A 72,089-nucleotide genomic window follows, 5' to 3' on the forward strand; every position below is an offset into this window, starting at 1 on the left:
TCCTTGTGATATGGTGGATCATCATTATTTTACATGCCCAGGAGTGGTATAGCTAGGTCTTGAGATAGAACTATTCCTAATTTTTTGAGAAACTGCTAATGGATTTCAAACATGTATTCCCACCAGCAGTGGAGGAATGTTCCCCTTACTTCATATCCTTGCAAGCATATGCTGTCACTTGAGCTTTTGATCTTAGTCATTATGAAAGATGTATGATGGAATCTCAGAGTTGTTTTATTTGCATTTCCCTAATGACTAAGGACATTGAACATTTCCTTAGATGCGTCTCAGCCATTAGCGATTCCTCTGTTGAGAATTCTCTGTTTAGCTCTGGACTTCATTTTTAATTGGGTTGTTTGGTGTATTGGTATCTTATATTCTAATATCCTATATACTTTGGATATTAACTTTCTATTGGATGTAGATTTGGTAAAAAAATTTTTAAAGGAGATCAAGGAGATACAAATTGAAAAGAAAGATGTCAAATATTACTATTCACAGATGATGAGATAATATACATAAGTGGCCCTCAAAATTCTACCAGAGAACTCCTACATATGATAAACACCTTCAGCAAAGTGGCTGAATACAAAATTAACTTAAAAATCAGTATCCCTTCTTTATACAAAAGCTAAGGTGGCCGAGGAAGAAATTAGGTAAGCAATACCCTTCACAATAGCCACAAATAATATAAAATATCTTGGTGTAACTCTAACCGAGCAAGTACAAAACCTGTATGGCAAGAACTTCAAGTCTCTGAAAAAAGAAACTGAAGCTCTCATCTCCCATGTTCTCGTGTTCAGCTGACTAATGACGATATTTTCTTGGTTCAGCTACATCTTTAGGGTACTTTGTTTTCTAGCTTGTTCTATTTTTGATAGAGGTATATTCTGAGGAGCCCTCCTACTGAGAATGCATTCATCTATTTATCCTTATAGGTCTGTCAGTTTGTAGTTTTTACACCTTGGCATAATATTACCAGGCTGCTATAAATTGTTTTGTCTTAGTGCTGAACTGATCCCATTCATCGGGAATGTTCTAACATTAGTAACCTTGCCTGCTTGTTTTAAAATGTACCTTTGAAACTACAATAATCTATGTAAATATGTCCAATCAATATGGTTACCATTATTTCTTCTTCCTTATTCTTATCGTATTTTCTCCTCCTCTTCTTCTCTGATAAGTTTTAGTAAAGGGTATATTTTCATATTAACACACTTTTAGATATATTTTTTATGAAGGAGCTCAGGCAGTTTGCACTCCGTCGGGGGAGCAACAGTGTCAACTGGCCAGATGCCCCTGGAGCTCCAAGGGACTGGACCACCAACCAAAGAGTACACATGGAGGGACTCATGGCTCCCGCCGCATCTGTGGCAGAGGATGGCCTTGTTGGCAGAGGATGGCTTTGTTGGACATCAGTGGGAAGAGCAGCCCTTGATCCTGTGGGGCTTCGATGCCCCAGTATAGGAGAATGTCAGGAAGGGAAGGCGGGAGTGGTTGGGTGAATGGGGAAGCACCCTCATAGAGGCAGGGGGAGGGGGATAGGATGGGGGTTTCTGGACGGAAGACCTAGAAAGGGGGAAACATTTTGAAATGTAAATAAAGAAAATAATAAAAGAAAAAAATTGTGTGTGCGTTGTGTGTGTGTATGTGTGTATGTGTGTGTGTATGTGTGTGTTTACAGTCACTCACTGTGAATGCAGGTGCCTGAGGAGGCCAGAATTGCCACATCTGGTGAAAACACTGGATATGAATAGGAGTGACTGTTGAGACTCAGAGCTGCCCAAGGCTCTGTGACCAAGTGAAGGTTGAAGGCTCAGCTTTGAGCAAGATATTTATACCATCCCCTCTAAGCCTCGGGGGACATTAAGGATGAGGAGATGGAGAGTATGTCAAAACCTGTAAACAGGGTAAAAGGCTATGAAATGCCATAGTCTAGACTCGACATAACTATGGTGAATTCCTAACAACTTGTAGTTTCTTGCTTTAAGCTCACATAACACAGGCCCTGGCAAGAATCATCGGTATAGGAGGTGCTCACTGGACCCTATACTTACTGCTGGACTATTGTTAGATTATGGGAGAGGAAGAGTTATTGTTTTAATTGTGTACTCACTTCTAAGCTCACCTGGCTTCAACAGATAACTATAACCCCATTGCCACACAGGTGGCCCTAGTTACATTTGGTAGATTTAAAAACAAAATAATAGACATGAATGTATGAAAAAGATTTGTAGGGAAGAGGGTAGTGGTGGTGGTGGTGCTGCTGCTGCTGGTCAGGATGTATTTTAGTATTTGTACATGTGTGAAATTATGAAAAAACAAATTTGATAAGTAAAAAAAGAATCCAAATAAACCTAAAAAAAAGAGTGCTAAGTATAAAAGTACAATTTTATTCATCCAAAAACATACAAAGTATTTTTATATTTTTAATGGTATTCTTATATTCCCTAAAGTCCAGTTACCACACTAATTTATAACTTTTAATTTGTCATCATTATCTTTTCCTTTAGAGCACAACCAGACAAAACTAATATTCATCCATAAAAGAAATTAAAATTTAATTTTAAAAGAAATTTCAGTACAGTATGTTAGAGCATTTATTGGACCAAAGAGAACATTTAATAAAGTCCTGTATTATAGTATTTTATAAATATAATTTGTATCCATTTTCATTTTGTAAATTACATTCTTTGACTAAGCTACACTAATGTGAGTTTGCCACTTGTTTACAATAGAAAGAGGCATTTCAAGACTTGGTGACTATCCTCAAAAAATCTTAAGTTAATCTACCATCTGACTCAGCAATACCACTTCTTGGCTTAAGTGCAAGGAGTAGATATCTTACTCCGCAAGTACTTGCTCAGACATGTTCACTCCAACTTTATTCAACATAGTTAGGGGATGGAAACAATCTAAATTTTCTTTAACCAACAAATTGATAATGGAGACATGGTACATATACATAATGAAATACTATCCAGGTGTAGAAAGAAGTGAAATTTTGACATTCGCAGGTAAATGGATGAGCATAAAAGAATATACTGTGTGAGGTAAGCCAAGCCAAGACAGAAAAAAATCTATCTATCTATCTATCATCTATCTATCTATCTATCTATCTATCTATCTATCTATCTATCTATCTATCTATCTATCTATCTTTTTATCTTTTATATCAACAAGAAGTTATGCTACTTAGGTTTATAATGATCCCTAAAGAATGAAAGACTAACAAAAACCTCAGTACTTCCTCTCAAATGGTTCTTCATGACAGTTCAAATGCTTTTCCCAAAATATAGACTATTGCTTTGCAGTTCTTGGTTGAAGGTTAGCTCCATTGTTGAAGATATTGCACATTTAGGACACAGAGCTTGGATGGTTTGAGGTGGATTTAACCTGAAAATCTCGTTTCTGTGGTCTAGCTTCTAAGGTACCAGAAAATACTGTGCAGGGTTCCAAGGGAGGGAAGCAATTGTTAGTCCTAACCAGCTGCAAGTGACTATGAATCACAACAATGACCAGCATTCCAAAATATCTGCTATGAACATGTTGGTGATAATCAACAGCTGTCTAATTGCACTTAAAGTCCACTCATCAGGAGGCAAAGCATGCAAGGCACTAGAAGCCTAGCCAACTTCCTGGGGATAATGAAGTCATGGATCTTAGAAAAGAGTCTACTATTGCCACTTTGCTAGATAGTGTAATTCCTTAACTACATTCTAATTCTTATCATTATATCCAAAGATAAGTATAGCTGCCACCCCTCATCACAAAGGCTTCCTTTTACAGCAAATGGAAGCCACCATAGAAAACCATAACAAGTCATAAGTAGCCCAGACCCAATAGATGTATCTACACCAGAGCTCCTGTATTTATGAAGTAGATAATATCACAAAAGAGGAGATGAAAAGATTGTAAAAGCCAGAATACCAGGAGGTTTATTGTGAAACAGTCTCTCCAATAATTGCATGAATAAGACCAGAACAAGGCAAAAATGGGAGAATGTCACAGGGTCCCAGTTTTAGAAGGAGAACTATAAGCCACTCATGACTGCTGGGACAGGGAGAATCAGCCTCTCTCAGGGATAAGCCCCCTTACTGGCTACCCAATATAAGGTAATTAGGCTTGAAGTAATATACATATAAACAGAAAAACAGAGGCAGCAGACTATATATGTATATTTGTATACACTCATATATACATACACATATATGTAATATTAATAAAAAAAGAGTATCAATTTGAGAGTAGGAGTCATGGGAAGGACTGGTGGATGGAGAAAAGGGAAAAAGGAGGAATAAACTGATACAATTTTATTAAGAATGTATAAAATTTAAAAAATAAGAATCACATAATAAAGCTAAAAGATTAAAAAAAAGTTATGTAAAAAATAGTGGGTTTACTTAAATTTCTGTGGTTGAGATTTTTTGTTGTTAATGAGCTTCTTCATTGATTGCCTGTCACCAGAACTCTAATTAATTTCAAAAGAGTTTTTGGAATAAGGCAGAGACTCAGCATGAAGAACATTTTTCAAATGAGAAGAGTCTTTAAAATAATGTTTAATGATATGCCTTTGCAAGCTCTGCTGCCAGTGAAAGACATATGAAATATAATTAGTTTCCCTTTGTAGGAGAGATGGACTGTGATGTGATACCACAGTTCATTATAGCATTCACTATCTTATATTAAAGGCCTTGTTGATAAAATGTTTTCAACAAATACTGTTAAGAAAACCTTTTTCTATCTTACAGAAATGGTGCTTTAATGATAGGATTTAGCATGGTGGTCATTTATAAGATCTTTTTGCTTTGGTTATCATGAAATAAAAAATGAAATTTGAATATTAACTATTACTATTTTAGACAGAATAATGAGTCCCTAATGACTCCATTTCCTGCAACCGAAAGACTGTCAATATATTAGGTTCGGACCAAGGGAAATTAAAGCTGTGTCTAGAATTAAGGGTGTATTAGAGCAGACTCTAAAGTAGCAAAATTATTTAATGTAATAGATGGTTAGTTTTAATTGCCACCTTGATGAAATCTAGAAATACAGGTAAGAGAGGATGTCTAGATCCTCTAGAGATGTTGGGCTGTTTATGGTACTGATCATATTAATTGATATGAGAATACCCAGCCAAGAATGAGTTCCAGGTGTTTCAGTCCCCTTCTTTCCCCTCCCATGTCCTTTCCCTTCCCTTCCCTTCCCTTCCCTTCCCTTCCCTTCCCTTCCCTTCCCTTCCCTTCCCTTCCCTTCCCTCCCCTCCCCTCCCCTCCCCTCCCCTCCCCTCCCCTCCCCTCCCCTTCCCTCCCCTCCCCTCTCCTCTCCTTTCCTTTCCTTTCCTTTCAGTGTTTTTCCTTTCCTTCCTTTTGTCAACCCTATACACCTGGAGTAATCTTTGGTAGAGAGAACACCAGTTGAGGAAATGAACCCATCAGATTGGGTGTGAGCATGTCTGTGGACAATTTTCTTTTGATTAATGATTGATATGGGATTATTTAGCCCGCTGCTGGTGCCATCCCTGGGTAGGTAATCCTGGGTTATATTAAAATAAAAAAGCAAGCAGAGTAAGCCATGAGGTATAAGTCAGTAGGCAGCATTCCTACATGATCTGCTTCAGTTTCTGTTTCCAAGTTCCCACCCTGAGGTCTTTCCATGACTTCCTCAGGATGAACTTTATGTCATAAGACAAAGTAAACCCTTCACTCCCCAAATTTGTTTTGGTCTTGGCATTTATCAGAGCAATAGAAATCAAACCAGGACGGTCCTGGACTGCATGAAACAGGAGAAAGTGATTTGGATGTTAGATAAATGCTTTAATTCTCTCTGTGCTCTTGATTTTGGATGTCAGTAGCTTCCTCAACCCCCACCTTGATTTCTGTACAATAATGAACTATAACCTGGGATTCATAGTTGAATAAACACTTTCTCCCTGAAATTTCTTTTATCCAATAGTATTTTTATTGTATTCTTTATTCTCTGAAGTCTTCATATATAACAACATTTTATCACAGCAACAGAAACCAGAAACAAACAAACAAAAACACTAAAACAGAATCGTTACTGAGGAGTAGAGTTCTTGTTGTGAGTGAGAAACCTGATTTTGTGGTCCATGCACAATTGTTATATGACTGGAATGTGGAAGAATTTGGAGCTTTGAGCTACAAATCTGTGACTGCTGTGGGGACAGCATAAGGAGACATTCTTTGGGGGAGGTTAGAAGACAAGAATTCTGAGACAAACATACACAGTGGAAACCCAGCTTCTGTGCTTTCAGGGGGAAAAGGGACTCTACCAGGGAGCCAAGAATCATGATACATTCTGCCCATGTCCTTAGAACTTCAGGAAAGCTGAATTTAAAACATGAGAAATTTCTAAGCAGGAACATTTGCACGATTGTACTGAAGATGCAGCTGTAATTGATAGAGAGACCAGCACTGTTGTAAAGATATTTACTGCACATCACTGGGACAATAGGAAAGCATTGCTTTTGGATTAGCACACAGAACTGACATAGCTGTGGTTCAAGGGAGCTGAAATACATTTTTAGTTGGGAGTGTAGCATGGCAATGTTGCAAATATCTAAGCAGTAATGAAAGATTCAAGATTGAGGTGGCCATGGAGAGGAGAGTGGCTGAGGCCAGGGTGGAACAGAGTTCCTGTGGAAATGTCCAGAGGGGTGATTTTGTGAAGTCTGGAAGGTGAAACCCCATTTGCTATGGAGATGCTCTAATATAAGAAATGCCAAAGCTGAGAGAAATTTTTGAAGGAAATCTGCAGCTGTGGGGTGGAGCTCGCCCAAGTTTACTAGGGAAGCTGTGTGTGCAGCAGGTGGCCAACTCTGGGAGGTCTATCTGGACAGTAATTTGTCTGTAGAAGGAAAGAGGCAATTCTTGTCTAGTGGCTGTCTCACCACAACTGGAGTAACTCCAAAGATGCTCAATTTCTTCTTAGAATTCAATATAGGAAGCTGTCAGGAGCAGACAGGTCTCTAATAAAAATGAACATTAATACAGAAATGTTTGTCATGTCAATTCTGTGGATTTCTGATGTTTTGAAAACCAACTATCCATGTAAGGTAATCTGGACTGTTGTCTGTTAACTTCTCTCAGCTATTTCTAAATAAAACATAGAAAACACCCTAACAATAAACTCCAAGCCATGAATTTGCTATAGTTCCTTATCTAACAGGCTGACCATCTCAAATCAGTTAAAAAAGTTAAAGAAGGACTGGGTCTAAGCCTTGTATTCCTAAATGTGTTATACTGGTACAATGCCTATGAGAGTAACAATATTCATCTCACTTTTATATCAATAAGAAGCTTGTACCAATGAAAACCTTAAAATTTGTAATCAAAGTAAATTGGTGCCGTTTAAGAATTTATATCTTCATCTTGATAATAATTGTACATATTTCTACTAATAGGTTATGGCTATGCAATAAATCCTAGCTAATCCTCTCTATTCCCACCAAACCACTATTTTTCCCTAGAAAGAGAGCCCAACATTTACCACCTTAGTCCCCATGCCCAGGGAATAGGGGCACTGACTCTTCATTAGCTTCTTCAAGTTGATTATGGGCATTGAGATATTAGAAGAGGAGTGGGGGGAAGAACAAATTGATAAGCCTCTGATGCTGTGTCTTCACTGCCTCCAGATTGAATTCTGGGACCTCAGAGGTTTGAGCAGGTCTGCTCAGCTTGCTTGTTGAGTAGATACACTAAGGCTGACCATTCTGCAATATACAACTCTCAAAACAAATTTTAGTATCAAGATAGTTTTTTTTTTTTTTAAAGAGGGCTGACATTTTATTAAGGATGTTGGTTCTAACCACTTTTCTTCCCCCCCCCCCTTTTATTGGATATAATATTTACATTTCAAATTTTATCCCCTTACCCAATTCCCCCCACCACCCAGGAACCCCTTATCCCATCCCCCCTCCTCCTGCTTCTATGAGGGTGTGCACCTACCTACCCCACAATCCCCCTCCCCACCCTCAGATTCCCCCCCCCCCCAACTCAGTGCTCAGCCTTCAAGGTACCAAAGATTTCCTCTCCCGCCTATGCCCAACAAGGCCATCCTCACCTACATATACAGATGGAGTCATGTGTCCCTCCATATGTGCTCCTAGGTTGGTGGTTTAGAACCTGGGGAGCTCTGCTTGGTTGGTATTGTTGCTCTCCTCATGGGGCCACCAACCCTTTCGGCTCCTTCAGTCTTCTCTCTAACTTCTCCATTGGGAACCCTTGATCAGATGAATGGTTAGCTTCGAGTATCTGCCTCTGGGAATGTCAGACTATGGGAGACCTTTAAGGAGACAGCCTTATCAGGCTGCTGTCAGCTTTCCCTTCCTGACATCCATATCAGAGTCTATTTTTGGTGACTGCACATGGAATGAATACCCAGGTGGAATGGTCTCTATAAAACCTCTCTTTCAGATTCTGTCCCACACTTTGTCTCCATATTTACTCCCTTGGGTATTTAGTTACTCCTTCTAAGAAAGACCTAGGCACCCATGCTCTTTCTTCCTTCCTCATGAGCTTCATGTGGTCTGTTAGTTGAATCTTTGTTGTTTCTAACTTTTGGGCTAATCTCCGCTTATCAGTGAGTAAATACCATGTGTGTTCTTTTGTGATTGGGTTACCTCACTTAGGATGATGTTTTTTATTTTTTTATATTTATTTATTTATTTATTTATTTATTTATTTTTGGTTTTTCGAGACAGGGTTTCTCTGGACAGCCTTGGCTGTCCTGGAACTCACTCTGTAGACCAGGCTGGCCTCGAACTCAGAAATCCACCTGCCTCTGCCTCCCAAGTGCTGGGATTAAAGGCGTGTGCCACCACTGCCCGGCAAGGATGATATTTTCTAGTTCCATCCATTTACCTAACAATTTCTTGAATTCATTATTTTTAATAGCTGAGTAATATTCCATTGTGTTAAGGTACCACATTTTTTGTATCCATTCCTCTGTTGAAGGGCATCTGGGTTCTTTCCAGCTTCTAGCTATTATAAATAAGGCTGCTATGAACATAGTGGAGCATGTGTCTTTGTTATATGTTGGGGCCTTTTCAGGGTATATGGCCAGGAGTGGTATAGCTGGGTCCTCAGGTAGTGCTATGTCCAATTTTCTGAGGAACCACCAGACTGACTTCCAGAGTGGTTGTACCAGCTTGCAACCACACCAACAATGAAGGAGTGTTCGTCTTTCTTCACATCCTCGCCAGCATCTACTATCACCTGAATTTTTGATCTTAGCCATTCTGATTGGTGTGAGGTGGTATCTCAGTGTTGTTTTGATTTGCATTTCCCTGATGACTAGGGATGTTGAGCATTTCTTAAGGTACTTCTCCACCATTCGTGTTTCCTCAGTTGAGAATTCTTTGTTTAGCTCTGTACCCCATTTTTAATGGGGTTATTTTGTTGTTTGGCATCTAATTTCTTGAGTTCTTTGTATATATTTGATATTAGCCCTCTATTGGATGTAGGATTGGTAATGATCTTTTCCCAATCTGTTGGTTGCTGTTTTGTCTTGTTGACAGTGTCCTTTGCCTTACAGAAGCTGTGCAGTTTGATGAGGTCCCATTTGTCGATTCTTGATCTTAGAGCATAAGCCATTGGTGTTCTGTTCAGGAACTTTTTCCCTGTGCCTAGGTATTCGAGGGTCTTCCCCAACTGCTCTTCTATTAGTTTCAGTGTATCTGGTTTTATGTGAAGGTCCTTTATCCACTTGGAGTTGAGCTTTGTACAAGGGGATAACAATGGATTAATTTGCATTCTTCTACATGTTGACCTCCAGTTGAGCCAGCACCACTTGTTGAAAATGCTGTCCTTTTTCCACTGGATGGTTTTAGCTCCCTTGTCAAAGATCAAGTTACCACAGGTGTGCAGGTTCATTTCTGGGTCTTCAATTCTATTCCATTGATCGTCCTGTCTGTCTCTGTACCAATACCATGCAGTTTTTATCACTACTGCTCTGTAGAACAGTTTGAGGTCAGGGATGGTGATTCCCCCAGAAGTTCTTTTATTGTTGAGAATAGTTCTCGCTATCCTAGGTTTTTTGTTATTCCAAATGAATTTGTAAATTGCTCTTTCTAACTCTATGAAGAATTGATTTGGAATTTTGATGGGTATTGCGTTGAATCTGTAGATTGCTTTTGGCAGGATGGCCATTTTTTCTAAGTTAATCCTGCCATTCCAGGAGCATGGGAGATCTTTCCATCTTCTGAGATCTTCTTCAATTTCTTTCTTCAGAGACTTGAAGTTCTTGTCATACAGATCTTTCACTTGCTTGGTTAGATTCACTCCAAGATATTTTATTTTATTTTTAGCTATTGTGAAGGGTGTCATTTCCCTAATTTCTTTCTCAGCCTGTTTATCCTTTGAATAGAGGAAGGCTACTGATTTGTTTGAGTTGATTTTATATCCAGCCATGTTGCTAAAGTTGTTTATCAGGTTTAGGAGTTCTCTGGTGGAAGTTTTAGGGTCACTTAAGTATACTATCATATCATCTGCAAATAGTGAAATTTTGACTTCTTCCTTTTCTATCTGTATCCCTTTGACTTCCTTTTGTTGTCTAGTTGTTCTAGCTAGGACTTCCAGTACTATATTGAATAGGTAGGGTGAGAGTGGGCAGCCTTGTCTAGTCCCTGATCTTAGTGGGATTGCTTCAAGTTTCTCTCCATTTAGTTTGATGTTGGCTACTGGCTTGCTATATATTGCTTTTATTATGTTTAGATATGGGCCTTGAATTCCTGATCTTTCCAAGACTTTTAACATGAAGGGATGTTGAATTTTGTCAAATGCTTTCTCATCATCTAGTGAGATGATCATATGGTTTTTTTTCTTTGAGTTTATTTATGTTGTGGATTACATTGATGGATTTCTGAATATTAAACCATCCGTGCATTCCTGGTATAAAGCCTACTTGATCTTGATGGATAATTGTTTTGATGTGTTGTTGGATTCCATTTGCCAGAATTTTATTGAGTATTTTTGCATCAATATTCATAAGAGAGATTGGTCTGTAGTTCTCTTTCTTTGTTGGGTCTTTCTGTGGTTTAGGTATGAGTGTAATGGTAGCTTCATAGAATGAATTGGGTAGTGTTCCTTCTGTTTCTATTTGATCGAATAGCTTGAAAAGGATTGGTATTAGGTCTTCCTTGAAGGTCTGAACGAATTCTGCACTGAAACCATCTGGCCCGGACATATTTTGGTGGGAAGATTTTTAATGACTGTTTCTATTTCTTTAGGAGTTATGCGACTGTTTAGATGGTTTATCTGCTCCTCGTTTAACTTTGGTACCTGGTATCTGTCTAGAAAATTGTCCATTTCATCTAGATTTTCCAATTTTGTTGAGTATAGGCCTTTGTTGTAGGATCTGATGATTTTTTAAATTTCCTCTGTTTCTGTTGTTATGTCTCCCTTTTCAGTTCTGATTTTTATTAATTTGAATACTGTCTCTGAGCCCTTCGGTTAGTCTGGCTAAGAGTTTATCTATCTTGTTGATTTTCTCAAAGAACCAGCTCCTGGTTTTGTTGATATTTTGTATAGTTCCTTTTGTTTCAACTTGGTTGATTTCAGCCCTGAATCTGATTATTTCCTGCCGTCTACTCCTCTTGGGTATATTAGCTTCTTTTTGTTCTAACACTTTCAGGTGTGCTGTCAAGTTGTTAGTGTATGCTCTTTCCATTTTCTTTTTGTGGGCAGTTAGAGCTATGATTTTTTCTCTTAGTATTGTTTTCAGTGAGTCCCACAAGTTTTGATATGATGTGTCCTAATTTTCATTTAATTCTAAAAAGTCTTTAATTTCTTTCTTTATTTCTTCCTTGACCAAGTTATCATTGAGTAGAGCATTGTTCAGTTTCCAAGTGTATGTGGGCTTTCTGTTGTTTTTTTCCACGTCAAAGACGAGACTTAGTCCATGGTGGTCTGATAGGGTACAAGGGATTATTTCAATCTTTTTTGTATCTGTTGAAGCTTGTTTTGTGACCAATTATATGGTCTATTTTGGAGAAGGTATCATGAGGTGCTGAGAAAAAGATATATATATATTTTTTTTAGGATGAAATGTTCTATAGATGTCAGTTAAGTCCAATTGGTTCATAACTTCTGTTAGTTTCATTGTGTTTCGGTTTAGTTTCTGTTTACATGATCTGTCCATAGCTGAGAGTGGGGTGTTGAAATCTCCCACTATTATTGTGTAGGGTGCAATGTATGCTTTAAGCTTTAGTAAAGTTTCTTTTATGTATGTGGGTGCCCTTGCATTTGGGGCATAGATGTTGAGAATTGCGAGTTCCTCTTGGTACATTTTTCCTTTGATGTATATGAAGTTTTCTTCTTTATCTTTTTGTATTACTTCTGGTTGAAAAATGATTTTATTTGATATTAGAATTGCTACTCCAGCTTGTTTCTTGGGGCCATTTGCTTGGAAGATTGTTTTCCAACCTTTTACTCTGAGGTAGTGTTTGTCTTTTTCACAAAGGTGTGTTTTGTGTATGCAGCAAAATGTTGGGTCCTGCTTAAGTATCCAGTATGATAGTCTATGTCTTTTTATTGGAGAATTGAGTCCATTGATATTAAGAGATATTAAGGAGAAATGAGTGTTGTTTCCTGTTATTTTTGTTATTGGCAGTGGAGATATGTTTGTGTAGCTACCTTCTTTTATGGTTTTTGGAAAATTACTTTCTTGCTTTTTTCTAGGTTGTATTTTCTCTTCTTGTGTAGGAGTTTTCCACCAATTATCCTTTGAAGTGCTGGATTTGAGGTGAGATACTGTGTAAATTTGGATTTGTCACGGAATATTTTGGTTTCTCCATCAATAATGATTGACAGTTTTGCTGGGTATAGTAGTCTGGGCTGGCATTTGTCTTCTGTTAGGGTCTGTATGATATCGGTCCAGGATCTTCTGGCTTTTATTGTCTCTGGTGAGAAGTCTGGTGTAATTCTTATAGGTCTGCCTTTTTATGTTACTTTGCCTTTTTCCCTTACTGCTTTTAGTATTTTTTCTTTGTTTTGTACATTTGATGTTTTGACTATTATGTGGCGGGAAGTATTTCTTTTCTGGTCTAAACTATTTGGAGTTCTGTAGGCTTCTTGTATATTTATGGACATCTGTTTCTTTAGGTTAGGGAAGTTTTCCTCTATAATTTTGTTGAGGATATTCACTGGTCCTTTAAGTTGGGAGTCTTCCCCCTCAGTTATACCTATTATCCTTAGGTTTGACCTTCTCATTGTGTCTTGGATTTCTTGTATATTTTGGGTTAGTAGCTTTTTGTATTTTGCATTTTCTTTGACAGTTGTGTTAATGTTTTCCATGGTATCTTTTGCACATGAGATTCTCTCTTCCATCTCTTGTATTCTGTTGGTGATACTTGTGTCTATAACTCCTGATCTTTTTTTTTTTTTAGGTTTTCTATCTCCAGGTTAGTCTCCCTTTGTGATTTCTTTATTGTTTCTTCTTCCATTTTTAGATCCTGGATATTTTTGTTTAATTCCTTCTCCCGTTTGGTTGTGTTTTCTTGCAATTCCTTAAGGGATTTTTGTGTTTTCTCTTTAAGGGTTTCTATCTCTCTACCAGTGTTCTCTTTAAGTTCTTTGAGATTGTTATTTATGTCTTTCTTAAAGTCCTCTATCATCATCATGCGAAGTGATTTTAATTCTGAATCCTGCTTTTCTGGTGTAGTTCAGGGCTTGCTATAATGGGGGAACTGGGTTCTGATGATGCCATGTAACTTTGGTTTCTGTTGTTTACATTCTTGTGCTTGCCTTTCGCCATCTGGTTAACTCTAGTGCTGCCTGTACTTGCTGTCTCTGACTGAAGCCTGCCTTTCATGTTATCTCGGTTGTGTCTGATCTCCTCGGGGTCCAGATGTCTCTATGATCTTTTCCAGCTGCACTGAGTACAGTGGTACCTCTAGGATGCCTCAGGATATGGAGCCTCCAAGGTAGCAGTCCAGCTAGGTGTCTGCTGTTCTGGGTGCAGTGTCTCCTCTAGGATATCTCAGGATATGTTGTCTGACGCTCTGAGTTCAGTTGTTTCTCTGTGGCTCTTGGTTGAGTGGACCTTCCAGTATGTCTCAGGCGGAATCCAGGGTCCACACAACAGTAGACTGGGCAGAGGTCTTGTGTAGGCCTCAGATACGGGAGAGGGGCGGAAGGGGAGTGCTAGTCTGCAGTGGGAGTTTAGGTATCTGCTGGAATTTGAGCGCTCACAGCACCCAGCTATGGGCTCAGGGCAGTGTGTGGGTCTTCCTACCTAGGCTGGCTGTGGGATCCGTGGAGCCTCCAGGATGTCTCGGGCAGAATCTGGGTTCCACACAACCTGAAGACTTTTAAAGTTGAACTGTATTTTATATTATGAGATAAACATGATACTTGGAGACAGGGATGGAAGGTTCTGGCTTAAAATGATGTGTTTATGTGTCAAGTTGACAGTGGATAGAGTTGTGATGGTACTTTTAATGGTCAACTTGATACAAACTAGAGTCACATAGGAGGAAAGAGTCTCAATGAGAGGCTAAATCAAGAAGATTGTTGTGATTACATTAATTGATGTAGAAGACCCAGAATAAAATTAAGAAGTACTGTTTCTAGCATCTGGGACTTTCTAGTGGCTTCCCTCCATTCCCCACTCCTCACTGATACACATTTCTCTTCATTTTCCTTACCCTCTAGACTTTTTCCATACCTGATCCTGCCCCATTTTCCTTTCCCTTTCTCTCTCCCTCTCAGGTCCCTCCCTCTCTCTACCTCCCTTGATTATTTTGTTTCTTCTTCTTAGTAAGACTGAAACATCTACACTTTGGTCTTTCTTCTTGTTTAGCTTCATATGGTCTGGGAGTTTTATTGTGGGTATTCTGAGCTTTTGGACTAATATTTATTTACTTATCAGTGAGTACATACCATATGTGTCCTTTTGGATCTCAGTTACCTCACTCAGGATGATATTTTCTACTTCCATCCATTTCCCTGCTAATTTCATAAAGTCATTATTTTTAAATAGCTGGGTAATACTTCATTGTTTAAATGTACCACATTTTCTGTATCCAGGGGAAGAACTGAAGGAGCTGAAGGAGATTGCAACCCTATAGGAAGAATAATATCAACTAACTGGATCCTCAGAACTCCTAGGGACTAAATCACCAACCAAAGAATAAACATAGATGGGTCCATGGCTCCAGCTACATATGTAGAAGAGGATTGCCTTATATGACATCAGTGGGAGAGGAGGCCTTTGTTCCTGTGGAGGCTTGATGCTCCACCATTGGGGGATGCTAGAGTGATGATGGGTCAAAGGGGAGAAGGATGGGATGGGGGGTTGTAGAGGGGAGACTAGGAAGGGGGACAACATTTAAAATGTAAATAAATAAAATAACCAATACAACAAAAAAGAAGAAGAAGAAGAAGAAGAAGAAGAAGAAGAAGAAGAAGAAGAAGAAGAAGAATTATTCTGTGGTTTTGAGTCCTAGACTGATGAGTGAAAGCATGCCTTGGTTCTCTTTATCAGGACAATTGAGCCCCCAGGCAATCACCATATTCCTAGAATTTTCTGTGTGATAGTCATGGGTCCTATTGCCATGAGATAAGCTCAGTGCATTTCTTATATCAGACTAAGGAGGTAATATCCGATTCCATGGTGAGTTCTTTGGATTATGGCACATTCTTTGACACAATGTGTCTGCTAAATTTTAAAGAGAACTTGAAGATTCCTCAGGTATATGCTTCTAACATTGACCAATTACAAGGGGAGCTTATGCCTTGAGATGGCAAAACCTGGTAAGTTCTTATAAATTTTTAGCACCCAGGGCTGAGTCTGGGAAAGCTCAGACCCAAATGATGGATTGCCAAGTGGATTGCTGCCAGCGGGAGGCTAGGGTAGCTGAGGTAGGATCAAAATAAGGAAAGTGTGGATCTTAATGACTGCTCTTTCTGCTTTGTCACTCTAAGCTGTGACAGAGTATTCTTTCCCACTTGTTCCCACCTGGCAACCATTTGTGCCAACCATTTTCTCTGCTTTTATTTATGTGGCTTCACCCATTGGGTACCCATGTCTTTCACTTTCTAGTTGCTATTAAAAAGGTTAAGGAAAAGAATATTCGGGTGCCATCTTTTTCTGAGTTTTTCTATACACTCTAGGGGTTTGTGTTTTGTCCAGAGAATAATCAATTAGAAAGATGGTAATTAACCTTTCTAATGCTTCAACCCTTTAGTATAACTTCATATGTGGTAATGACCCCCATTTATAAAATTATTTCATTGCTACTTTATAACTAATTTTTCTACTACTATAAATCATAATGTAAATATCTGATATAGAGGATATCTGATATTTGACCTCCCACAAAAAATGGATGTGACCCACAGGTTGAGAACTGCTGCTCTAGACTATGGGCCATAAGTCCGAGTTACATGAGTAAATTACAAAGAAGCTCTCATAATCAAGGCACCCTGGAAACTCTTTTTAAATGGAGAATTTGCTCTGAGGACTGTTATGCTTGTGCACTATCTAGATTGAGAACTGTAATGTGTATTAACAGAATATGAATTTGAGGTAAAGGATCAGAGTGAACATTCAAAATATATTCAAACCACAAGGAACCAGAGATGTTTCTATACTCATGTAATCATTAATTTGGCTAAATTCCCTAATGCATGAAGGTTAATATTTACTCTAAAGATTTGTTTTGGATGGTGAATTCTGCACAGTCAAGATAAGATTAACCAAACAAATTTCAGAAAGATTTGTCAAGGTCTCTGGGAATTAGAATCATATAGAGTCATACCACAAGTCCTCTCTTTGCCTTTGTGGTAACTCACAGGAGAGAAAAGAGATATAAGCAAATATGCAGAGAACATTTTGAAGGGGGAAGACAAAGAAGATACTAAAGTCATTCTAATATATGCTACTTATATTAGGTCATTCAGCTTCCATGGATCATATCAGTTTGATCCAGAACTTGAAAGTGCTGGATGACTTTATATGCACACACCTGGCTTAAAGTTGGAATAATTTAAAAAAAAAAATTGACCTTTCTGAAAAATGTCAATCTTACTATTCTATGTTTTTTCATTAAGTTTTTCAAGCTGTCTGCCTCCATTACAGACACATGTTACCTAATTGTGGGTACAGACTCTCATCCCAAGTATATGCAGCAAATAGCTCAAGATAGATATGAACAAATATAGGTACATTCATCAGCTTGATTCTCCTTCAACATGGATTCTGGCTTCTATGTACTTATAACCTTAAAAAGTTTAAAGGTATTATAGAATCATCCTGTAAAAGTCAAGTGTTCCAGTGGATAACCCCCAATTCCCCATCCCCCATTGCTGCGTATTTTTATTCCATTTCCTGACCCTCTGTACTTCTCCCCAGTCTCCTCCCACACCTGATGCAGTCCCACTTTTCCCTCCCCCTCCACTCTTCCTTCCGATGCCTCCCTTCCTCTACCTCCCATGATTATTTTCTTCTCCCTTCTGAGTAGGACTGAAGTACCCACACTTTGACCTTCCTTCTTTTGGGGTTTTATATGGACTGTGAGTTGTGCCAGGGGCACAAGAGGTTCCCAGAACCCAATGGGGATGACATTAGCCGAAATATCCAACAAAGGGGAGAGAGAACCTGTAGACACCATATCCAGTGTTTAGGCAATGCCCCTGGTTGAGGGATGAGGCCACTTACCCATCTCAAAAATATTAATCTAAAATTACTCCAGTCAAAAGAAAATGCAGAGACTAAGAGTGGAGCAGAGACTGAAAGAAAGGTCATCCAGAGACTGCCCCACCTAGGGATCCATCCCATCTGCAGACACCAAACCCAGACACTATTGTTGATGCCAAGAAGCTCTTGCTGACAGCAGCCTGGTATAGCTGTGCTCTGAGAGGCTCTGCCAGCACCTGGCACCTGACTAACACAGATGAGATGCGGATGCCTGCAGCCAACCATCAGACTGAGATCAGGGACTCCAATGGAGGAGTTAGAGAAAAGACTGAAGGAGCTGAAGGGGTTTGCAACACCAAAGGAAGAACAACAATATCAACCAACCAGAACCTCAAAGCTCCCAGGGACTAAACCACCAACCAAAGAATACACAAGGAGGGACCCATGACTCCAGATGCATATGTAGCAGAGAGTTACCTTATCTGTCATCTATAGGAGCAGAAGTCCTTGGTCCTGTGAAGGCTCGATGATCCAGCTTAGGGGCGCTGAGGCAGGAGTGGGTGGGTCGGTGAGAGAGCACCCTAATAGAAGCAGGGGAGACAGGGTGGGAAGATAGAGGAATTAACTGGGAAGGGAGAAGACATTTGAAATGTAAATGAATAAAATAATCAATAAAATAAGATAAAACAAGCATTTCATATGTATTGCTTGTAGAGATACTACTCTACTGGAGTGGATCTCAACCTTCCTAGTGCTTCAAACCGTTAATACAGTTCCTCATGTTGTGGTGACCCCTAACCATGACATTATTTTTGTTGCTACTTCATAACTGTAATTTTGTTATTGTTATGAATTGTAATGTAAGTATGTGTTTTGTAATGGCCTTAGGCAATCTCTGTGAAAGGATTCTTAGACCACCAAAGGGGTCATAACCCACAGGATAAGAACCACTGCTCTAAAGGGAAAAATGCTTTCTGTCTCTAGCCATTCCCACTCCTGATGTGTGGTCAAAACAGACAATAAGACTCATCTGGATAACTCTATAAGGTCAATAAGAATATTTGATATACAGATTATAAGAAGGGCAGGTGTTTTGGATGAAGGCATGGGACTCCACAGTAAATCTGTCCAGTGTAAACTACTGGGCTCATTCTCTCTTTTACTGATGAGTTTAAGAGTAACTGTTAGCTGTCTTCATCTTTACAGAGGAGCCAATGCTTTTGTGAATACATTATATTGATAAACTGTCATGTGCTACTTCAGTTCACTGAGAAGCTCCCACTGGAGCTGGGAGTTAGCGCTCTCACTTTATACCCAGTCAAGTCTCAAGGTTTCCTCTGAAGCACCTGTTCTGAGTCAAACTTCCATTCTGCATCTGTGCCGAGGAGAAAGGAGAACAAAACAGCCAGAGACTGAAGACACTGCCCTTGCGCATAGCTCTGGGGAAATTACATGAGGAAATTAAGATGCCTGTAGTAGAAACAGCTAATGGATGCTCATCCATGGAGAGGAATGTTTACTTAAAAATCCTCAGCCAGTAACTAAAATATGATGGCTTTAACAAAGCTTCTTTAGTTAATGCCTGCTGGATGCTGTAACATCAGTTTGATGATGTTCTGCTCTGTATCATCTTTGGCTTTTCTCTATCTACTATTCACTCTCATTCAAAATAAGAAGCATGGATATGGTAGACCAGTCATATATGGTACAGAACAAAAACATACTTTTGCTTGTTTTGTGTTTTCTATGGGTTATGGTATTTTGTAACTTGCAAAGCCTCATATTTTAATAATATGTATACAGATAACTTTAACTTATCATATCATGCTATGTATGATGTTCAAATTTAAATTTCTCTTAATAAAATGTTAAATTTATTTACTAATGTTCTTACTTTTCATGGTATTAAGAAAAAATAAAATGAAACTAAAAGGAACTATTACAAGGATGTAAAACTGAACATAGTTTTAGTATAGGATTTGTGTTTGATAAGATTTTGTTTTAAGATAGCTGGGTATTTCCAGAACGGGAAACAGAAAAGCAAAGCTATAAAGCATAGACAATAAAAGGCTTAACAAGCCATATAAGAAATATAAAAGGTAAAATTTAAAGATACACACACACACACACATCTATCTATCTATCTATCTATCTATCTATCTATCTATCTATCTATCTATCTGTCATTATATCCCTAAAATATGATATAGTTAATAAAATATAACGTGTACATAAATAAATGCATTAAAATATATTCCTTTTAACTGTCTTTATTCTTTGAGAATTTCATACACCATCTTTTGATCATATTCATCGTCTGTCTCCCAACTTTTCCCAGATCTGTTTCTCTTCTCTTTCCAGATCAACTCTGTATTCATTTTTCCCCACCAAGGATAATTTATGCAGTTCAAATGTTCTTGAATGATACTCTTCTGTGGTGTGGTCACCTGACTCAGGAATATACTATTAGAGAATGCTGCTCTTCCTTTCCCAAGCATCTAACAGTTGCCAACGGATCTTTGACTATTGGCATTAGTAAATACATTTAACATTTTATTAAGAGAAAGTTAAATATAAACTCCATACATAGCATGATATGATAAATTAAATTTTTTTGTATACATATTATTAAACTATGAGGCTTTCTTTTTTTTTTATTAGATCTTTCATTTACACTTCAGATACCATCCCGTTTCCCCATTCCCCCCCCTTAGAAAACCCCTATCCCATGCCCCCTTTTCCTTTTTGCATTTATACATTTTTTTAAGAAATGTTAATCATAGGCTTTATAAGTTTGGTATTGTTCAATCAGAGGTGTAACCCACTACCCAACCTAGATATATCAACTATCTTTGACTGGTGGAGATACATGAACATCTGCTTCCCTGTCTCCCCCCTCTATCTCTCTTTCATCACCTAGCTTCTCCTCTCCTTCTTCTTCTCCTCTTCTTACTCCTTTTCTTCCTCTCAGTACTCCTCCCACCTTAGCTCCTCCTACACATCACCCTTCCTGTTAAAAGGAAACTTTTCTCTCAAAATACAATTAGAGCATAATTATGCCTATTTGTACCAGTGAGGTACAAGATAGTCCTAATACCCAGTCCATCGTTTTGTTGACTAACCAGCACCTCTGTCATCTATCCTAACTAAAACACTTAGTTCTGAACCTGGCTTTTTCCTTGGCTTTAGGATGAATGTCAGCTGATGACCATACACTCAGATCTTTTCTCTCGAGGCTTTCTTTTTAAGTTGCAAGCATTGGGACTTCGTTTGCAACTCTCCTTCCCATGCCAGGCTTTGGGATGACATGGGTGTGATAAGTCTTGTGCATGTTGTCACAACCACTATGAGTTCCAATGTTCAGAGATCTTACTGTGCCTACAAGACACTGTTACCCTGCAGTCCTCTGCCACCTCTTGGTCTAAGAGCCTTTCTTCCCCACTTCAGCAATGACTGCTGACCCTTTAGAAAATATTGTGTGGCAAATATATTAAATTTAAGGATGGACATCCTGGGGTCTTATTTTCTGCTCTTTGGCCAGTTGCAGGTCGCTGGACTGATCCTCATATACTACAAATTGAAGATTCACTGGTGAGGGTTGAAAGATGCATTCATCTATGAGTATAACAGATCATTAGAAGTTGGTTTTATAGTGCTTATTTGGCAGAATATTAGTAGCAGTCTTCTATGATCTATGAACATGTTAGCCATGGTTCTTGAGCTGATGCTAATGGTACAAGGTAAGGATTTATCGTGGGGAGTAGGCCTTAAATCCAAGAGAAAAAAGTAGTTTGTTGTTCCCATGATATTTATGCACAATTGCACTGTGGGTATGTCTTGCCAGGGTACTCAATATTGTAGTTTGCAGCATTCATGTTTGGTAAGCTTGAACATTATCTTTCTCTTCTAGTATCATGCATACCACCTTCAGTACCATAAAAAATGCCAGTAAAAATGAAGTCTTCTTGTCAGTGCCAGCTTAGTTTCTTCATGATTTGTGACTCAAGTATGTAGTTTCTTCAGCAATAAAGTCTTACTGCCGGGGGGTGGGGGGCCGTTTCAGCAGTGAATGGGTTCCAGAGAGGATCAGGTGAGGGGAAGGAAAAGTCACACACCAAGACTGGAATGCTTTGCATCTCTGACTGACTGGCAACTAGAAAATACCATTATTCATATGGATTCAAAAACATTTATGATTTCAAGCAATACAGGTCATATCATTCTGTCATGGGCATACTGACTTTTTTTTAGGATGCACAAAGTTACATAGAGGTAAAGCACAGGTAGAAAGATTTTATTATCATGAAGTCCATATTCTTATTCCTAAAATTATACAAACCACTGTTCTCCTAGGAAACGGCTGTGCCATTTACCATCAAATTTCAGCGTGTAACCAAGAACATTGGTAAAAGTCTGTAATGTTTGGGAAACTTTGGAATCTCGGTGGACATCAATTTCATAATTCACTTTTAACCTTCAGCCTTTGCCTCTACTTAAATCATCCATATTTTCGTCAATTGTCGATATATTCTTGGTAATCCTGGTTAAAAGTACTGTCTGAAAGGAACAAAAAATGTATGTCCAATAAAGTGTTTGGTTTCTCCCAAACTTTTCCTAAAAAATGTACAGTAGAGAATCAGACTGAAGTAAAGTCACAGACTTCCTACATATTCGGTAGTCTCACTTGCAGGCCTGTATTTGCATCAACACGAGGATTAAACATTACAATGTTTTGTCTCTTGCTCTTCAAAGTCTACTATGTCTCAGGGGATTGTAAATACATCTCAAAATGTTATTTATCCCTGGTAAATCATCTTTTGGAGATTATGGAGACCTCACCAGGTAGGCTATATCCAGTGACTACCTTATACTTGGGATACTCAACATAAATCACAGAAGACCTTTGGCTCATTATCTATAGATAGAACTGGAAGAAAAAAAAGAAAAAGAAAAAAGAAAGAAAGGTTAAAGAAGCCGGTGTTTTATCCCAAGCTCAAATGACTTTTATGGATCAGATCTTTACCGGCTTTGAAACCTGCACACATACAATCACTTTCACACACACACACACACACACACACACACACACACACACACACACACAGACACAGGAAAAATGGTTAATTCTTGATATCTGCTTTGTTTTAAATATGCAACAGGATGGTATACAAATGATTGTTATGTCTCTTTACAATCTAAGAGATGTTAATCTGTATTACACATTATTTATAGAACTATCTCTCACTAATGATTTTCTTCTTAGTAAAGCAATCATTCTCCACATATAAGACATCATGGCATTAGACCTGGTTGGCAGTAAATTTTTAGATTAAAATATTATTGTTTTAATCTCAAAAATGAATATTAGTTAAATTTCATCTCTTTTTCCTCCATTTGATGCCATGTTGGGGGAGGGAATCTCACCTTGTGATTCTAGCTATTTTAACAACTATAAAATTTCCTGGAGTCAGTTCCTGGTTCATCACTCTAAAGTTCAGCCTTGGGGGCTAAAGGAAAAACAATGTGGAGAAGCCCCAATGAAGGAATGCCTTATGGGCCTATCAGGAGAATCTAATACTTAAAAATGTCTTTTCTTTTGTCTTTTCCTGTTTCCCTGTGTAGTTATTGCCTGTAATGCTAATAACTTTACCTTTGCTTCTCCCTCATGTCTCTATCTTAGGCTCTAATCAAAGACTTACTTTTCTCCCTATACCAGCTTGTTACACTAATATAACCATTGGTGAATTTTTGAGGTCCCCTACCTAGATAGGCCCACTGGAATAGGAAAGCAACTGCAAGATCTGTTTACCCCACCAAGCAGCTGAAGTCTTAGCTTAGTCTTCCAGAGCGGGAAATGAGGATAGGAAGTAAAAATAAGATTGGCAGTTAAAGGATTGTGGCCTAGGTTCATGTCTTAAGCTCCAGGCCAAAGATGACCTCTGTCTTGTCCTGGGTAAAAGCTAGAAATGCCAAAAGTGTTTTTCTTTTTGTGGGGGGTTATCCCTGATTTGTTTTCTGAATGATTTTAGGGTTACCTCTTCAGAGGCAAGAATGTTTTAGTATCATTGGTGGTGTATTAAGGGAAACTATTTCCTTCTGGTCAAGAGAGTGAAACTCCCAGCATCCATTTCCGTTGGGCAGTCTAATTACCAGGTCAAGGGTCAAGGTACCACTCCTCATGACAGGAGGATGCAGGACCCTTTAGTGTAAGACATGCTAATGAGGTTGAGGGAATAATATTCCTTAAATTGGATGATATATGTTTCTTCCCAGAATTCCTGTCCCTTGCCTAAATTCCTACAAATTGCCACAAGATTTGTTGGGCTTTCCCATCTTTCTTAGAAATGCATAATTTTGTCCTTTTTGTTATTTTCTGTCTTTTTCTTTTGAGCACTGGCTAGTCTAATTATTATACTTTTTCTTTTTATATTAGTCATATTTTTAAGTGCTTGTCTCCTCCTTGTAGCGATCCATCTGCTCTATGGCTGACCTTCATGCCAGCTTAATTCAAATGCCACAGCTTTCTCTCATCCTTTTCTTTGTCTTCCTTCCCTGGGCTGCTATTGAGATTTACAGCTTTCCTGCCCTGGAGTCTTTCTCTTAAAGTCCAAAAAAATTATTTTTAAGCTTCCATCTGACTTTGTTCATAAATCCTTTCACTAATGAGACTGAGAACCTTAATAGCAGACCCCAATATTCAAGACTCTACTGAGACTTAGATTGTCTAGAATTTCTAATAACAGTGCAATTGTTTACGTAGTTATGTATTAAAATTTGGTGGTTGAGAGCAGTCTATTCTTGTGTTCTCTGGTGGTTACTTCCTATGTAAGTAAATACATCATAAACACATCTGCAAAGAGGAAACAATTGCTTCAAGGGGAAATATGATTTGCTTCTTGTGTGTTTGGTGGCGACATTTCCTCAGCAGTTGTTTTTTGTGTTCCATTTAATGATACCATGTTTAATACATAGTTCTGTCAGGGAACCCTACAAGCCTCACAGCCTGTGGGGTGATGACCCACAGAAGAGGTAAAGAATGAAATTCAGGACAGTGCCATCATTGAGCGCATTTGGTCAAGACCTCTAGAGACTGACCTTTTGGTTGACTTCTTTAACATGCTTAATTATAGTAGAATTTGTGACCTGTGACCTTTACAAAAAGTGCTTACTGACATGACAGGAGCCTGGTATATCTGTCCTTTGAGAAGCTCTGCCAGAGCCTGACCAATACAGATGATACAGATATGGACGCTCTCAGCCAACCATCAGACTGAGCACAGGGACCCCAATGGAGGAGTTAGGGGAAATACTGAAGGAGCAGAAGAGCTTTGCAACCCCATAGGAAGAACAACAATATCAACAAAACAGACACCCCAGAGCTTCCAGGGACTGAACCACCAATCAAAGAATGCACATGGAGAGACCCATGGCTCCAGCTGCTTATGTAACAGAGGATGGCCTTATCTGGCATCAAAGGGAAAAGAGGCCCTTGGTCCTGTGGATACTTGATGCCCCAGCATAGGGAAATGCTAGGGTGGTGAATGGGAGTGGGTGGGTGAGTGAAAGAGCACACTCATAGAAGCAGAGGGAAGGGGGATGGGCTAGAGGATTTGCAGAGGGGAGACTAGAAAAAGGGAGAATATTTGAAATGTAAACAAATAAAATAACCAGTAAAAAACAAAGACCAATAAGATTGAATTCTGTTGGCTGATATATAGAGCTCAGGTTTGAGGTCTAGAGGAAAGATTTGAGATAAAGAGAAGGATGGATTCTGTTAGTGGAGGATGCAGAGTATATGGGTCCTCTTTCATAGGGATATGCTCTATTTACTACAGGATCAGGACCTAAAGATGCTCAGGGTTTTGGAGGATTCATATGGATTCATATGGCTCCCAATAGAATAGCAAAATATCACCAGGCTGATGGACCTCTTTTCATTCTGACATTCCAGGGGACCACAAATCATTCACTTCTTTCTGTTGAAGAAAATAGTCCTGCCTGATTGACAGTCCTCATTTTTCCAATGCTTATTCTAAGCTGTGCTTCTTACATAGATAGCTTTTAAGAATCATTGTAAAGTCTTTGAGTCATTCAGAGATTCAAACAGTCAAAAACAACAGTCAGATATGGCTTTGGATGCCATGTATATTATGTGAGTTTGTTTGCAGAAGTGCATACAAGGGGTGCTAGTCTCAGCATTAGAACATGTTGTCTACATGATGCTTTCCCCATGCGACAACAGTTATTTCTACGGCTTTCTGACCTGAACAATTTGTTTTGCTTTTAAGTTTAGGGCTTTCCTTTTCATATCACCTTTGAAATGACGTGAGACAGCAGACCATTAGAATTTTCTTTGACATTTTATCTCATTGTAGTTTTTGTTTCTAATGAGGAAACAAATTCTGTGAGCCAAAAAAATGTTGAAATTTTCAATAGTTTTGGTGTATACTACAGACGACATGTTAGTAATTCTTAGAATATTCTTATTGTACAAAACACATTTTTCGCTTTTTTCTCTTAGATAGGGTTTTTGGTTGGTTCATTAAAGCTAAATTAATGAAGAACATCATCATAATTCATGCCGGAATTAAGCTTATCTAACATGTTTTTTTCTGAAAGGCATATTGCAGTGTTGTGCTAGATTCTATTCATTACTGTCTGAGGGCTCTTTTAAATAGCATAATCAACAAAAACACAAACAGAAAGTATGCTACAAAATAGATGATTAAAAGACTTGTCTACAACAGACAACTGTTAAAAGATGGTCTTGTAACCATGTTTGGCCTCACCTGAGAGAGTGTGAGGTAATTCAAGTTTTCTGCCACTCTGCAAATAACTTTGTAGCTGATTGTAATATTGGTTTGGGGGTTACAGATTCATTCTAGGGGGCAGACAAATACGTAAATATAAAAGACAGAGATAATGATAAATGATTCTCTCCCTCCCTCCCTCCTTCCTTTCCTCCATTGCTCTCTCCCTCCTTTCCTTGCTCCCTGACTTGCCCTGCTCCATTCTCTTAAAAACATTATTTACATTTACACGTAAACAAACTCATAAGCTTATTGAGGGCAAAACCTACATATAATTGTTCTTGAATTCCTAACAAAAGATCTCCATCTCTTCAAAATAGGTAAGAGCTTTGGATTTCATGAGGAAGATGTTTGGTGGCATGCAAGGGACTGCTTGAGTATGCTTAAATGTGGCCATATCAATTTGACTTTATTCATATCCATTTAGCTATACTCATACTTGGAATAGTTTGAATTTACTCTTTATTATCTTCCTAAATTTTAATAAATCCTCGCTTCCTCTGGTTTAGAAGAGGCTATCTCATAACTCATTACATCTAGTTTGAGGATCTAACCAGCACCGGACCAACTAACAGCAGATAACAGGGTCTCCGAGAGGCATGTGTTGCTCATAAAGGCATATTCTGCTTTTCGTTTGGAAATTGAAGCTCTTCTTTAACCCTTGCAGTGCCATAGCAGAAAGGACAGTAAATACAAGCTAGGCATTTCTTGTCATATTAAGAAATGTCAAATTCTGGTTTATATTGAGATGGATACTGTCATTAGGATTGCATTTAGCTAACTGCCAACCTCTTCTCCTTAGGGTTTTTGGCTATGTGTTATTGCTCATCAAAGATACCTTAAGTTTTTCAAGGAAAAACACATTACCTATAATTAGTCATGGAAATTTGCATACTTTTGGCTCTTTTATTTTATTGATGTATTCTGTACAAGAGTCTGTAAAAATGATTCTCAACCTTCCTAATGCTGTAACTCTTTTATTTTTGTTGCTACTTCATAACTTTATTTTTGCTACTGTTATGAATCACAATATAACTATCTCTGTTTTCCGATGGTTGTAGACAATCCCTGTGAACAGGTCATTCAGTCCCAAAAGGGTTGAGAAACACTGGTCTATAGGGATGGAAAAAGGAAAACAAAGCAACTGCTGTGGTCAACCGTGTTTCAGACAAATGATTTAAGACAAGTGAGGTGACAATTCCAGTTTAAAAGTCAAGTTCATGGCATGAATAACATTTTAAGGAACTGAGCAAGACACTGGTATTTATGGTGATTTAACACAACAGAAATACTTTCTATTCTCATCTCTGATTTGAATAATATCTAAACTGATACTTTAACAAAAACAAGAATTTGGCATTTAGTGACAGTATTTCAGATTCTATTCTAAAAATTTTATTCAAAACTTAAAAAGATTATTTGGAACTTTGCAATGAAAATATATCTATGAACATGTTATGTATTACATACATATATACACACAAGTATGTACACATATCTATGCACATTGCATATTATATACACATACATATATACAAATATCAATGCACATTTTAATATACATATACACAAACATTTATATATATAATACTGAGAACATGTATACTTTCAACTAAGATACATTAAGAAAATGCCACACTTTATTTTTTCTTATTAATTTATCTATAATTGTATTGTGTTTAATAATGAGTGTTTTCAAGGAAAATATTTCCTTTCTTTAAAAATTTTATTTTATAAATTATTTATTTGTTTGACATAATATAACCTCAATTATTATATATATATATATATATATATATATATATATATATATATTATATAATTTCAGTTACATTACTTTCTCCTTTCATTTTTTCTCTACAAACCCTTTATGTATGCTTTATTGTTTTCTTTCAAATTCATGGCCTCTTTTTTGTTTTTGTTATATACGTACATATATACCTAAATACATGACTACAACCTGATCAATCTGTATTCTACTTGTATGTGTATGTTTTCAGGGCTGCATATATGATATTGGATAACCAACCAGTTGATCCTTCTTGGAGAAGACTGATGTTTTTCTTTCTCTCAGCATTCTTTAGTGATGAAGTCCTTTGTGTAGGACTGAGGTCTCTTTAGCTTTTTCTCGTCTGTATTAATGTATCTATTGCCATCCACTTTGCTCAGCTCATGCCTAGAATCACCCCTCATCATGGAAACTTCCTGCAACAGAGAGGAAGTTGCACAAAACCACAACTGATCAAAATGAAGAGTTTATGGATCCCAGTATCAAATGATTCACCCACAATGCAACTCCTGCACCCAAGGCTCCGGGATCATTGTGGAAGACTGGGCAGAAGAATTGTAAGAGCCAGAGGAACAGGGGGTTTGCTGTGAGATTAAACCTCATATGAATTTGTAAAAGATTTACTAAGGACTGAAAATATTGACCTCACCAAGAGTAAAAAGAAATTTATTTAAAAATTACTTTCATATTTTTAAATTGTTAAAATTTAAAGCTTATATTAATAGTGAATTATGTAAGATTTAATTGATAATACTGCCTTGGAAGTAAAAAAATTGCTATCTTACAAATAGCCAGCAAGCTATTGACACCACTTCTAAGAGTCTTTCAGGTTTGTGACCTTTACTCTCACTATAGTTAGATTATTTTACTTCATATTTTATCGGATGTGGGTTATACCCTTTAATGTTTTGTTTCTGTAATATACCTTCTTCTTTCCAGTTCCCTGTCTTCTTCCCTCCCTCCCTCCTTCCATCTGTCCCTCCCTCTCTCCCTCCTTCCCTCCCTCCCTCCTACAGTCCTTCCTTCCTTCCTTCCTTCCTTCCTTCCTTCCTTCCTTCCTTCCTTCCTTCCTTCCTTCCTTCCTCTTTCCTCTGTCTCCCAAGAAGGACTTAATGTATACACTAGGCTACCCTCATTCTCACTATGTAGTCCAGTTTGGCCTCAGATTTGATACTCATATCTTTGGTTCCCAAGCCCAGGTACTTCTTGTACAAAACTTATTGTTATCTCTCTATTGTCCACAGAACTGATATTTATTTCTCTGAGATGAGGGAGGTCTGGCTGTATTGCTCACACTTGTCTTAATTTCCTGGTTTAATGATCCTCTTGCCTCAGCTTCACAAGTAGCTGTAACTACATGTATAGCTAAGTATGTCCAGCCCACCTAGTAATGATATAAGCAAATCAGTTCAATGAGTGAACACATAACTACCTGTGAGCATTTATTCAAAACAAGTGATGTGCTTTTATACATCAGATAGAGGAGACATGGTATTTATAGTAGATAGACCAGGTAACAGCAAAGTCTGCTGTCTGTTCATGCTCCAAACTGGTTAATACCATGGTTTCTCTTGAGAGAGCTTGAACAGTGATTATAATTATGAAGACTTCTAACTGTGAGTAACTTTTGGTCCCAAATCTGCAATTATGAAAATATTTAAGAAATTGTAAAACTTCTTGTAAAATTTGCTTTAGCTTGAATTTTGATTGGAAAGGTTTTATTTAGTAAGTTTTTTTTATTCATTCTTCACACAAAAATCTCTCCAATTGGTTAAAACATAGATGATATATTTCAAATAAAGAATTGGAAACTTAAACAGAAATATTGTGCTACTTAAAACGCTTCTGTAGTATTTAGGTCTAGAACATGTTTAAAATTATAGCATTTAAAATTCAATATTTAAAAATTTTCCAGCTTAAGTTATAATTGCCATAAACTGAGTTGCACACAAAGTGTACAATTTAAAATATTTTGATGTATATGTGCACTTGCGTGTCACAAGTATGAACATTGCCCCTAGAAGATGCTCAGATCCCCATGTCCCTTCCTCCTCTCAATGCCCTTTCTTGTCATCCTTTGATCTGCCTTCTGTCCTTACATGTTATGTTAGTTTTAGACATTCCATAGCTGCTTTTGTACAATCACATTTCTTTTCTAAAAAAGTTCATTTTATTAATGCCTCTTTTTTTTTCTGAAAAAAAAATCCACCAGAAAATAATTAGAAAATTAATTTAATGTTAACACTCCAAATACACATTTTGAAGATATGGAGTAAGATTGTTTAGGGTTGATTTTAAAAGTCAGCAATGGAAGTACGTCTTTTTATCTTTGAGTGATGTTTTGTTATGTGAGCATGGAATGATTTTTCTTTCACATGCTTATCTACATATGCTGTTACCCCTTTAAACAGAAATATTTCAGGAAGAATATGTAAATATGAATATTAGTTAAAAGAAAAATATCAGACAGTATTAAAGAAATAACTATAAGCTAGTTATAAGAAGAATACGTTAAATACATTGACACACATTTCCCTTTCTCTGTGGACATTCCTCAGAGGGGACTGGTTGATTACAGGGTAGTCCTATACTTATTCTTCAGGAGCTACCAAGCTATTTCCTACAAGGATTCACTTTGTTGTCACCCTGTCCTGAATACAAAAGTCTGTGTGATCTGTCTGCACTCTTATGAGCACTTGGTACAGGCCTGCCAATTTTAGCTACTTTAGTGAATGAATAGTGCTGTGTCATTATATTTGAACTGCATTTACCTAATAAACAATAATAGCATCTCTGCTCATGCTTATTTTCCATCTACCATTTTTGATAAAAAAAAGTCTTGCAAAAAATTTTGCCCATTTTCCAATTGAGTTGTTTGGTTCTTAATTATAAAGCGATTCATTATTATTTATATTTTCTCATTACATGTCATGTATCAGCTTGTCATCTGCAAATTTTCTTTTTAGTTTATGGCTTGTTTTTTTATTCTTTTCATAGTAAAAATGGGACTGTGCCCCTGGCTTCTTTTGGATGAGAGCATTCTGAGAGATCAGACCTCTAGTTTCTGTGGACCTTGTAACTAGGTCTCAAGCCCAGCGGCCACAGAGATCAGTGAAGGCCCCAGTTTCAGCTCCAGTGTGCCCAGGTTCCCCTCAAAGACTGTGCCCTTGGTGCTATCTCTAGGTGCTATTTCCTTTGCTCTTTGAGCTTCAGACGATCTGCTGTCACCACCCCTAGACGACATCTCTGTCCGTATTTCCATGTTCCTTCTTCTTACACCATAAACTGAAACTCAAGACATTTAATTTAGGCAATATTAGGACTCATTTCTTTTGTGCTCCCTTCTTTTAGGGAACCACTGTCCTTCTTTTCCTGATCTTGAAATATATTTACCCAGCCTTCCCATTTTGTATTTTTAAAAGTAATTATTTGAGGTAGGAGGCGTATTTAATCTTACTTTGTCTAGAATAAAAACTCTTGTTCTTATTTTTAAAAAAACACATGTTATCCATCATGAAAATTTATATCATTACCCTACTATATTTATTATTATTCTATGAATTAAAGTTTATGTTACTTTTGGTCAAGTTACATGATTTCTAATTTCAAAGTAGCCTTGCAATATTTTTCTTTTTAACTCGTAGAGACTAAATTATTCTTCCACAGTAGTGAGGATTAATATGGCCCAAGGAGGGGTATTGATTCTGGATTCTACGGCTCAGTGTGTTTTAGAGCGCGCTGTCTTTGTATCACCACTTGTCCATCTCCCTTGGGTGGGTTTTATTATGGCCATTGACTCATTTGTTAAATACATCCCAAGCTTAGGGAGCAAATTCATAAGTCAAGCCTAGTAGTTTATTCTGCAGCGGGGAGCTGAGGTGTGAGTGAAGCACTGGGAAGTTCTCCTTTAAGGTGAGTAGTTGACTCAGGTCTTCTGCTACTTACTCCAGTGGTTCAGGGAGGAAAAGAAAATACAAGGCTCTTAAGGAAGCCTTGTTCCTGGTATTCAGCAGAAACTACCCAGTGATTTTTTTCCCTTTCTGTTTTCATTGAACAGGGCTGCTGGGGCTCCAACATCGATTTCTCTCTGTTTTCTCTATCCAGTTTGTAAGTAACGATGATCAATGTTAATTTTCTTCAGACCTAAATTAGAAGAGAAATGTAAGCATGCTGTTTACGATACGTAAAACAATAGAGAGCTCTCAAAATGAGAAGTGTCACGAAGATAACATTTTCTAAAAAGAGCATGCGCACAGGCTTGGTGGGTGCAAATTTTGAAATGTTAGAGATAGACACTTCACATTTGGCTTAAATATATTTAATGAATACAAATGTGGCAGTTTTCTGGTAATGAACTCCATTTTATCTGCAAGCGGAGCCCATGTTGAGTGGGATGGTGGATGAATGAGGGTCTAGTTTGTCAGAAGCTCTATGAATATTTTGCTTGTTCCTTTTCCCCTCCATGTCATGATTTGGAGTGCATGTGTCTTGGCGTAATCATTCTTTAAGAAGCACTAGAAAATCCATAGGCTATTTTTCTTTATTATAGTTGAGGGAGGGTAGGTGTTGTGGTAAATATTTAAAGTCTGCTCTATGCTCCCTGTGGTATGCACGCAGCTCTGCATCTTCCCAAAGAGTTCTGAATTCATGAATGAAACACAGACACACACACACACACACACACACACACACACACACACACACACACACACGCCAGCTTAACTTTTATTATGCCTTAACAGCGCAATGACTGGGCTTCTCCCTAACTCCACGTGGCTAGCCCACTTTTCCCTCAGATATTCCTGAGTTATACTTGATAAATCTATATTTTATCTATGCTACACCAGATACAATGGAGGAGTGGCCCCTGGGGTTACTTTCCCTGAATGTTACATGTCCATGGGCTCTTTTTTCCCCTTGTTTTTTAAACGGGATATTTTATTTATTTGCATTTCAGGTCTTACTTTTTTCCCCATCCCTCTAACACCCCATATCTCATCTCCCCTCCTTCTGCTTCTATGAGGGTTTGCCCCCACCCACCCACTCACTCCCACCTCCCCGCCCTCGAATTTCCCCACACGGGGCATCTCGCCTTCACAGGACCAAGGACCTCTTCTCCCACCTATGCTCAACAAGGCCATCCTCCCTTACATATACAGCTGGAGCCATGGGTCTCTCCCTATGTGCTCCCAGGCTGGTGGTTTAGACCCTGGGGAGCTCTGGTTGGTTGGTATTGTTGCATGGGCTCTTAAGTCTGATCTCTCTGCTTCTTCATCATGGTGATTCTGCTCCTTTTCCCCTCCGCGTTTCTTTCCAAGGAATCCTAAAAATGTGGCTTCTGTCCCCCTGTGCAGCCATTGGCCACTGGTTCTTTATTGACCTGTGAAAAACCCAACTGTTGGCAGGGATGTGCAGTGGATGAGTTAATTCCCATATAAACACAAGTCAAAACCCCAACAGGTGAGTCTGCATGTGCCATAACAGAGTGTGTTGGAGATCAGTTCTGGATTTAAGTTAGGGTGTCAGGCAGATTGGCAAGTGTTTTGACCTGCTGAGCCATTTCCCTAGACCTTTACCGCTTACATGTTAAGTGTCCTGTCTTTGTCAATTGCCTTTTGTAAATGTTTATTATCTTTCCTAACTCAAGAATGTGTCAGGGCCTAAAGGAGAGGGTTCAAGGGCTGGGGCACGGTACCATGGAGCATGTACATATTGTGCAGGGAGACAGAGGACGTCAAACACACTGTCATTGCCCCATTTGTAAAATAAAAGATGCAAGAAGTTTCTCTTCAAGCTACATTAGGCCTGGGAGCCGGAGGAATGGCAGAAGATAGCTAATACATCTCTAGTTAAGGTAAATAACTTCATAAAACCTGGCTTATAAATTACGTTTCTAGGACTAAAATCTTAGGGTCTTAAAATGTGATCTGGATAGGAAAGAGGCTTTGTAGCTTTCTCATGTCCTGTGGTGTCTGTGCATGGAAACAGACATTTAGGGTGACACTGCAGGCCTGCACAGCCCATTACCTTATTAGCCAGTACTACTGGAAGTCTAATCTGAGTGATGGGTGTATTTCATTTAAGTGAAATTCTTGTGAATTTTCTGCTGAGACAAGAGATTTGCATAAATATAAACACCAGTGTCCCCTACTTTATTCCTTTTTGGTAAAAAGTCTCTCTCTCTCTCTCTCTCTCTCTCTCTCTCTCTCTCTCTCTCTCTCTCTCTCTCTTTCTCCTCTCTCACTGAAATTTTATGTCTTTCTGTTATCTTACTGTTATAATTGCCAGGCATAACTCCGAATGCTGATTGGATTTTGCAGTGTGTTTGTTCTTTCTGGAGCCATAATTGCTTTGTCGGTTTCAATTGACCAACATCTTTAACAATTAGCTCTGCTAACCTCTTTTATTTTGCTGTGACTTCCCGAGAGAATTGCAACATTCTCCCCTGGAGAAAGGAGAGAGGCTCAGGAGACTCAGGAAATAAAGAACCCTCACCAGTCCTGGGAAGCTGAACCTCACAAGCATCACAAGGCTCATGGGGAATGCTTTAGAGGCAGTGAAAATTTACTGGGGAGTGGAGATCTCCCTCCTGTCAGCCTGCCTGAGAGACAGGTAGAGAGCTCCAGGGATGGATGCAGTTCTCAGGAGCTGTCACCCATGCTGGGGTGGACTCTCAGTGGTGCAGCTCTCTCTGAGGTACCCAAGCTCCTGTAAGCAGCCCCTCTCTCAGCAGCCCATATGTAACTCCAGAAAACTCTTTAATTCACCCAGCTGGACTTCAGTTGACTCATACTCTGGTCTGTTGTTGGTCCTCCAGCTGGGATGAAATAGATGTCTGTATCTCCCCAGGAAAAGTCACACAGCACTGTATTCTCTTTCATTCAATTATTACTTAGGCTTCTCTCTAACAGTTTGAAAGGACTGTTAAATATTGTTTAAACATCACACATTTTTACCCATCACAGGAAAGAAAAGATGCCCTTGGAAATATATACCAGATATAGACTATGTTATTTAACAGTTTTTTTTTTTTTTTTTTTTTTTTTTTTTTTTTTTTTCCTGAATCAAATAAGAATCCTAGTCGGGGAGGCTTATTCAGCATTTATTCTTGTTTTTAGCACAATCTTAATAGTTTTGTTTTCACGTGTTTCCAAGAACCTGGGAGACAGAAACAAAATGTAGAGGAGAAAGTGCCCTTGGCTTGTCATCTGCACTTGGTAAGGGGTGACCTCAGTGTGCATGAGTGGGAGTTTGATGGAGAGACCGTGACATGGTGACTCACATGACACGGTGACGCTGGGCACAGCCAGGTGCCCACACGCAGTGCACTTAGTAGGCGACTGTGACCAACTTGGTCACTTACTGGTTTATAAATTTTCTCATGCGTAATAACAGCAAAGACCACACGGGCCTTTCCCACATATTAGTTATGTTGATGCTTGAAAATGCTTAGAATGCCCAGGTAGAGAGTAAGCACTTAACCATATACCAACTTTTTACTGTTTTCTAAGTGAAAATTTAATACTAGTTTTATGTGGGATTTTCTCTTCCAACTGGAGTTGAATACAAGCTTGTACTTTTGAAGTTATGAGTATCAATACAGCTCTTACCTTGAAAGGTCCAAGGGAGAGTTTATCCTAATCCAAATGTGATTTACTGTGGTTTGAAAACATGGTTGTTTCAAGTAACATGCTCTCGTGTGGAAATGATAGCATGAACTTTAAAGTCATAGAACAACAGGAGATCATAAATCAAAGAACTCACCAACTCTATTGGTGGGGTCATCCAATGACGAGATATAGCAAAGTGGGGAAACTCTGTTCTCCATGCCAGACGCTGTCTGATAACAGTCTCAGCTTTGTGATGGTGGAAGCCAGTGGTCTGCTAAATAAACTCATTCAAATGTTTCACTTGATGGTGGAAAGTATGTTTTAGCTGAGACATAGATGTAGAAAATGGATAGCTATTAAAGAGACTCTGATGGTTTGTATATGCTCAGTCCAGGGAATGGCACTATTAGAAGGTGTGGCATTTTGGAGTAGGTGTGGCTTTGTTGGAGTAGGTGAGTCTACTACAGGTGTGGCTGTGGGCTTTAAGACTGTCATTCTCACTGCCTGGAAGCCAGTATTCTGATTGCAGCCTTTAGATGAAGATGTAGCACTCTCAGCTCCTCCTGCACCATACCTGCCTGGATGCTGCCATGTTCCTGCCTTGATGATAATAGACTGAACCTCTGCACCTGTAAGCCAGCCCCAATTAAATGTTGTCCTTGTAAGAGTTGCCTTGGTCATGGTGTCTGCTCGCAGTAGTAAAACCCTAAGACAGGTACTAATCGCAGTCAATGATAATTTTGACCCTGGATTTGTAAAATTCCAACTTTGCAATTCGATATGGAGTGTTCAACAAAGGTGAGACTTCTGTTTCTGGAAACTTCAGTTTAGAGGCATTTATAGCACTGGCTTTCAAACTGAACTGCCGGTTATGTATGGGGGTGTACAGTTTGCAGAGATGTTTCTTGCTTGGGTGCTACCTCCTTTTATTAAAATGATTCTACTGGACTGGGACCAGAGCTAGTAGTGCCTCACTTCCGTTTCCAGCAATAAAACTGAACCCATAATTTCTAGAATTTTTTTTTTCATTTTTACCATCAGGTTTCTCACTGTAGAAAGCAGTGATAGCACAATCACATTGAGTTTTTAGTTCTTATTTAGTTATGTTACCTGCTTCCAAATGGCCAATTTAAGCACTGGTTAGCACAGCTTTTGCTTATGAATTTCAATGCTTGTCAGAGGATTTTTTTTGTTCTTTACATCTGCTTCTTAGCATTATCATCATCTTCGATGTCACCACAGTTGTTATCATCACCATCATCACCACCACCACCACCACCACCACCACCACCATCATCATCATCATCATCATCATCATTTTTCTCTATATACAAAACAACAGCAAAAAAACAACGGCTCAAAACACCACTGATTTATTTATAAACTCATGAATTTGTGAGTCAAAAGTCAGGCCATGAAGTGGTTAAATTATCTTCTCAAGCTCATCTATGGCTGAAGTGAAGAAGTGAACAGGACTGGTTTTCTATCTGGGAGTCACAGTGGAAATATTTCCCAGATTATTGTTAGGGACAGAGCCCAGTTCCTCTCAGTCATAGAACTGAAATCCTAATTTTCTCCTTTGCCTTTGGCAGAATCTGTTGTCTGCCCCACGGGGAAATGACTCACAATGGTCAATAGATATTTCTTATCTTAGATGTTTTGTCTCTTCCAGGGGAGTGCAAAGGCACTTTCTGACTTGCAACCATAATCTTGTGAGCAGCTAGAGAAACTTTAGGTTTTCAATGCTTGTGCTGCTGTGTGGGACCATCGCTTCCCAGGGTTCGATCACATTCTCGGTTTCAACCCTGACAACTTCCTCCATGAACCCTAAGACGACAGTGAGTGAATATCCTACCAGACACTCCTTGGTCCTGTTGTGGAACAGTGGGAAACCCTGTGTTTTACTTCATTCTTGGAGATGTTTTCTTCCCCCCCACAGTCCCCTTGGGTTTGTGCTTAGTAAATTCTCTTAGAGGATGCTTTATAAGCAGAGAGAAGACTCGTGGTGCAGGAAATATGTAGAAAGCTTCAAAAATCATTTTGAATGCTTTCCAAACGAAACAGATCATGAACGTTTTCTTCTACCAAGGTAGAAGCTGTAAATAAAGATGAAGATTACATATGCTGGGAAATGTCACTGATTAAATATAGATAGAAGGGAGCTTATGTGACTATTTTGTTCTAGTTATAAGTATTTTTCTTCTTTCTAGCACAGGACCAGCTATTAATTTCCTTACAGGCTGACAGTCTTATTGTTGCACAGTGTTCCAAGTTCAAGATGAATAATTTGCATCTGTGGAGTGAACTATGTGTCCAGTATTTCAAGATGAATTTTTGCTGTGCATGTACTCTGAAATTAGCTTTAATTAATACCATATTCTACTGCATATATGATTTTTATGACAGCAGATAGGGACAGGTAATTTTATTTCTCATATATCCCCTCACCTTAGTAGTCACTGACTATAGTTTTCTTCTACTATTTATTTAGTTTCCATGACCCTTCTATTACTGGAAATAATATTATATCAGTGACCTGCAGTGTTGTGCAGTTTTTTTGTTCGTATACATTGAAGCAGGCTTTAAGTGATGTGCTCACTGCCAATATCTGCATTGAAAGTATCTATGGATGTTACTTCTTTGGTTAGCTGTGGGGCATGTGATCTTCAGAGCTTGTCAGCTCAGGATGTAAGCTCTAAAATGGATCTTGCTAGCCATATTGGCATTTCTGTCTCTTGCATAGTTTTTGTGGGTCTTAGTGTTTTTTCCCTCTACTCATTTGCAAGAAAGGAATCACTTTTAGTCTGCCTTTAAAGAGTAATAAATGTCTTAATTTATAATTTTTCAATTTTGCTATTGGAGTAGACAGACATTAGTCTCCTGATACAATTTATTTTTACAAGTAAAATTAAGGAGAGAAATGTCTCATGTCTCTGCATCTGTTTAATCTTTATACATTTATGTTTCAGATGATTTACTAGGTCTTCTGACAACAGAAATTCTTACAACTAGAACCACCTAAAATGAAAAGCACCCCAACTTTTCCTTGTGGATTTATTATCACAGAAATTTAAGAACAAAAAAAAGGAAGTGTTTCAAAGGGCTGCCTACTTACTTCCTTTGAAACGTCCAAGAAGACAATCTGGAATTAGATATGGCGACCCAGGTACACAACTGTGGAATGACTAGTGATAAAGTTGCACAAACAGACAAGAAACAATAAAACTTCTAAGACTTACAAATTGAAATTATGCTTATAATCAATCAGCTTAAAATCATATCAAAGCCTTTCCCAAATCATTTCTATTTCACATCAGAAAAAGTTTGAAATACGTTTTTGTAGTTTTAATTTTCTTGTTTTAAATAATGAAAATATTTTATTTTATTTATATGAGAAATTGTTATAGTGTCTCTCTACTGGAGAGCTCCTGACCCATTATTGAAGTTCAGTTGGTAAAGTGGAGAGAGGCCTGGGGTCTAGTGAAGAGCTAGCCACAGCATCCCCAGGGCAATACAGAGCTACAGACACTGGGATGAAGGTGTTTCTATGGCCAGGAAAGATGCTTAGCGGAATCTGGACATGGATGGGGAAAGAAGTGTCAAAGAGAAAGGGGGATGGTTGGAGAAACAGCTCAAACATATCAGGATCTGCAGAGATCGAGTTTCTTAACTGGGTGGATGTGAAATCCTGGCTGTCTGGGCTGAAGTCCTGATTCCTGTTTGCTGTGTTTTACTAATAGGGGTCATCACCCTCCTAAAGTACTTGATTCCTTTCACATAAAAGGGTAAATGGAAGATGTAAAGACTGGATGAACCGATATAAGCAAAGCATTTTTAAGCACATGAGATAGTGCACAAGTAGTTGATAGGGCTCATATCATTATTAAAATGAGGATATTAAAGAAATAACTCATGTTTTAGGCCTCTTGGGAGACAGGCTTTGGGTTTAGTGATGGATTCAGATTTGAGCAAAGGTAAATGGAACGCACAGCAGTAGATTAAAATAGAGAAAAAAGCCATTTGGAAGCACGCTTTGGACACTCAGAGGACTAAAGACAGGCTTTAAAATCCACTGTATCCCTGATGGCTGAGTCTATACGGATCATGAGGTTATTGATGATAGAGATGGTGGGAAGGGAAGAATGTACTAGAACCTTAGGCTGTAGCAGCATTTCAGTAACACACAGAGCACCTTGTTGGTAATGAGTGCAAAATACAAGTAGAGAGTTGGTGAAGCTATACCCAGCCTCTTAGAAAGAGAGGACAAGTGTTTGATTGTTGTTTTTGTTTTTCATGCTAAAGCCAGGGCTGGCATGGAATTCACCTGCCTCTGGGAGTGAAGGTGTGGTTGCTCTTGCCGGGAGCTTGGTGGTGGTGTCATCATTTTTGTTCTTGATGAAGTTTTAAATATTTATTACTTTTATTTTGTGTTTTGAACGGTTGTTTTTCTATATGTGCCATGTGTGTACAGTGGCCCTGGAGGTCACATACTTGTGTGAGATGAGCCATTTCTACAGCCACTTGATAACGGTTCTCACCACTGGGACTGAGGGCCCCAAACCCTGAGAAACCATGATTTCACTCATGAGATAATAAGAGGTTCCTAAGAACATTTTAGTGATGTAACTAAGGGAGAGAACTTAATGAATGGAAGAAATAAAAAGAAACAAGGAAGAGAAAAGTAGATAAAATTTATTGATTTTGTAAAGAGTAGAGTACTTAGTAGAATGTCAGAGACCCCATTCTTTCAAGAGAATCATATTTTCTGTCAGAAAGGAAAGAAAAACAAAGTGAGTGGATGTGTGTGTGTGTGTGTGTGTGTGTGTGTGTGTGTGTGTTCTAATATGTAGCAGATGTTTGAGCTGATGTCCATCCATCTCTGAGCCCCGGTATGTGAGACAGCAGCCCCTGTGGGTGGTTTTAGAATCTGAAGTTTAGAATATCTTATTAGGGCATGACTGATGAATCAGGAATATAGGTTTGCAAAGATATGAAGTACGTTCTAAACAGCCTGGGAAAGGAACAATTCAATTTTGATCCTCCAATGAAAACTAGTCAGACTGTTGAGCAGTCAAAAAAATAAGAGGAACACGTGCAGAAGGCCCAGCTGGGCAGTCCACAGGAAGAACAGAGGACTTCAGTATGGAGTTGAGATGCAGATGAGACAGAAGTTGTGGCTTCTCGGGAGCTTCTCACCTCCCTGAACTTCGTTCGCTTTTGCTCCTCAGTGAAGGGCTTGTGTGATCTGTCTCTCATGCCAAGTTTACAGGTTTCCTTTAACTTTCAGCTTTCACTGAAAATTTCCACTTCTACATAAAATGATCTTTTGGTCGTCCACTGTCCCACAATAACGAAGTGGTAGTAACTGCTTTTATGTTCTAGAAGATTTATATGGGGCAATTTCTAGATGCATGGAAGAATTTCCTGTTTCCTCCCAACCCCAAATAATAAAAACAACAAAACAACAAAACAAAACAAAATAACTTGTGTCAATGGATTTAGACATACTTAACTATTTCTGTTCTTTTGTCACTTGGGGAACACTGTTTTCTAGCTGACATAGTTATTTAAATTGTCGGTGTAAAGTTGATGAGCTCTCTCTATATGTTTTTCTGTTCCTTAACCTCTCGCTCTCATCCGTGCTCTAGTTGACTGTTCCTTGCTTTCTCACCACACTGACTCTTCTTTGCCTTTCTCTCTTTGGTCAGCTCATGTATCTAATTTATGACCTTTTTATTTATGTCTACTGCAATTTACTGATTTCCATCCATTTGTACATTTTTACTAGTTTTTCTTTCTTTGAGTTAAATAATGCCGGTTTTGTTTCTTACTTTTTCCTAGTTCCCTGATGCACAGCAATGGTCCTTAGTTAAGCTTTTTCTGCCGCTCCGATGTCTGAACTGCCCTCTTCCTACTGTTTTGCAGTATGTCAGAGGTTTCATCACTTTTCTTTGCCTTGAGAAATCTTTTAATTTTTTTTCCTATCTTGATTTCTTCTCAGCAGCCTGAGGAGTTCTCTTAATATTTTAGTGACATCAACTGAAGCTTAAACAGAATTCATGACTTGTCACAAAATATCTTTTCAGGAGGAGCCAGTGTGATGAGGCAGAGTTGGGAAATTTATTAAAGATATTGAGAAAGGTACCGAAGAAGAAAGCAAGGGCACACAGGAAAGACAAGAGGGCTTCTCCAAGATAGTCACAGAAAGTCAGATATCCAAGTGTGAGCAAGGCTGCTTGAGAGAGAGGGTCATCGTGGATTGTCTTAGTGTAAGGCAGATACACCCTGCTTGTTGGTTCTCCTGAAAGATTCTTGTATAAGCCTTTGTTCTCTCTTTTATAAGAGTCTCAAGGCCTTCCCCACCAGTGCCTTATATGGAGCTATCGCATGACAAAGGTAATGCCAGACCTATTAGGCTTTGGCAGTGCTCAGAGATGGCACTTCCCTGTAAATGGGATTTCTGATGAGTTTCTGAAAATTTCCAGATTTCCAGCTGTTACCGAAAGCCTTCAGCAGATATTAACCTTGTTGGCAGTCTTGCTTCTTAGCTGGTGAGAGGATTTAGTTAGACCCCTCCTCCCTTTGAGTTCCTTGTCTTTTCATCCTATCTTGTGTGATGATTTTTATTTGAAAAGTTTTATTGATGTTTTTCTGTGGTCTGTCATTCTGTTCTTCCAGTCTTGTGCATGTTTCTTTGGCCAAATATTGGTTGTGGGTTTGCTATTTGGATGATGAAGTTCCTAATTGCAACTGAATAAATTGTACATGCCAAGGACGAAACAAACTGACTCTAATGTTTTTAGAAGATATTTTAAAAGTTTGACTTTTTTCATTCTTCTGCACAGAAGGTTCAAAACACAATTCTCTACAGAATAATTTCTGAGTGAATGTTAGAGAAAATGCAATTTATATTAAGTCAAGTGACATGGGTTGTCATAGACTCTGGTGATATTATTCACTGAAGTCTGTGAATGTACAGAAAATTAGACAGTGGTTTATTAGGTGAGTGAATATATTTCAATGAAAGCTTCCCAGTCTTCATTGTGGATAGACAAGGAATTATTGTGACATTTCAATGACCTTGCATTTGTGTCTATCCATTATAGTAACAAATGCCTGGGTGATTTCTAAGGAAACAACAAAGAATTAGTTATAGAGTTCTAGCTTTGAGTATTGTGCTTTTGTCAGTGTAGCCAGTGCTGACATCCACTGTCCTCATGTCTCTGCAGACTCCTCACTGATCTGGATAATAACATGAAGCAGGCTCCCTTTTCCCTTCCTCTGTCATGCCTGGCACTTTCTGCTTTCCAGCTGAGTTGCTCACCCACATAAGTCATACACACATCTTGCTTAGGTTATTCTCCATGTTAATTTCAAGCCCATGTTTCTATAGTTTTAAATTATTTTGAAATTCTTTTGAACACATTGCCTTTGTTTAATTGTACTATGTATTTTAATTTCGTTAAGGCACATTTTTATGTCTCAATCAACATAATGAAGATGTTTCAGTTTGGTCACATTTGAGGTCTGAATCTCAGAGGATGGCTGTCAAAGGAAAAGAAGGAAATCAGTGAGACAGAACGCTGCCCTGTCTCTGTGGAGGCGCCTGCAGTGTCAATGTGTTTATAGAACCATCCAAGGGGAAAGCACAGTCATCACAGCCCCGTCTCTGCCTAGGGTGCTGGGAAACTCTCCTGGGCTCAAGAATTGCTTTCTGATCTTGCAATTTCTTTTCTTTCTTTAAAAAACTGAATGTGTTTAAATCTTTTCTGGATGGGATCTTTTAAGGCTGGACATTTATTCTTCTAACTATACAAATAATTATTTAAACAAGCAATTATTCATAGAAACATTTTTTATTGTGTTGCTTGTATGCTGTACAAAAACAATTTATATAGCAACAATTATATGTATTAAAGGTATTAAATACGTATCTAAAGGGGGCAAGAAAGGCTTGGGATGGATATGATCAAAATATAAGTTAGTGAAAATTTCATAATGAAACTCTTTATTGTGTATAGGGTCCACACACACACACACACACACACACACACACACACACACACACACACGTGTCTGTGAGGAATTACTTTCTTCAACAGACCAATAAAAGATCAGTAGAGACTAACAATTAAGTCAACATTTGATAACCTCCTATATTTGAGCATATGTATGTTTGACCCTGGCCTATTTTTTGTTTATGCTCCAAACAAGTTAATTTGCAGTGTGATAAGATGGAGTGAAAAGAAAAATAAGCATCTATTTTTTTTCTTAAACTTTTGATTTTTTTTTTATGTCAAGCAACTAGATCAAGTGGAGAGGCTGATCCTGTGGACCCTGAAAAAACAGAAAAACAAAAAACTGTTCTGAGTCCAAGGGAGTCGTTAAGCATCAGACTTCAATAAAAAGCAAAGTCAGGATATTTTGTAGGGTTCTGAATACCACTTTTCTGAGGGCGAGTGAGTCACATATGAAATTTGAAAGTATTAATTTTACAGAATTCCAAAGGTTAGCATGTATAGTTAACTGCAGGGCCAAAGCAAAAACATTTCTTTACTTCTATGACTTAAATTCTCAGTGTTGTAGATGGGGGTGGCAACATACACATAGAACACTAGAATGGCAGAGTCTGAAATTGGAGCATTTCCAATCATTTGAAGTTAGTCTAGGTTACACAATCAGTTAGAAGCTAGCCCGGGGTACATAAACAGAATGTTTCTCAAATAAAAACAAACAAAACATATCAGTTATATGCAGCCATTTCATATAGCTACCAGGATCTTCACATAGAAGTTAACTGTTATTAGATTGAACTATGTCAGGACAACTTTGTCACTACTTTGGTTTAAAATAGTCAGATATAAGCTAAGAGCAGAACTGCTACCTGGTATCAGAAACAACCAAACAAACAAATTTCTGAAGTTCTGAGTTCTCAAGTTATGAGTTGATGATGAATTTCTGGCAATACATGTCTTTTGTTTCAAAAGAAAAGTTTGGACAAAAAAATAGACAAATTGTCGACACAAACTGTTTTATATAATTTTAGGCAGCAGAAGCATGTCTGTGGCTATTGATGCGTTTGCTTCCTTTCTCTGCAATCTCCACACTAACACAACCTAGGTTTAGCTAGATGGGAAGGAAATTTTTACCTAACTATGTATATATACTTGAGTCTGTTATATGCGAATAGTTTAAATAATTATCATTTTAAAGTAAATTTATTTATTCTTGAGAACTTCATACATGTTACATACTCAAAAATGCTAGAAATAAAACCAGAAATGTGCCAACTATGCTCCTCTCAGGCACAATTCAACGTACTTTAGATTGTAATAATGAGACACTTGTATATCCGTGTTCATTGATGCTCTTTTCACAGTAGCTAGAGAATGGAATCAGTCCATCAACAGATGAATGGATACAGAAAACATGTTAAATACACACAATAGAATATCATTTATCTCTAAAGAAAAGAACTCAAATTTGTATGCAAATGGACTGGGTCTATTGTGCTATCTGTCTTTTGTGCCAGTAACATGCTCTTCTTATCACTATGGGTTTTGTAGCATAATTTGAGATTTCTGAGTTTTAATTATATCTAATTATATCTCCTGTTTGATGTATAATTTTTAATATTTTGGTCTTCTTATTTTGCTAATGATTTGAGATATACATACACACACACACACACACACACACACACACACACACACACACACATATAACAGTTCCTTGTTTCATTGATTCTTTTATTTTATGAATAGAAAAATGTTCTATTCATTGATTTCTACTCTAATTTTTCATTTCTTTCCATCTGCTGATTGGTGGTTTGATGTATCTTTGTTTTCCCAAGTCATTAAATTGTATAATTAACTTATTTTATATTCCTGAAATTTTAATATAGGCTAATGTAGGAATTAAGTGAAATAATATTCCGAGTTTTTCTCAGTCTGCTTTCAGTGTGTCCTGGGAATTTTATCTGTTTTTTTGTCATTTGACTCTAGAAATTTTTTAAATTCTTTCTTCATTTTTGTTCAGTGACTCATGTTATCCAGTGCTGTGAGTTTATGTTATTTCTGCAGGTCCCATTGTTGTTGATTTATAACTTTATTTTACTGTGGTCTGTTAGAATGTGGAATATTATTTCAGTTTTACTATATGTTCAGATTTACTTTGTGTTCTAATATGTGATCAGTTTAGAGAAAGTTCTCTGAGAAGAATGTGTGTTCTTTGGTGTTTAGGCGAGATATTTTATGGAACAGGTCCACTTGACTTACGATGTCACTTAAAGCCATTGCTCATCTTTATTGTTTATTCAGATGGCTTGTTTTTGATGAGAATGATGTAGTCCAGCCACACTGCACTTGCTTATAAATTTAGAATTAAATGTCTTGCTAGATTAGTGGCCTTTGTACTTCTTGATGGTTTGGTTGGAAGTGTATTTTGTCAGATATTAGACTAGCTACATCTGTTCATGTTTTTAGCTTTATTTGTTTGGAATATTTTCCAATCTTTGTTATAAAGTGGGGTATATATGATTGCAAAGTATTTTTCTTGGTGGTAAAAAAAAAGAGAGAGAGATGATTTGAGTTCTAAAAATTCTGGGAGCATATGTTTTTATTAGGAAATTGAAATGATTAATACTCTGAGTTATTGAAACATATGTATTAATCCTGGTAATTATGTTGTTTTGTAGTATTTTCTTAGACTTTTTGTTGAAATTTTCTGACTTTATTTATTTATCCCTGTGGCATTTTTAACACCCATTCACTTTAGACTGATTACTTCCATTATTCTGTGTAGATCTGACTATTTGATCACAAATTCCTTTAGTGTCTTTTTATCAAAAGAAGTTTTAATTTCTTCTTTAGTTGCACATAGTATAGGTATAACAGACTGATATGGCCGTTACACTCTTTCAGAGGTTAGAACACATCTTTCCAGGTTCTTCTGCCTTTAAATATTTCTATCTAATTATATTGGGTTTACATATAGAGTGGACTGGGCCCTGCTCCTTTGCAGCTTTCAATATAATTTTAGTATTTAAACCATAATATTTCATGGTATTCTACAGGCTTTTTGTAATTGACTGGGCATCTATTTCTTTGGCTCTGGAATTTTTTTTTCTGTTTTTTTTTTTTTTTCATTGAAAGTATTTCCTAAGTTTTTGGTGTGATATTTTTTGTTTTTAGTAATATTTTTAAAAAATGTTATTGACTTTTTTGAGTAATCCAAATTCTTCTATCCTATCTCATAGCCGTGATACTCCATTTTCCCCATGAGCCATTCTATTGATGAGGCTCTTCACTGGGATTTAGTTTGGCTTAGTGAGTCTTTTATTCCTACTGTCCTTTTAGATTGTTTATCCTTCAGCATTTCTTTTTGCTAAATTCTAGTTTTTGAATCTTGTATCAACTTTTTTCTTTCTCTATTAGCTCTTTTTTTTTTCTTTTCTTGCATGGCATTGGTGTTTTCTTTGAGTTGTTTGAACACAGGTGTAATATTTTTTGAGCCTGTAATAATCTCAAAATTTCTACCTTCCTTTTTCTCCCTCCCATAACCCCCTCTCCTTTCTCCTTTAAATGTATGGCCTGTTTTTCCACTAATTGTTATTGCATTTATGTATGTATATAAATACACATTTATGTGCCTAAATATAAACTATTATTATTCTATATAATGTTACTTGTATAAATTTTTTTTCAAATCATTTGCCTTGGAATTTCTAAATGATTCTCATTTGAACCATTACTATGGAATTGGTAATTTCCTGTGAAATTTTGATTCCTTTTTAAATGTTATTTTCATTTCTGCTCTAGATTTGGACAACAGAAGCCAACTCAGTGGCACATTTTTCCTTTAAAAATTCACACCTTCTTTTTTCTCTCAATGGAGATGTTTACAATGCTCAGGAAATGATTAAGTCAGAGCAGGGCTACAGTCTACTCTTCTCACTGTGGAGTGGTATTAGTGCCAGAAGTCCTTTTTCTAATGTTCCCCTGAGTGTAAGAAGCTATCCCACGTCAGATTGAGTTTTCTGTGGGGTCTTCAGCTTGTATGGTGAATTAGAAAACACAATACTTCCATGAGCCCTACTCTAGGGCAGATTAACACACCTTCCTGGGTTTATAGCTTCTTCTGTAGAAACTCTGCATACATCTGGTGTGGGGAGCCAACAGAAGGCGGCTATCATCCTTGAAGCCATCTTGAGCCATCTACCCTGACAAGAGACTTGTTTACAATAGTCTACAACAGCTGAGCACACTCTGAAAACATCTTGTTTTAGATACCCAGGATTTTCCCTTGGGTGTGTGAGACTCAAAGGTGTGTGACTTAAGGGCATGACTTAAAGGTGTGATTTAGAGATAAGACTTAAAGGCATGGTTTTGAAGTGAGACATATAAAAGGCGAAAGGCAGATAGAAGAAATTATTAGACATTTGAGACTTGGAAAGAGAACTAGGAATTAGACACCTGAACTTGGATGAGACTCGAGACTAGAACTTGGAACTGGAAACTTGGAACTTGGAGGCACTAGGGACTAGGAACTAGGAACTCAAGACTTGGGACTTGGACTAGGAAGGGAGACTGAAGAATAAACAGGATTGAATCACACTCTGTTTGGTCTCCATTCCTTGAGTCCATCCTCACTCTCTCTTTGCTGAACCCTGCGACCCTCGGGCTGGAGCAGCCTGGGGCAGTGTGAGCTCTAACAATTTAGCCCCCAAGGCTTTTTCCAGTGCGGGTTCCAACATTTGACAGAGCGGTCCATGACATTTTGGCCCCCAATTGTGTGGCAGAGCGGTCCCCAACAATCTGGGAATTTATTATGTTAATAATGCAAGTCTCTGTGCTTTTATAGACCAGCTGTCAAGAAAGACAAGTATACAAATAATGTAAATAATGGTAAATGATAGCCATGAAAGTGCAGAAATTTGTAAACGTTTACATTTTGTGACATGCTGGGGCTCAAAACTAACTAGGCAAATGTTCTTTCACTTTAGCATGTATATTATATTGCAATGTTGGGTTTAATTTTTTTTTTTTTGCAATCAAACTGTTCAAAGATTCAGAATTAAGTGATATAGAAGAATTATAGGGCTGGGGAGATGTACTGCCTGCCTTGCCAGCATGAATATCTGAGTTCAATTTCCCAGGATTAAAGTAAAAAGAACAGGCACCACCAGGTCTGTCTGTGGGTAGGAGGGTGTTAGATACAGGTGAATTCCTGAAGCTCATTGACTAGTCAACCTAGTGACTTCATGAGCTACAGGTTCCATGAGAGACCCTTATAGGGAGATGTCAAAAGATTTCACAACCATATAAATACAATATTTTTTTTGTGTGAGTCTAATATAGTAGCTCATGAACTTAAGTCAGAAGTAATAGATATTAGCTTAGTAGTACTCCATTGTGTAACTGTACCACAGTTTTTGCATCCATTCTTCTGTAGAGGGACATCTGGATTGTTTCTAGCTTCTGGCTATTATAAATAAGGCTGCTATGAACATAGTGGAACATGTGTCCTTGTTATATGTTGGAGCATCTTCTGGGTATATGCCCAGGAGTGGTATAGCTGGGTCCTCAGGTAATGCTATGTCCAATTTTCTGAGGAACCACCAGATTGATTTCCAAAGTGGTTGTACCAGCTTGCAGTCCCAGAAGCAATGGAGGAGTGTTCCTCTTTCTCCACATCCTTACCAGCATCTGCGGTCACCTGAGTTTTGATATTAGCCATTATGACTGGTGTGAAGTGGAATCTCAGGGTTTTGATTTACATTTTTCTGATGACTAAGGAAGTTAAACATTTCTTTAGGTTCTTCTTGGCCATTCAAGTTTTCTCAGTTGAGAATTCTTTGTTTGTCTCTGTATTCCATTTTTCAATTGGGTTATTTGGTTTTCTGGAGTCTAATTTTGAGTTGTTTGTATATTTGGATATTAGCCCTGTATCAGAAGTAGGGTTGGTAAAGATGTTTTCCCAATCTGTAGGTTGTCATTTTCTCCAGTTGACACTGTTCTTTGCCTTACAGAAGCTTTTTAGTTTCATGAGGTTCCATTTGTCAGTTGTTCATATTAGGACCTGAGCCACTGATGTTCTGTTCAGGAAATTTTCCCCTGTGACAATGTGTCCTAGGGTATTTTCCACTTGTTCTTCTATTGGATTCAGTTTATCTGGTTTTATGTGGAGATTCATGATCCACTTGGACTTGAGCTTAGTACAAGGAGATAAAAAAATGGGTCAATTTGTATTCTTCTACATGTAGACTCCTAGATAGACCAGCACCCTTTGTTGAAAATGCTGTCTTATTTCCACTGTATGTTTTTTGGCTTCTTTGTCAAGATCATGTGCCCAAAAATGTTTGGTTTTATTTCTGGGTCTTCAATTCTATTCCATTGCTCTACCTGTCTGTAGAGCAATGGAACTGTATACCATACAGTTTTTATCACTATTATTCTGTAGTATAGTTTGAGTTCAGGTAATTCCCCCAGAAGTTCTTTACTGTTGAGAATTGTTTTCTCTGTCCTGTGTTTTTTGTTATTCCCTATGAAGTTGAGAATTGCTCTTTCTATCTTTGTGAGGAATTGATTTGGAATTTTGATGGGCATTGCATTGAATCTGTAGATTGCTTTTGGTAAGATGGCCATTTTAATTATGATAATTCTGCCAATCCATGAGCATGAGAGATATTTCCTTCTTTTGAGGTCTTCTTTGATTTCTTTCTTCAGAGAGTTGAAGTACTTGTCTTACAGAACTTTCACTTACTTGGTGAGAGTTACACCAAGATATTTTATATTATTTTTGAACTGTTGTGAAGGATGTTGTTTCCCTAATTTCTTTCTAAGCCTATTCCTTTGTGTAGAGGAAGGCTACTGATTTTTTTGAGTTAATTTTATATCCAGCCACTTTGCTGAAGTTGTTTATCAGCTATAGGAGTTCTCTGGTGGAATTTTGGGGTCACTTATGTATACTTAGTAATCATATCATCTGCAATAGTGATACCTTGATTTCTTCTTTTCTGATTTGTCTTCTTTTGACCTCTTTTTGTTGCCTAATTGCTCCAGATAGAACTTTAAATCCTATATTGAATACATAGGTAGAGAGTAAACAGCCTTGTCTAGTCCCTGATTTTAGTGGGATTGTTTCAAGTTTTTCTCCATTTACTTTGATATTAGCTGTTGGTTTCCTGTATATTGCTTTTATTATGTTTACAAATCTTACAGGCAACTGTATGAAATTAGAAAATATCATCCTGAGTGATGTAACCCAGACTCCATAGGACATACATCGTATGTACTCATTGATAGTTGAATACTAGCCCCAAAGCTCAGAATACTCACGATACAACTCACAGACCATACAAAGCTTAACAAGAAGGAAGTCCAAAGTGTGGCTGCTTCAATCCTAATTAGAAGAGGGAACAAAATAATCACAGGAGGCAGAGGGAGGGAAGGACCTGGGTGGAAGAAGGGAGAAGGAGGGAAAAAGTGGGTCAGGCTCAGGTATGGGAAGAGACAGGAGAGAAGTGCAGAGGGCCAGGAGAATGAATAGAAATATGTAGCAGTGGGGGTAGGGAATGGCAAGGGTGGGAAACCACTAGAAAGTCCCAGATGCCAGGGATTTGAGAGGCTTCTAGGACCCAATAGGGATGATGTTAGCCAAAATGCCCAACAGTGTGGAGATAAAACCTGAAGAGACCATCTCCAGTAGATAGACATGGTCTCCCAGTTGAGGACAATTATTCCTGTCTAAAGGAAATGCAGAGACAAAAATGCAGCAGAGACTTAAGGAAAGACCATCCACAGACCACTCCACTTTGGGATCTTTCCCATCTGCATATTCCAAACCCCAACAATATTGTTGATATCAAAATGTACTTGCAGGCAGAAGCCTGGTATGCCTATCCTCTCTGAGGCTCTGCTAGCACTTGACTAAGAGAGATGCAGATACTTATAGCCAACCATTGGACTGAGCCCTGCACCCCAATGGAAGAGTTAGGAGAACTGAAGGAGCTGAAGTAGATTCCTCCCAGGGAATAAGCCACCAACCAGAGTATACAGCGGCCAATCTATGGCTCCTGCGACATATGTAGCAGAGGACTAACTTATCTGGCATCAGTGGGAGGGGAGGCTCTGTGTCCTTTGTAGGCTTGATGTCCTGGAGAAGAGGTATGCTAGTGAGGTAGGAATGAGTGGGTGGGTGTGAGAGCACCCTCTTAGAGGCAAAAAGGAAGGAAGATAGAGTAGAAGGTTTGTGGAGAGGAAACTGGGAAGGGGTATAGCATTTGCAATATAAACAAAGAAAATCATTAATAAAAATGATACCATGAAATTTGCAGGCAAATTCATAGAACTTGAAAATAAATCATCCTAAATGAGGTAACCTAGACCCAGAATGACAAATATGGTATATATTCACTTAGTGTAGATTAGCTATTAAGTAATTGATAAACAACTTTTAGTCTTCATACCCAAAGGGGAGTGTTCTTGGGGTACCCATGGATACTTGGGCAGAGGAAATAGATTAGATGGGTTGACTGGAGGTGTGTCCGGACAGCATCTGGAGGGATAAGGCAGATGGAGGAAGGGATGGATGTAGAGAATGCAGGGAGCCATGGCTGGACTTGGGAGCCCATGCCTGACACTGCATGGATGACCAGGAGGCAGAGACTAGCTATCCCAGAGACCTAGGGTAGAACAAACATGAATGGCCAACAAACAAACAAACAAACAAACAAACTAAAATCAGTAAAATAATTCCTAATGAAAAAGAAGTTATAGATATTAATAATGTCTCAGGATTGATTTTGATTTTTTACACTATTACATCAGTATTCTTTCCCATTGATATGAATATTGAATCTTTTTTTAAATTTATTTTTTATTAGACATTTTATTTACATTTCAGATGCCATCCCCTTTTCCCATTTTCCCTCCCTAGAAAACCCCTATCCCATGCCCCCTTTTCCTTTTTGCTTTTATACAATTTTTTTAAAAATGTTAATCAAAGGCTTTATAAGTTTGGTAATGCTCAATCAGAAGTGTAACCCAATACCCAACCTAGATATATAAACTATCTTTGACTGGTGGAGACACATGAACATCTGCCTCCATGTCCCACCCCCACTCTCTTTCTCTCTCTTTCTCTCATCATCTAGCTTCTCCTCTCCTTCTTCTCCTCCTCTCCTTACTCCTTCTCTTCCTCTCAGTACTTCTCCCACCTTAGCTCCTCCTATATATCACCCTTCCTGTTAAAATAAAACTTTTCTCTCAAAATACAATTAGAGCATAATTATATTAATTTGTACCAGTGAGGTACAAGATAGTCTGATTCTGTGTGGTGGCACACGCCTTTAGTCCCCGCACTTGGGAGGCAAACGCAGGTGGATTTCTGAGTTCGAGGCCAGCCAGGACTACATAGAAACCCTGTCTAAAAAAAAAGAAAGAAAGAAAGAATGAAAGAAAAAAAAAAGAAAAAATCAAAACTTTGAATCTTTCTTAATCTACCAAATTTTTAATGTGTTATTTTTCCAATCTTGGTTTCTTGATGATTTCCCAGCAAAAGGTCATACTGAGTCAATATTCTCTCGGAGTAATAGACACATGAAGATTTCTTAGAAAAAAAAAAAAAAACGACTGCAAGATTGTAAGTCCTCTCATTGTAAGAAGGTGGGAAAGTGGCAGATGTGGAGGACATCTCTAAGGAGTCTGACTGGTCCACTGGTGAGCACAGCCATGCCCGATTGTCAGCTCTGCCTAGCCATGCACATGAACGAGGAGATCTCTAATTGTTTTCCAGACCACTTGGTAATTAATGGTGTTTTGTGCCCATGTAGCTCATTACTGATCAATGTTTGCCTGAAGAGGCAGTGCTAAGCAAGACAAGAGAGTAATCAAAGTGACTCTATTAATAGATACGGCCCTCAAGCAATGACTACCAGGCTGTCAGGAGTTTAGACTTCCTCTACAAACATGTACCACTTGTAGTTTTTTTTTTTCTTTTGAAGACTGTCAAGAAAAAATAAACTGTAGCACACTGAGTTTTTTTGAAATGTCACTTGGTATACAACTGTAATTATGAAGTCTGCATCTTTTCATTTCTACTCTGGTATCTGCTAAAAACACATTTTGAGATTACTTTTAAGAAATTCATTTATTCTCTTACTCTATCAAGGTGCCCAATAAAGTGTTTTGACTTTTCATATAAGATCATTAAAGAAATACTATTTTCCACTCCATTAAAATTATAGCAGCGAACCAGTCAGAATCAGCAACAGTCCCTGGAGCATGACTATGACGATTCACTCATTAAACATGTGCTGCAGGCCAGATCTTGGTTTCACATCACTAACTCAAGTTCTATGACAAGTAGAAAATATGATTTCCTAGGCAAGTCTTAGTTTTCTATCAGAGTAAAACATAATTAAGTATTTGTTTTAGGAGTTCCAAAGAGGCTTAGTCCAAAAGAAAGCGGTTAAAAGCAATAACTTTTAAATGTATACTGGCTTCCTACAATTTAAAAGCAAAAGGCTGAAGAAAATACTTGAAATGTGCTGCAACATACTTGGCTTTGGAATCATTGTTTGGCTGAGCTGATGGAATGAAGCAATGACGGACACATGTACCTGAAAGCTAGGATTGATGGGGCATGTGTTCCTATGTAGCACAGCAGCAGCCGGGAAACTCAGTAGGCCTGTAAAATATAGACAGATAAGGATCCATGTTAGCTAATCTCCCGTGGTTTGTCTCTGTAGGGAGAAATCTCTGGCTGCAGACATCAGGGAGTAGAAAGCTGTGGTGGATACTGTATGTAGCTACTGTCAACATCCATACTTGGACCTGGAGAAGGCCATTAGCATTCATATGAGGCACTGGGGTTCTTGATGAGAACACGCTCATGTTATGAATGATTGTTCATACAGGGGTGCACTTTGTTCTTTACAGAAGTGCTGGTATCATTGTGAGGCAATACTAGCTTACTTGTAGTAATCATTTAAGATGTGTACGGGTTCTTGTGGTAGAGGAAAACAGTCAAAATCTGTCCTTTTTTTGTGTGTATTTGTGCATGTATGTCTGTGTTTGTGTGTGCCTGTATGCTGTAGCACGTGCAGGTTCGTGGATAGTTTTCAGAAGTTGTTCTCTTTTTCTACCATGTGTGTTTCAGAGATTGAACGTAGGTTGCCAAGCCTGGTATTATTGCCTTTAACTGCTGTAAGATTTTGTCCTTTGTCTGGTCACGTAGGAGAGTTTCTAAAAGAGGATTTTAACTGAGTTTCATTTTTAAATAAAAGAAAAGAAATTTTGCCTTGCTGTTGTTAGTTTGGGAAAATGTATATTCTGTGTGAATGAAAAATAAATGTTGGTTTCCTAGTAGTAGTTAGATTGTTTATGGATGGCCAAACTAGTGGGTTTTTTTTTTCTGGATAGAAGTATCTTTAGTAGATTTTCCAGATTCTGAGTTACTCAGATGCTGCACCTTGCATATCCTTCATGCATGAACCTGTCACACAAGATAATGCTAACACGATTTTCTCACTCCCAAAGCATATAAATAAACTGAAGCATAATGCTGAACACCCACTAGACTTCTAATGGGTCTCTCATACAGGGGCTGTTGAAACTTGACAATGTGATTGGGTGGTGATCTTTGCAGGGTTGGGACAGACAGGATTATTGGGTAAGTGGGTAGAAGCCAATATTATTATGATTGAACAAAATTTGTAGTTCATAAAAATGACCAGGATTTTCATAAAATATGTAGCAAATCCTATGTCAAAACTCAGAAGGAGACTATAACTTGTGAAATGATACCTGCTTCACTGCTTGATGGTGGAGTCACTCACAGAGAGGATCAGGTCTACTCTCCTCAGTCAGACCTAGTAAAAAAATTCACACAAATGGCTCTCCAAAGGGCAAGGCTAGCCCTACCAGCATTGTGTTCGTATTGTGTTGTGTACTTGACCTAAGCTTTTATCAGTAGAATTCGAACCTGAAAGGAGTTATAATTTTGTTTCTATTATCCTCACCTAACTTACTTTTACTGTTAATAACATATAGATACTGTTTTTTTAAAAAAACTAATGTCTATTGGTTTACATAAAATAGTTAATACAAGACCAGATCATTGAGTTTTGAAAGTTTTAAAACACTTTCACAATCCAAGTTTAGTATAATATTATAATTAAATCATGTTTATGGGTATATATTACTTTAAAGTTTATGTATCATATTGAAATTGTCTCCTCTTACTAGGCACTTATGTGGTTTCTAATATCTTAGCACTCTTATGCTGACAATAGTTATGATAAATATTTTTATGTATTTCCAATCATGCCTATATTCTACCCTACAAATAAAGTTGCCAGGACAAAATTAAAATTATTAATGTCTATTAACAAGCAATGTCCATAAATATATCAATTTACATGTCAGTAGAATCTAAAAATTTGTCCTTGCCTAAACTGTATAGAATTTCTATTATTGTCATAATTTCATGATTATCAATGGAGAACACATTAGTATATTGACCTGCAGTTTCTTACAATAAGGTTAAATCATGTAATAAATTATACATTTTATTGTTGTGAATTCTTTTCATATACAATACTTACAGTTTACCAATGGAATAGTATTTTTCTAATTATCTATGAGACTATTTCAACATTGAATATGCTGCATTTTCTTAATTTTGTTATCTATCTTTAAGATAAATATTTTATTCATATTGAAATGTGATTTAGAAGTTTCTATAATCATTTATATTTATTTTTCTCCTGTTTTAAATTTTTACAAAATCTTTCTACTTTGGCTTTAGATAAAGATTCAACTAATTTTTTTTTTTTTTTTGGTTTAAAATTTTCTACTATCAAATCTTAGCTCCTCCTCATGTAGCTAACTGGATTTTTTTTCTATTTGGAAAATAGTAATTTTAGATTGATATTTAAATTTGACTTTTTCCAAACTATAAGAATGACAGGCTTTATAAGCCCTAAGTAATGTGAGAGTGTATTCCTAATTATGTTTTCTCAGTACCCTCTTATTTAACAAATTCAAACATGTAATATAGACATTACCTATATTTTTATTAAGTTATCTTATTATTTATAGCTATCTTAGTATTATCTTCCATCCTCTGAAAATTTTGATTACCAGACTTAGTTAGTAGCAATATATTATGGCAGTTAGTTTTTGTCAGGTTGACATTAACTTGAGTCACCAAGGAAAAGAAACCCCAGTTGAGGAGTTGTCTCTGTCAGATTAGCCTGTAGGGAAGTCGATGGGCATTTTCTTGGTTAATGGTTGCTATGAGAAGGTCCAGCTCACAGTGAGCCTTTTGGATAGGTGGTCCTGGGAGGTGTAAGAAAACAAACTGAACAAGCCACAGAGAACAAGCCAGTAAATAGCATTTCTTCACAGTCCCGCCTTCAGTTCTCGCCTCCAGGTTTCTGCTTGATGATGGACAGGAACTCATAAGCCAAATAAACTCTTTGCATCCCTAAGTTTCTTTATGTCACAGTGTTTTATCACAGCAACAGAAAACTTACACAGTCTTAGCACATTTACTTACCTTAAGCTTTACAATTTTTCTTTCCAGCTGAATGCTTCAGGTTCTGCTTTTCATATTTGCAAGATTTAACATTAGTTTCTCTCTTGTTTCCTGGAACTCACATTTTCAGTGCTGTGAATGTTAGTATGTCTCTGAATCTGAAGTATCTTTAGTCTTTGATGTTTTTTTTCAGGGTTGTGCCACTATGAAAATGTGAATATCAAGGAAGACTTATTTGTACATATTTATTTATTTGATGTAAATATGGTATATAGATATTTAGTAGGTAAAAATTCAGTTTCTAATGACATGTATGATGACATAGAAATTATGCTTTATACTGATATGTAACCAGTTATAAACAACTGACTCACTAAAAGTTATATTCTCAGCCTGTAATCAGTTCTAAAGTTGAAGATGAGCTGAGGAAAACTGTAGTATTCTGAAGCTATGGTAGCCAGTAGGAAAATCCCAGGCATAAAGGATTTATAAATAAAAACCGAAGTAATAACACAAGTCCTTTTAGTCTGTTTATGAGCATTAAATTCATTTTATCATTTCTTCTAGTCTCTTTTCTGCTTTATTTACATTTCAGATGTTATCCCCTTTCCCCATCTCCCCTCCACCAAGAAACCTCCTATCCCATCCCTCCTCCAACTGCTTCTATGAAGATGAGCCCCCACCCATCCACCCACTCCCACCTTCTAGCCCTCGAATTCCTCCACACTGGGGCATCTAGCCCTCACAGGACCAAGTACCTCCTCTCCCACCTACGCCTGACAAGGCCATCCACCTCTACATATACAGCTGGAGCCATAGGCCCATCCCTATGTGCTCCCAGGCTGGTGGTTTAGACCCTGGGGATCTCTGGTTGGTTCGTATTATTGCTCTCCTTATGGGGCCACAAACCCTTTCAGCTCTTTAGTCTTCTCTCTCACTCCTCTATTGGGAACCCCATGATCAGCTCAATGGTTAGCTGTGAGCATCCACCTTTGTATATTTCAGGATCTGGCAGACCTCTAAGGAGACAGCTATGTTGTGAACCACTCTGCCCTACCTTGGGCGCCAAAACATTGAGAGCCACACTACCCCACGTTTGGGGGCCAAAATGTTGCGGACCGCTCTGTCAGTGTTGGAACCCGCACTGCCAAAAGCCTTGGGGGCTAAACTGTTAGAGCCTGCACTGCCCCAAGCTGCTCCGGTCCGTGGGTTGGGGTTCAGCAAGAGAGAGAGAGTGAGGATGAACTCAAAGAATAGAGACCAGACAGAGTGTGATTCAATCCCATTTATTCTTCAGTCTCTCTTCTTCTTTCTTTCTAAGTCCCTAGTTCCTAGTACCAAGTCTCAGGTCCTAATTCCTACTTCCTCTGTAATAAATCTCAAGTCCTAATCTCTGTTCCAAGTTCCTAGTTTCTTTCCCAGTTCCATGTTCTTTCTCCAAGTGCTAAGTGCCTAATCCAAGTGTCTAGTGTCCAATTCTAGTTGCCTGTCTCAAGTGCATACTCCTAGTACCTAATATTTAATAATTTCTTCTGTCTGCCTCTCACCTTTTATATGTCTCACTTCTAAGCCACGCCTCTAAGTCACGCCCTTAAGTCACGCCCTTAGGTTTTATCTCTAAATCACACCTTTAAGTCTCACACACCCAAGGGAAGATCCTGGGTATTTAAAACAAGATGTTATCAGAGTGTGCTCAGCTGTTGTAGGCTGTTGTAATCAAGTCTCTTGTCAAGGTATATGGCTCAAGATGGCTGCACAGATGATAGCTGCCTTCTGTATCAGGCTCCCGTCAGCATGTACTTCCTGGCATCCACATCAGCATCTGCCTTTTGTGACTGTACATGGAATGGATACCAAGGTGGAACAGTCTCCGGACAGATTCCTTCAGTTTCTGTCCCATACTTTGTCTCCATATTTGATACCATGAGTATTTTGTTACTCCTTCTAAGAAGGACCAAAGCACCCAAAGCACTTTGGTCTTCCTTCTTTGTGAGCTTCATGTGGTCTGTGAGTTGTGTCTTGGGTATTGCAAGCTTTTGGGCTAATATCCAGTTATCAATGAGTACATACTATGTGTGTTCTTTTGTGATTGGGTTACCTCACTTAGAATATTTTCTAGTTCCATCCATTTGCCTAAGAATTTCATGTTTTTAGTCAGAGGCAGGCAGATTTCTGAGTTCAAGGCCAGCCTGGTCTACAGAGTGAGTGCCAGGACAGCCAGGGCTACACAGAAAAACCCTGTCTTGAAAAACAAAACAAAAACAAAACAAAACAAAAAAAGAATTTCATGTTTTTAATAGCTGAGTAATACTCCATTGTGTAAATGTATCAGATTTTCTGTATCCATTCCTCTGTTGAAGGACATCTGGGTTCTTTCCAGCTTCTGGCTATTATAAATAAGGCTGCTAAGAACATAGTGGTGCATGTGTCCTTGTTATATTTTGGAGTATCTTCTGGATATATGCCCAGGAGTGGTACAGCTGGGTCCTGGTACACAGTTAACCCAAGAGAAAAGGCCATATTTATGTGACTTGTCATTGGATACATAAAGTGTTGTCTTAAGAACTGTTTCGTAACTTTTTAGTGACTGAAGAACCTAAAACACTTTCTGTGTTTTCTGCATTTAGATAAGTTTAAAAGTTGCTAAAATTTCTTGAATAGTCTCTTCCCAAGTTCTGACAGTAATGGTTTATGCACATTTTATAAAATTCAACCCACATATCTACCACCCTACCTGGCTACTAGCACTGTGTGGAATTGACTCAGAACTACTGATCTCACCTATATGCATTCCCTTGTCTCCTTCCCATCAGATACCACCCCACCCAGTAATAACATCAAAAGGATTCCAACACATAATCAAACCCAAGAAATCTAGAAAGCCCTCCAAAGACTTCTGATGATCATCAGGGAGACTTTTTAAGCCTAAAGATGGTTTACTCTGAGGCTTTGAAGTTTTCCTTATCCCTAACTGAGCTGAGACCACTTCTGACATCCCATTTACACACTAACACAGTACCCCCAAAAGTGTTATTAAGCTAGACCATACCTGACAAGATGGAATCATAGCAAAGAAGGATCTAAACAAGCAGTCAGCAAAGATGACATTATATATTTACACCAAGAAACATTATCAAAGGCCTAAATTAAGACACCTATGTTCAAACACAAAAACCAACTTGAGTAAAGGGGATAACATGTCTCCTCCATTGTTCAGGTCCTTGAGAAAAACTATTAAACATTACATAGGACAATGATATCACAATAGCAATGATGGATATATTCATAGGACTTAAAAACGATATGAACAAATTATTGAATGAGGACCACAAAAGTACAGTTAGTTCAGTAAAATGGTGAAAAGTTCAAGACATGGAGATTAAATTTAATAAAACTGTAGAATCTCTGAAGAAAATACAAAGTAAATCAAAACTTTAAATGAAAAACTGTGAAGTCAAACAAGAAGCTTGAGCAAAATCTTACCCACAGATTAGACCAAGAAGAAGGGACAATAGCAGGTCTTAAAGACAGTGTGGGGAAATAGATCATCTGCTCAAAACAAAGTCAAATTATGAATACATACAGAAACAGAGCATGAAAGAAATTAGGAGCACAATAAAAATACCAAACCTATGAATAGTAGACATAGAAGAAGAAAATACCAAATTCAGAGGCACAGAACATTTCATGAACATCATGAAAGAAACTTCCTGAGGTCTAAGAAAAAGATCCTCTTAAGGCTCAAGGAATGTCTGGAACACCAAATAGACAGGCCTAGAAAAGAATGTTTGTATCACATAACTAAGACACTAGAAATTATATTGAAAGCATCAAAAAAAAAAAAAAAACCCAAGGCACTCATAAAGCAGGCCTATTAGAATAACAGTTGACTATTCTTTCTCAATTTTTAAAAAAAAATTTTTTTACTTTATTTTACTTTTACTTTATTAGTATGGGTGTTTTATTAGTATGTGTATATCCACATTGTTCATGCTTGGTGTCCATGAAGTTCTGAATATTTCTGGAGTTATAAATGGTTGTGAACTATCATTAATAAATAAATTAATGAAATAGAAGCAAAAATTCAAATAAAAAATAGGTAGAGATGTTTTTTTTTAAAAAGATAAAAGAATTGGGGAAATTTTAGCCAAGTTCACCAAAAGAGACAGAAGCCCCAGTAAACAAATTGGAGATGAAAAGTAAAACATTATAACAGCTACTGATCAAATTTAGTGTCATAAAGACATACGTTTAAAAATCTATATTCTACTGAATTGGAAACCTAAAAAGAAATGGATGGCTCTCTAGATACATAAGACCCAATGAAATTGGGTTCAACTGAGATTGGCCACAGATCACCAGCTATTGATTACATTCAAATTTTCAAATTTTTTTCAAATCAAGATAAAGTACATAATTTAAATATATCCCAAAACATATTAATTAACTATCTCTTGACTAACAACAATGTAAGCTCAGGTAGATACATTGAAGAAATACACTTGAATATCAAAGAGGGACTAGCCTCAGTATTCAATTATTCTGTTAAGTAGAAATACTTTCAATTTCTTTTAATGAAGCCTTATTACTTTATACAAAAAAACCATACAGAGATACAACAACAACAACAACAACAAATTGGCTAGTCTCTCTAGTAAAGGTGAAAGAATTGCCAAGAAAATACTTGCAAACAGAATTAAAAATATATCAATAAGATGATCAATTTACTTTCATCTTGGAGATCCAGGGATGGCTTCACACACACACACACACACACACACACACACACGAATTCAAAGCTTCATATAAATAGACTCAAGGATAGAAACTACACAATTAATCTCACTAGATGTGGAAAAGGCCTTTAACAAATTCCCAGTTTGCTTCATGATAAAAGCCTTGGAGAATCAATAGTTGTAGGGCTTATATCTCAATTTAGTACAGAAACTATACAAATCCAGAAAGAATTCATGATAAATTCAGAAAAACTTTAGTATTTCTAGTAAAATCAGGAACAAGACAAGGGTGTCCATGAGTCTTGTCTGCAGGGGAGGCTCCTGAACTGGCCACAGATCACCTGCTATGATTTGCATTTGCCTGAAGTCTTCAAGGTTTTTAAGGACTTTTTACCCCCAACAACTGCCCTTTATCACTTTAGGAAAGCTGAACTTCTGTGAAGATATGACAGGAAAGAGCACAGGCTGATTTCAGGGCAGTGGGGGCCAGCAGCTAACAGGAAACTATGTGGCAGTAACTAGATTCTCCATCTTTTCACTTGGGTGATTTTTCTACCAAGTCTAAATTGAAAGTTCCAGGGAGTACTCTGATTTATACAGTAGATTGGAAATTCTTTGGCTCACAAAAGGGCTAAATAGAAAAAAAAAACCATAGTAAAACCTGATGTTTATATGTAACAGGACTGATGGCATTTTAATATTGCTCATTTATTTATTAACTGATTAATGATAAGTATTTTATATCTACAATTTTTTTATATTTACAAAATTGAATAAAATTCAAAGCTGGGACTCAGTATGACTTCCCTCATTTTGAGGTGACTAGATGCCAGGGTGGTACAGAGATAAATATTACCATCCTTTCTCAAAAAAAGAAGAAGGCAGTCTTATGTTTTTGAGGACAATTCATAATTTGTGGCAACATAAAAGCATATAACATCTTATACCTTCTACAGTTATATAGAATATTGCAAACGTTTCAAACAAAAAAATTAAAAGTATATTATATCAAAACTGAATAGCACAGGAGCCATTAAGACCCATAAGGCCATTATTAACTGCCTGGCTCTCTATGTGATTGTCTCAAGAAAATAATACATACCACTGCATAGAAATTATGAGTAAAATTTGATAGCATCTAGGCAGAATAAATTTTGTGTGCTATCTTATTAATTTCAACTTTACATTAATCTTATACAATATGAGGACACTGTGTGTCAAGAGCATCAAGACAGTCACTTAAGGACACAGAGTAGTGGTTGTCATGGCTAAGCTTCAGCATGGACTACTCATTAAATCACAAGTATTTACACACATGCACACACACACACACACACACACACACACACACACACACACACTCCAGTAATAGTTCAGAGGATAAAATAAACAAGTGATGTGGAGTAGCGCAGTCAGTGACTGTGAGACTTGTGTTTCTGGCATTAGGCAGTTTGGATTCCCCAGACATAGTAACAGCAAAAGCTACAGTACAGTTACTTAACAGTCCCCATCTGGTTTCCATCTCTTTGTCTATATTTCATTATGTTTTATATTCATTTTTGTATTTCAGAACCTCATAAGATTTCAGTGTTTGCCTGCAACTTCAAACTAAATTGCAGACTCCAGTATTTTTTTTTATTTTTGATCTAATATAATTTTTGATGTTTGATGGATCTCTTTAAGATAGTGGTCTTGCATCAACTCATTTGCTCAGTATGCACTTACTAAATTGCTTGAATGCATACTCCTTATGTGTAGAAAGTGTGCTAGGTGCTGGGGACAATACGACCTTTGTCTTGCTGGGAACAATGGATATAGGACAAAGTTCATAAAGGACATAGTTCAACAATGTACATTCATGCTTCAGAAGGCCGAGGACACATTTTGACAAATGTGTCAGCAGGCAATTTCATAGTTGTGTGCACACCACAGATTGCACCTGTACAGTGATGTCAATCACTAAACATGGCCTCAATACAGCTGAGACATGTGATCATCACCAGCTGCATGAGTCTGCTGGTGAGACACAGCACAGTATTTTGCAGTGAACTTTAATTACAAGTGGAGAGAGTGTACTTTGAAATAATTAAAATGTATGATACATAAATACATGCACACTAAGGTTTTTTATTATTGTTACTGAGTATTGTGCAGTGCCTACCAGTGTACGTGCCATACTTTCATTTGAGTGACAGCAAATGTGTTTATTACATCAGCATCATGACTGCAGGCTATGAAATAAAAGGTGACAAGATTTCTTTAGATAACTGTAATGTCTTGACACTGCTGTTGGATTTCCAGGCTGTCATTGGCCAAAACCATCATCACTTTGCTGTGACTCACTATACAGAGTTTAGTGGATGAGAAGTGAGAAGGTTTGACAGAGGTTCTGGACCTCTATTTTCTACTTGTGCGAGGCAAGGATGGGCCTCTGGACTTAAACCAGCCCATGTGCTGGTTTGTCTCAGATGTGACCAGGAACCCATCCCCCGCTGGAAAATAGCACCATGAGATGGGCTTTTCCAAATACCAACTCCTCTGGCATGCTTTTTATGACAGTTCAGGACAGAAAAATAGTTGGGTCTGTTCATGCTGCCACACTGAGCTAGCCTCAGCTAATGACAGGACACTGAGTTATACATGCTGCTCATTTTGAGAATTTATATTTTTTTGTTGTTTCCTTGGTTTTTTATTAAATACATATTAAAAAGTTATCCCTAGAAAGCTTTCTTGAAACCAAGCTGAGTTGAATACTAAAGTCCTTCAAACCACAGCTTTCCAGGAACAAACCACATGGGCGTTTTGGGGTCTGTGGAAGAAGGTTTAACAGAGATGGATCAATATACTTGAGTTTATCTGTCTGTGCACAGTCACATGGTATTCATGGATATGAATTTGACTCATTTAAAGATACATTGCATAGTTCCAAACAAACTTCCTTTTTCTAGGTTGCTAACATGAATTTACTTGCTTTAGAGTTAACGTTGATATTGCATATTGATATCACTCAGGTAACTAAGTCAAAAAGCATTAAGAAAGAATCTCTCTTAATGTTATTCTGTAATGATTTAGTTCATGCTTACAAAAATAGCACAAGTGACAACAGCTTACAGGGTAATATTAGAGCAATTAAGCCCAGATTCTAAGAAAAATGCAGATGTATTAACATCCAGATCTTTTGAGATATACAGTGCTATAAATAAATGTGAAGCAGTCTCTGTGTGAATGAAAGGCACCAAGGGGTGAGGTTGTGATGGACGTGTCTCAAAGAGATATTTTTACAGTTGAAAGCATGAAGCTTGGCCTTCATTAGTTTATAGTTAAGAGCTATTGGTTCCTTGTAGTTGCATCTGAGAAAGTAACAAGATACTTACATGTCAACATTTCCTTTTATTTAACAGCTATTTATGTAAGATGCATCAGAAATACATATACAAATTAACCTTTCTAACTTTTGAAACTTTCCTGCGTTTCACTTTTAATTACTTGAATTGGAGACTACTGCTAATCTATTTACAGTTTTATTATCTGATAGCTACTGTTTTAATCATCCTATTAAAATTCCTTGGCAGGAATTTTTATTTTTGTTTTGTCTTAGCAAAGGTCCTGTCTTGACATCTTTTCAATTGTCATATTGTAAATGCCAATTGTAAATGTGACCTATTTTAGTGCTTAAAAATATTTATTCAGAATAGGTTTATAACATATGGAGAATAGTAAGAAAATAGGCTTGTGGATCCCTAGTCCAGGTCTTCTTTGCCAAAACAGGGAGACTTTGTCTCAAAACCCCTGAAATATAATCAATGAATATACTACTTATTTTCAGTCTTAAAATATGATGGGAAACTGAGAGTGTAATGTAGATTTTACTGCAATCATGTATCCAATATTGTACAAATAAGGAATAATAATGAACTTAGATCTCTTTTACCTCCACATAATTATGAAATACTTACAGTGAAAGATGCAGGCAGTGATATGGTAAGGCTAAACTGACACCAGCAGAGTATGCTGCACATAAAATTATTAAAAGCTCTAAGAACATCTCTTCATGCTTTGAGTGATGAGCTGTATCATATCTGTTCTTAGCACATCCAGGCCTCTGGCATCTGCTTCCTTGCCAAAGGTGATTGGGCACTGCACAGGGCCTGTTAAATGAGACAGGAGCAAGAGTGAATTGTGCGTCCTAAGAACACTTCTCTTCCCATGTAAGGAAGCCTTGGCTAGCCTATATAAATGATAAAATGCCAGGAGAGAGCTGCCCACAGTTAAAACTGAGTGCCTAGCTGATTCGGGTGGACTAGATATTTAGTCTCTAGCATAGCTGTCTCTGACTAGAAGTATTCTGTGACCATCTTAAAGCACTCTGAGAAATGTGTGCTGGGTATGGGCAATGCAAAACACACTGTAGGGTGGACAGCTACTATCAGCACATACTAACACACCATCGTAGGTTATCCTTATTTAGACCACTGGTTCTCAACCTATGGGTCGTGACCCCATTGTGAAGGTGATTGAACAATTCTTTCATAAGGATCATATATCAGGTATTTACATTACATTATGCTTCATAACAGTATCAAAATTACAGTTATGAAGTAACAACAAAATAATTTTATTGTTGAGTTCATCATAACATGAGAAACTGTATTAAAGGGTCACAGCACTAGGAAGATTGAGAACCGCTGCTTTAGGCAATTATTTAAGCATGGTTCTTAACTTACAATGTGCCTACAGTGTAAAAAAAATCTGAATCTAACATGGACATGAAAACATTACATCTTGAATAGTTTAATCATAATAACCAGTTAGTTATAATTATGAGAGATACATAAGTGTCCATGTTTTGACAGTTAAGAACTAAAATAGTATTCATACCACTAAATATATAGTGCTACTAATTCCCTACTTGATTTAGATTTAAGAAAATATATTTGTAGTGAAATTTAATTTCATATGTAATTTAAAAGAAGTCAAATTTTATACACTGGATTGATTTGAAATTATAGTTAGTAATAATTAATATTTTATTATAGACATATGTAATGGTTGTACCTTGTCATAATTCAAGTTTGATGTTTAGGTCACTATCAGCCCAAGACACGTTTCAGTCTTAACGTTTGACCTAGTTATTTTGTACATACAATTTTGAAAATGCATGGATCCCATTTTAACTTGAAATGTAGAATTTTAAATTTCATGATTAAAATTAATTATCCCTTACACTGTCGTCTCACCCTCAGCTCTTTCCTTACTGTGCATATTTGTATATACATTATGTTTTGGCAAAGTAGCTAGAATATGTAAGTCACCATGTATGTATATATGTACATGACAATAATGAACACATATCTCTAAAGCATTGTCAGATGTTCATAATCAAACTAAGTTTTCCTTTTCTTATATTTTCTATTTCACATTTCTTTTACTGGTGTAGAAACAAACACTCCAGTAAATTAACTAATATTTTAGTTGCACAATTACTTAGCAAGAAATCTAGGTTTTGAACTCGGGTTTTCACATAGGAAAAATGCTTTATACATAGATAAGTCATGTTTACACATTTTTTTCCTTAAGAAAAAATAAGGACTTTTATTCAGAATCTTTAATAGTTTAAAAAGTACATATCTCCAGTATATCTTTTCCATAGATCAACTACATAAAGTTACATGTTAAAAAAACTATATTCTAGAAAACATATTAAGTATTTTTGCTTCTGTACATTCAGAAATGTATTAAACTATTAATAGTCTGTTGAACTGTACTATGTAAAACATATGTCCATCTACAATCCTGTATGTGGTTATCCAATTTAACATCCAATGCAACATTTATTCCCTAAAGAGGAGAAGATGAAAAACGGAGCATAAACAATTATACCATACTTTATGTACATGAAGAAGAAATTAAGAGAAAACCAAAAACTAAAGCATGCTGGTAGTTGCAAAAAGGGAGTGATCTAAATGTAAGCTGAATTCTGGGAGACAAGTAATGTAGCTTCATGAACAGCTGCCCCACAGAGGGTCAGGCATATGAGCAATTAAAATTAAACATGTGGATTTTAATATGCCTTAGTAAGTCTGCAATATCTTGTAGAGATTCTGTTGACCGAACATCAAGAAAAAATTTAGAATCCAGTTTAAAACAAAGTTTATAATCCTTGTTTAATGGATTTTGGCACCGCAGGCAGAAGAAGGCTGTAAAAATGATTAAAATGTTCAGTATCTCTGTGTCATCAATAAACCTTCTCCTTAAAATTAGTTAGGTTCCAAGACTCCTCAGTAGGCTTGGCAGTGTTATGCCTGGAGAATCCCAAATAAGCCATCTATCATCATTCTATGTGCATGGTTCATTAGATTTCAAATTCTTTGTCTTATTAGCACCAAAGTCAGCTAAACAATCAAACCAAAAGGTCACCTTTAACAATGCCTAGTTAAACCAAAACATAAATCACAAGTTATCAATATAATACATCAAAATACAAATGGTAGAGCACCTAGAAGGCCAAGGAAAAGGTGTTAACTAGAGAACAAAAGTGCACACTTGTCAACTGAGGCAAGCAGCTCTCAAATGACATCATGAAGATCTAAGTTTGCTCCATTACTTAAATTAACGGAAAGAATATTTATTAGTTATTGATTATGGTGTACATGGGCTTTGAATTTCTAGATTTTATAAAAATATGAATAGAGTTAGTAATTTTACATTATTTTTCATACATTTTAAAGTCATGATTCATAAACTGAATTTATGTAGTTTCTTCAGGACATAATTTTCCCACTGTAATTTTATGACAGGAGTGTGAACATTAATTTAAAGCAATGAATGTTCTCAATCATATATATGATGATTTATATAGTCAAATAAATTGCTAGTTTACCTTTCACAGACATTAAAGCTCTATCAACTTTGTGGTAAACTTGCTACTTTGCAGTAAAACACAAGAAATGTAACTATGTTCTGGAAAAGTACAATTGTTGCCCCAAGAAGCACAGGAGGAAAGCAATATTCAAATTAAATTTCTCCATGATAGGTGTGTGTGTGTGTGTGTGTGTGTGTGTGTTTATGCCTGCATATGTGTGCATGTGTATGCTTGCACATGCAATTGTATACTCAAGCTTGTCAAACATTGTCTGGGCCTTCTTAAAGGGTTTCTGGGTGATTGAACTCAGATTTTCATGCTTATGGCAAGCACTTAATAGACTGAGCTACGACCCATTCCTAGTCCAAGATTCTAACATCTTTTTATATATCTATTACTCACAGTTATTCAAAGTTTCAAGATAATGTAAAAAATTCTAAGTATATGATTCAAAATTAACTTACTGGTCAATAGAAATCAATGTCTTTATTAATGATTAGAGTGTTTGTAAGTGCCTAAATCTCATATTCTTTAATTCTCTCAGGGTGCATGAAATTAAAGAAAATATTGTTATATTTCTATTGGATAGATTTGAAGTTTAAAAAAATAGTTTGACAATTACTGGAGAAGTTTTTCTGGGGCACAAATATTCTCTCTGGTCAGATCCTTTTCTGTCTATCAGTATGAGATACCTGGGGAAGTTCCCATTTTGGGGATCTATCTGATAGACTGAAAGACACAATATCTCTTTAGAACTGATTACAGGCAGTAAGCAAACAAGCAAAGCCTATGATGGCAAAACCTTTGTTCTACAAAGTCTGACAGTAAATAGACAGCATTTGGGGTAAAAAAAAATTTTTGTACACATTCCACAAAAAACACAAGAAAGGTTAGTTTACATTTTTACACTATCCTTAAGAAAAAAGCATGGATACGTGTGTTATAACATTCCACCTGTCATCTCATCTTCAGAATACCTTTGCCTCTATTTTTCCATTTATTATAGATAGACTTTGTTTTTCATACAAGACATCCGGGTTACAGTTTCCTCATCCTTTCTCTTCACAGTTCCTCCCCATCTTTCTTTCCCATCTAGATGCACCCCATCTGTCTCTTACTAGAAAACAGATATCTAAAGAATAATAATAAAATAACATAAAATATAACAAGAGAAAGGAAAACAAACTGCATCAATATCGAATAAAACAAATAAAAAGAAAAGAGCTCAAGAAAAGCCACAAGGAGCAGGCACAGGTACAGTGATCCACTTCTTTGTAGACTCAGTAATCCTGCAAGAACACAAAACTAAAGAAGACAAAATTTAATAAAAAAAAAGAAAGAAAGAGAAAAGAAAAAAAGATAAAAAGGAAACAGACAAACAAAAAATTCCTGACAGGATATTATGAGACAAGGAAACTAGAAGGATGCTGCTGAGTTTCTTTTCTGTTGGCCATCTCCTGCCAGGCATGTGTCCTGTCCTCAAGAGTAGTTTCTTTCCCAAGTGAGACTCCCTTGGGGAAAAATGAAATTTTCATTTATAAGTGTCTGTCAACTGGAACTAGCTTCTGGGTTTGGGATGAGGGCTTATGTCTGCTTTTTCAGCTTTAGGATCCAGCTAATTTACAATCCCCACTGCACTGGTAGCGTTTGCTGCAGTGAAAAGTTGTTTCTTTCTTTATAATTCTCTAAAATTCTTTTTCTAAAAGTTGCTACTAAAGAGTGCTTGCTCTTAGAAATTCACACATAGAAGAACACATTTGGTGGATACATTTACAGCTAAATAAACCCATTGCTAATCAAAACAGTGAATCTTGAGCAACTGATCACATAAGCTGGGACTTGAAGCAGAGCGAAGCCATACAAATGAAATGGCTGCCAATAGTGACAGCCATGGCATCACAGAAGCACAGACCATCACCTCAGCAGCAACAGCCCAGGCTGGAAGGCATGGCCAGTTCCAGGGCAGCAACACAAGTCAATGAGCAAGAACATCCGAAGTGTTCCAAATGCTGTAATTTATACATAAAAGAAATTTGTCCATTCCCAAGCTTGACAATTATCCTTAAAATTTTGACAGGATCATCAGGAAATATTCATTAAATTAAAATCATTTGGACTGAGCACAGGGTCCCCAGTAGAGGAGTAGAGCTCCCAGGAACTAAACCACCAACCTCAGAGTCCACATGGAGGGACCCATGGCTCCTGCCACATATGTAGCAGAGGATGGCCTTGTCAGGAATCAATAGGAGGAGAGGACCTTGGTCCTGTGAAGGTTCGATGCACCAGCATAGGAAAATGCCAGGGCTGGGAGATGGGAGTGGGTGGGTAGATGGGGGAATACCCTCATAGAATCAGGAGGAGGGGGGTGGGATGGGGGATTCAGAAGGGGGACTGGGAAAGGGGATGATAACATTTGAGATGTAAATAAAGAAAATATCTTACAAAAAGGAAAAAAAATGAAAATACTTTTTAAAATCTCTAAAACAAGAACATAAATCTAACAAACAAAATAATTTTACATTAGTTTTTAATTCTTTCCAACAGGCCCCCTACTTCCTACCGTCATACCCTTCTTTGTGATTTGCTATGTGTAATTATAGTCACTTGCATGGATTTACTTGAGCAAGGGGAACTTGACCAGTGATTATACTACCAAGAAAGATAATCTTTCCCTAGTAGCCACTAACTTCCTGTATCTCCTCAGGGAGGACTGGGGCCTCTGAGCCCCTCCTCCCCTATCCATTGGATTGTTGACAGATGTAGTCTTGACCAGGTCTTGTGAAAAGTACCACTGAGGCTGTAGGTTTCTGGGTAAACGGCCATGTCACATCCAGATGACAATGTTTCACTGTATGCATTCCCATCCTCGGGCTCGTATTTTCATTCATTCTTCTCTATTTTCCAGATTCACAGAGCTCTGGTGGGGTTCATCTAAATGTCCCATATGTGACCAAGGACTTAAGCTCCTTATCCTTGGCACTTTCACAGGATAGGAATTTCTACATTATGATTAGATTAGTGTTTGGATTAATTTTTCTTTAAAAGTGTTTATATTATTAGGTAACTTTGGCTCCCAAT

Source organism: Arvicanthis niloticus, chromosome 4 (genome assembly GCF_011762505.2).
Source record: "Arvicanthis niloticus isolate mArvNil1 chromosome 4, mArvNil1.pat.X, whole genome shotgun sequence".
Lineage (NCBI taxonomy): Eukaryota > Metazoa > Chordata > Mammalia > Rodentia > Muridae > Arvicanthis > Arvicanthis niloticus.